Consider the following 72,089-nt stretch of genomic DNA (forward strand, 5'->3'; position numbering starts at 1 on the left):
CAGCCCATTTTCGCATGTGACGTATCGTAAATGATTTCAATCAATTTCTTACACTTGGACCAGTCAAAATGGCTAACTTAAGTGATTGGAATGTTGATGCACATGTTCAATTTATTTTTCCAATTAAAAAAGGCAAAGTCGGTTAACTAATATTGACTAGAAGACGTCTATCAATTCGAGTTTTTGTTAATTCTTGTTATCATAAATGAATACATGCAAGAATCCAAAAATTCTGATGGAAAATTTGGAAAAAAAAGAAAAAAGAAAAAAGATAGAGAGGATCCAACCAGGCTAAAGAATAATTCTGTTAAAAAGAATTTGACTATTCTATTTTTGTTCACCAACTATTTTTTGTTTGTCCGCAGAATATATGCTTATGTTATGTGGACTTCATCGTTCAAAACATGGAACGTGGCTGCTCAAAATTGAATTAATTTTAAGGTAAGCTTCACTGAAAAATTAGGCATTTCATGACTTTTTCCAGGTAATTTGGACTGCTTTTTTATTGATTTAATGCAACTATATTGTAGTTTTGATTTTTATATATACTAGAAATGGCCATGTTCGTGTGTGTCCTAGAATTAGAAACATCTTGTTAAGGATACAAAGAAAAGATAAAATTTGTATGCATTGAAAATTATTTATTTATTAAAAATAGGCACCAAAAGTCTTGCTAAATTTGTGCTCTTTTATAATATTAATACATAATCGGTGGCGCCGCCAGAAATTTGATACATAAGGGACTAAATTATATAAACTCATAATTTAATAAATTTTTTAAGAGACAAGCATCAAAATTTCAAATTTTATTCAAAACACATGGTTTACTAGTTTATATTAACAATTATACTTAGACATAGGTTAAGAATTTCTAAATGTTTTGTTATTTATCTTATGAGGCTGATTGAACTCATAAGTTCATTTATTTTTAAAATCTTGAAGACTTTTAATTTTATCTCTAATATGAACTACCAGATGTAGCTAGCTGATAAAATTGGTCATGATGATAAATTCTTTAACAATAAAAAGAGAGATAAAATAAGAAAATTATCATGATTGTCTTAAATTGATAAGAATATTAACAAATAAGAGGAAGATAAGGGAAACTATTTCGACACGTAAATGATAAATTCATACTTTATAGAGAAGAAATGAGTAAAGAAGGAACTAAGAAGAGATAACCTTTGTGTTTTAAAAATTTCATAAACTTAGAGAAGTTTTTAAGGCAATTAGTGATAAATGGATCATTAAAACAAAAATAGTGGTGATATTTCCACCCATCAAATTCACACCAATTTTAAAAATTAATAATAAAAACTTCACATTATTTGTAACAATTTCAAATTAAGAATAAATTTGAATAATTAACCAATTAAATCTTCATTATTGTGATTATTAAGCTTCAATTAAGCGAATAAAAAACTAACTACATGTATTTGTGACATGATATCTCATGAATTTTATTGGCTATGAAGCTTATGCTATTCAAATAATGAGATTTATTGGCTGTGAAAAGGATCTAATTGATTAATTGTTTAAAATTTTTTCTTATTTTAAATTTTAAAAAATATTTTAAATTCTTTTTACAAACAATTCTTTAAAATAGGATAGATTTACAAAAATTGTTGGGTGAAAATTTCTCCATCCAAACAAAAATACTTTCAACATTTTTTTTAATAGTCAGCAAGGGACTCCCTTCTCAGCCCCAAATGGCACTGCCCTTGCTCATAAATAGGACCTCCATTATTGGATGACCTGCGATTATGGTTTAGAGAATATATCAAAGCAAGGACCACAGAAATGAAAAAGGGGGGGGGGGGGGGGTTATCAATCGTATAATTAGGGAGTAAAGTGGCAATATCCGATAAATATTCCTTTAGACCTTGTAGTTTGATTAAATTTCTCAATTATTCCTATCTTTTAAAAATTTATTTAAAATACCGATATCACTACTTTTGTGGTTGTTGAATCTATTTTATTAAGAGGAAATTACTAGTTATCATTTTTGAAGAAACATAAAATTCAAACAAATTTGATACGTAATAGCGAAAGAATAAATGATATCTAATAGATTTTGATGAGTAGAGATATTCGAGAAGAGAACTTTCAAAGGCGGACATATGTTCAAGGGCAATTGACCCCACTCAAAATTATATTTCCTTTAATTTCTTATAAATTTTTGAAAAAAAAAATTATCTTTGAACGGGGGCAATTTTGTAAACAAAATTTGAAATTAAGGTCAATTTTATGTAAATTACTATATATCATTATGGTATTGTCCTTTTAAAGAATTAAGTTTCTAGATCTTAAGAATTTTTAAGTAATTTTGTCAGACATTAAAGCCCCAAAAATAAAACAGACGTCTCTTTTTGCAGATCAAATTCTTGTGAAGCCCCAAAAATCACTCCTCTGGCCGTGGGGTGGGGCTTCAATCACAAAATAGTTTGCTCGTGTCGATCGCAATCATTATTTCAGTAAATTTCTTGGCACTTTTGCGGATATAGATAAGAGGTTGGCTTTTGCTTTGGATTGAAACTTGAAAAGTGACTTTATTACTCGTTGCGAGTCGGAGTCCCCACGAGCCTTTATTAAATTGACTTGACGATTCATCGCATGCCGACTTGCCGATGTCTGTGGCAAAAAGAATGTGCTTGCCAATAAGCTAAACAGAACACGTGTTTAATAAAATAATTTTTTTGCTCCAATTAAACTGATAAATTATTATTTTAATATTGAACCTCTAGTGTCTCAACTCAGGATTAAACCATAAAGAGTATTTTCAATATTTTAATAGAGGTTGATTTACGAAAATACTTGAGAAAAAAAGTAGAACTTTATTCTTATGTAAGTGTGTGTGTGTGTATATCTTTAGGGATTATTTATTTATTTTAAAGGTTTGGTCCAGCTACGGCCTTAGTTTAGTCCCAGTGTAAATCCGTCCCCCAGCTAAAAGAGTTTGAGGTGGGTTGTCTTCTTTACATTGGCGGTGTATCTGTATGTATGCCGAAGATTTTGGGGCGATGTATTTTGGGTACGTGTTGCAGTTGAATTTGGTTTAGGGTCAATTTAGTAATATTATAATTTTTTAAAATAATCGTATTTTATGGAAATTATAGAAAGAATCTGTTATAAAGAAAATCAGATAATTGATTTTATTTTATATTTTTTAATATTATTTAACTATTATGAGTATGCGAATGATTAAAAATCTAAGATAGACATGCTGTACAAAATTCACGTCTTTTTTTTATTTAATTTAAAGGCACGTTTTCTTTAAAAAGAAATTTTAAAGGCACGTTTTTTTTAAAAAAAACTAATTAAAAATCAGTTTCCGCATCGCTGTAGGGGGGGTGTTTGGATTGAGTTAAACCCAGCCAAACTGAACCAATTTTAACATTTATTTCGAATTTGATTGGATTTAACATTTTAAAATCTAAACGGGTTTACATTGAGAACCCATTCAGTTTAATTTCAACCCGATTCGAAATAGAAACCCAATGCTTAGATTTAAAAAACAAAAAATTATAGAGAGAGAGAGAGAGGACGGTACGGCAAAATCGATCAAAATCCCTAAATCCCAAATTCCTCTTCTAAACGCAATCGCCTTCGCGCTTCACAAAGACACGCTGCACGCACAAGTCACAACCCCAGGCCCAGCACACCACAGTCTCACTCACAGACATCCACACGACGCCGCCGCTGTCGGTTCCGTTTATGTGCCCCGGCATTGCAGCTTCTAGCCGTTCATCGAGCTGCTGTCAGTTCCGTTCAGGCGCACTGCTGTCAGTTCCGATCCAGCTGCTGCTGCCGCTGGCTCGCTGCTTCCTTCGTTCGCTGGCCGCAGCCGCACAAGGTAATGACGTTAAGGTTTTGTTTGCGATTTGGTGATGAATAGGACAGGGGAGATATTGTTAATTTAATTCAGTATGTTTTCTGGGATCATAGGCAATACATATGTATTTTTTATATAATGGCATTGGCTGTTCTTATTTTGGATATAAGTTTCTTAACTTTTAAAGACTTGTTGAAATGTTGAGGATGCTTGGTAGTTGATATTTGTTTTATTCTACATTGATCTGGGCTGGGATTTGAGATTTTGGAATTATAGGTGGCTGGCTGCTGGCGAAGTTTTGGAAAATTAAACTGTTGTAACCCAAATTGGGTCCAAACCAAAATTTAGACCCGAATTTTCGATCCGAACCGTTCTGAAATGTGAACCCAATCGAACGGGAACACCCAAATTTTAGCTCCAAAAACGCGAAACCCCTGTCTCGTCTCTGTGTTCTCACCACAACCACCACTGCTGTAAACCATTAATGACCCCCAATTTCCAAGAAGCCTCGCCTGCAAAGAGCCAAGCTTGTTATCTTAGGTAATTATTCAGTTAGTATTTAAATTAAATATGATTAAGTAAAATTTAATTATAATAGTTATTTTTTTAATAAATTTTGGTGCGTTCATTGCGAACATATCATAAAGATTGTGAAAAAGATAAAGATTGTTTCTTTTCACTTGTAAATTGATTTATTTATGCGCTTACAAACATCCTTGTGGTAAATCGATTTCCCGTATTTGGCTAAGATTTTGTTGCTAATTGATAGAGTTTTTAGTATCACTTTCTCTGTGAGCTGGCTATTAGGTTTCAATTAAGTAAGATGTTTAATTTTTCATCCATCATGCGTGTTTTTATGTAAAATTATACTTTACCTTATTAGGATTAGTTTAGATATGGGGATCAGTTCGCTGGTGTAGCATTAAGTTGCAATTCTTTGTATTGTTTGCTAATGATTATTTTGCACAATCTTATATGCTTTTATTTCTGTGCAGTTTGTTCCACATCAACGGAAAGATTTGTTATTGTATAATATGGATCCGCGTTGCACTGGAGAGATGTTCAAGTAAGTCCACTGGAACGATGCGTTTCGTAATTGAAGTTATTTTGTGTTTGTGGGATATTATTTGGATTAAATTTGGTTTTACATTTTGTGCGTGCAGGCATTTGGAGAAACAGAATGAGCTTCTTACCGAGATCCACCGATCAATGTCTCATGAATTGCATAAACTTCAGGTTCTTTTTTTTTTTTGGGAATATCTTGCTAACGTTAAGTGGTCTTAAAAAATCCAGTGAAAAATTGGTAATTGTTAATTTACATGTGGTAACAGAACTTTTAAGCTATGGAGCTGTAATATTCATACAACTCGTGTTCATTTACTCTTTTAGCTGAAATATCATGTTTTATGATGATTTGCAGGTTGAGGAGGAGATGCTTATGCGTAAATTTTATGAGCTTATGACTGCACACGGTCTAACTAAAAAGGTATGCTTGCACTGTGTTGAGAGATTAGGAACAAACTTATCTTTGGTTTCGTTTTTAAACTATTTTCTGATATCAAGACCTGGCGGTTTTGCTTTCTCACTTTTGGATTTAAGTTAGTCACCATGGATAACTTAGTTAAATTGAGCTTAGACCAACCTAGTTGAAATAATTGGAGGGCTACTTGTATACCAAGGTTGGCACATCTTTTCATATAGCTATCTGTTGTTCACAATCGGTACAAAATCAATTTGGACGAGTTAAAAGGATTTCTTTGTTCTATTGTGGTCCATGTTTTTGGCAATTTTTGATGGTTTTGCTTGAATGTTCAAATTTCTGCGAGAAGTTGATTGTCAATCTAGTAGTTTTGTTCGCCTAATGTGAATTATTCTTTTTTTCTGCTCAGAATGAAGGAAGTGCTAATGCTTCAGATGATGGTGAAGCTGGAAACTCTGCTTCTTTACTGTGTTTACCGAGCAATGATCAACAGTGAGAATGTGAAATTTTTTATTCTTAATCTCATCTCAAATATCTGTTAATCATTCTAGTCAAATTGAGCGTATGGTACAAATTTTATTTTCTTAAAACTTTCGATAGAATAGAATACAAATACTGTAGTTCTGGGAAGCGAGCAATTGAGACATGACGTGTAGAGTTTCGATTTTTGGCTTAATGTTACTTTTTCTAGTCATGGTGGGTTCGTCTTCATCATTTTTATTTTTTGTGAAACTAAAAACATTATTAACATATAATTTATCTCATTTGTTCTTATGATATATGTAAAAATTCTAGATGTTATATTTTTTTCAATTGGAATAATCCTAGTGATTAAAGAACTAAGAATCCTAGTGATACATCTTGCTGGAGCGACCTCCAAGGAAATTCACTTTACTTATAAAATGAAGGCAATGTGATATATGTTGTATAATTTCTAAAGAAGATGATGAATAAAGGTTTTACATATGAAAAATAAAAAATAGGTCTAGTTACAGTGGCCCTTGGGTACAATACCTCACTTTTTGTCCCACTTTTTGTCCATATCCGGTCTAGTTGTCAGATTTTAATTACTTTAATCCAATGGATGTGGTTTGGTTTTGGAATAATGATGTGCAGTCAGGCTACCCTACTTAATATGTAAATAACAATTGGTATTGGAGTGAGTTCATTTTTTGGGGAGGACCTTTGCTACGGTTGGTCCTGACCTTGTGACCTTGGTGTGTCATCTAGCTGGGATATGAACTGCTGCGTGCATCGTTGAGCTTATAAATATTTGAGCTCTTTCTACCCTGTAGGCATTAGTAGACTTGTAAGCATTTGGGCTCCTCCTTCATGTGAACATCGATGGGCTTATAAGTACTTAGATTTCCTCTTCTTTCAGGCTGGTTTCTAAAGATGAATTCTTATTCCTACCCAATGTGTGCATAACGATAAAGAAAGTCTCATTATTTATTTTGTAATTTTAATTATTGTGATCAATATAAAGACATTTTCCTGTTGTTATTGACAATAACATTGCTGCAGCATCTTTCATGTCTAATCCAACATACAAATTGCTTGTAATGTCAAGTGTTTTGTTTCTCATAAATCATTTGATTCATGAATATTTTTTCACCTCATTTATTATGGTTACTAGATAAATGAAATTTGGTTTGGGTTTCGATTTGCTATGAAGGCAAACGAAGTGAAACCATCCTGTTTCCTTTAGTAACATCCCATTTAAATATTGCCGTTGATGACTATTGAGTTGATTCCTAATCTATAATGTAGATTTTACCTAAGACTTGATATAAAAATGCTTAACATTTCTTTACATATTTGACCGGTTTATCTAGCTGTATATGTGTCGTCTTTCACATCATTAGATTTATTCTATCTCATCCAATGGCTACTTTCAAAAATGATAAAAAAATGGTCATAGTATAATGTAGAACTGGTAAATATGACTTAATTATTCGACACAAATATGACACGAATAAATAGATATAGATCATCAAATTCGACATGATTATTAAATGAGTTGAGTCTGAGTTGACACGATTTTTTTTTTTCATGTTCGATTAAGGTAAAAGTTCTTAACCCATTTATTTGATCAATGAAAATTATATTTTATATTCTTGTTATTAAAATTCGAATATTGGACGTGTGTGTATGTGTGTGTGTGTGACATTGAGCAAATATTTGACGTAAATTTTATTAAATATATAAATATTAAGCGAGTTATTAGGTAATTCGTTTATTTTTTGTGTCGAGTAAGGGTTTTAATATTTTGATAAGATTATTAAATGGGTCATGTTTGGGTCGGTCTAAATTTGACATGAAATGAACATGACTCGATGACTTATTTTGCTAGTCAGTTCTAATGTAATGGGTGCATTTTAGATGGAGCCTAAAAGAATAAAAATATTAAAGAAGTTTGCACAAATTATGTGGTATTTTATCTGCATAGATACTATTCATAATTTTAAAAGAAATTTAAAATTATAATAGAAAATTTTCAACATATACATAACTAGGGCTGACAACAAAGAGGGGAGAGGAAGAGGGAAGTGATATTCTCTTAAAAGGGTGATATGAAAATCCCTAAATAATGAAAGAAAATCCCTAACATAAGGAAATACTTTTATTATTGAATTGACAAGGTATGATCATATTTATAACATGTATACAAAGGAAAAAAAAAATCTACAAAGGATTTCTTTCTTCTTCTAAGATTTTTATTGCCTAATTTATATGAAATTAGAGGCAAAGCGGTAGAGGTCGTAAAGATTTCTCGCAAAGAATATGTGCATATAAGGACGGTTTTTATTTACACAAATATACGCAAATTTGGAAACAAAAACATCATTTGTAAAATTGTGTAGTGTTACCATATAAAATTTATTTAACGTATTACTGGTCAACCCATTTCTTCCTATAAATTAACACTCTAAAGAACATTATTCCCACACAATCTCAATTTCAGAAATTCAGAATTCCTATCCTCTTGAAATCTAATCATGAAAGGATTCCCAACACTTGCCTTCCTTTTGGTTCTTCTTCTCTTCGTCACTTCAGGTGAATCCCGTTCTCTACTTCAACATTATATACTATATGTTCGTTTATGTCAATTAAATAGGAGATTTTCATGGCAGCACGTGTTTGGATTTCAAAATTACTGGATATATTTATGATGTATATGTTGTATTATGTGTTTTTGAATGCAGAAAATGGGGTGATGATGGCGAATGCTCAGTGTAGGGAGGATTTGAAAACAAATGGGGCCTGCGGCGACAATAATTGTAACACTCGTGTTGGCCCGTGTCATGACAAATATGGAAACAACCTTCTGTTCGCAAGTTGCAGGTTCGGAGGCCCCAACAATATTTGTGAATGCACTTTCAAATGCTGAACTGCGTGCCGCCGATGAGCTGATCATAATAATAATAATAAAAAAAAACAAATAAAGGCATTCACTTCTGCTTCATTATTGCTATGTGTAACAGTCAATTTGCTTGAATGCTCTAAACCATTATTATTATTCTTTTTTTAAAAAAAAAAAAAAAAGTTGTGATTTCGGTCTCTTTCATTTTCTTGCTCTATCACTCTATTAACTAATATGTTGTTGGCATTTGGAAGGTTTTCGCCACATTTGTGAATCAACATTCTTACTACTTGTTAACCACCGCGCATGATTAAAACTAAAAGGACTGAATGAGTTAATCAATCTTTCTTACTTGCTTCACCTACATATACGACCTTCTTAATTATAACTCCTAAATTTCTTTTTCTACAACATTTGAATTCTAATTTTCTCTCGCTATTTAGTTATAGACACACAGGCATGCAACGCATGATTGTGATTCAAAACTGAATACAATTGATAATCCAAGGATTAATTACAATAAGGATACTTATTTACATGAAGTTGGTAATATAGTCCGTATGTAATATTAAGGATCCAGTATTTAAGTCTCAACTCATTATTTGTAACTGCCACGTAAGATAACATAAGAATTAATAGACTGTTGGGCTCTTTTGCCAACTCTGATAGGAATTTTCCAAGTGCGTGTTTAATACCATTTAATTTATATATGAAAAATACGATTAATTTTTTTTAAAAAATTGATTTCCAAAGTTTGTTTAAAAAAATAAGGAAATAATCGAAACATATTTAAAAAATTCTTCATATTTGTTAAAAAAAAATTGTGAGAATGATCCGCTTCCACTTTTGCCTGATTTAGATGAAGTTAGTGGTGTAATATTTTTCATAAAGTTTTTGTAATCCAATAAAAATGTGGGAGGAAACAATTTTTTTTTTTTTAAAGGTAAATGGATGGTTCCTTATCTTCCTGAAAATTTAGACTTGGGTGGTTAGCAATTTGAAAACAACTAATTCGTCATAATGTAGTTACTATACATAATGTTATTGTTATGCTTACTTGTTGCTTACAAGTTAATATGGATTTAAAAAAAAAAATTATTGCCATTTACTTTACATCGGGATAATGTAGTGTTGTGTTACCATATAAATTTTTTTTACATCATTAATGATGAACTAGGGATGGCAAAATCCTCCACGGGTTTGGGGCCCCATGGAGCCTCACCCCAAATGGGAAAATTTTTTAATAATTTTTGGGGAATGGGTGGGGAGTGGGAGAAAAGTAACCCCCAAATTGTTAACGGGGTGGGGTTTGGTATTGCACTCCCCACCCCACCCCCACCCCAATCCCCATTATATATAAATATGTTTTTAATTCTTATTTAATAATTTTTATTTTATCAAATATAATGTCAATTAATAATTTTTTTAATTTTTATGTAATATAAATAGAATATGAATAAAAGAAAATCTTACAATATTTTTCAACTTTAAAACATTATTATATTTTCTTTTCTCTTTTAAGATACTGGTCTTTTTAAATATTTTTTATTTTTAATATCATTTTAAGATATTATTTCAAATTTTTGGAGATTTTGTAAAAAAATTTAAATACTTTATAATATGGTAATGATTTTATTTTAAGTCTCTAATTTTTAATTTACTGAAATCATATTTTTATATATACTATAAAATAAGTAAATGAGGAATGAGGTGGGGATGGGGGAATCATTCCCCACATGGGGATTCCCATCCCCAACCCACTAAATTTATTGGGGAATGGGGTGGGGAATGGAGGCAAAAATTTTAATGGGGTGGGGAATGGGGTAGGCATCCCCACCCCCACCCCGCCCATTGCCATCCCTATGATCAACCCAGTTCTTCTTATAAAATTAATTAACACTCTAAACAACAGGATATATTCTCAGAAAACATCATAATAAATTCTAACCTTTGAAATGATCAAATCATGAAAAGTGTCCCCACATTTGGCTTTTTTATTATTTTTATTCAGGTAAATTAATCTCATTATATGGAAAATTTTATGATGCTGTAATTAAAATCACGAAGTCAATACCGTGATTATTGTGTGCCGTTAGATTAAATCAATGATTCACAATAATTAGAATTTAATAAAAAAAATTAAATTACATATAACTGGTTACAACCCAGTTAAATATTATTTTAAAAGTAAAATTTTACCGATTTAAAATTAAAATGGGGGTTTGCCTATTAAAAGAATAATAAAATACACAGACAAAATTCAATCCCTAATTAATTAATTGCAAAAGAGAAAGCCACACCCGCCATTGCGTAAACTTCTGTTCAAGTGCGTTGGCAATACCTTTCTGTTCCTGGAAAGGTGTTCCTAATTCTTGCTTGGGGGGACTGAATTTTGGATTGAAATGTTTATTTGTAAAATATTATTACAAGATCCAAAACTTATGATCTTTGGACATTTCTTATGGAATGTTCTGATTATTTCAAGTGTCTTTTACTACTGTTAAATTCAGCCAAAAAAAAAAAATGTGCTTATAGCTGTGAAACGTTTTGATGGATAGATATTTTTCAATATAGCTTTTTACTTAGCATATTATATATGAGTCATGTTTAGATACGAATGTCCGCATTTTAAGTGATTGTAGAAGCTTTGTTTCATATATAGTCATCTTCAAGTTGGTTCAGAATTGTCTTTTTTTTAAATGACTGCATAAAATTGTTGAAACTTGAAAATGAGTAAACGTCATGAATAAATTTGATCCTGGTAGTTTCAACTAAACATTTTTCTTTTTCTCCCCTTGTTGTTCTAATAGCTTCATGTACAAGTTCTTGTGGTTACCTTGAAAGTGGCTAAAAATGTGGATGATTTCAAGGAGAATGATGACATGAATCAACAAAATGAAATTTTAAGAAAAAATCGGCCTTTCATTGAGTATTTGTAAGTCTTCTTACATTAAATATTATGTGTTTGATTGTTGGTAAATTTATAAATATTTAGTAAAGTCAAGCATATAATGTGACAGTGCACTGATTATATTTTATTTTCTCAAAAAATGTAATTGATTGCAGCAAACAAGAAGTAAAAATACTATGGGAATAAGGAAAAAAAAGTAGTGAGTACAGCTACGATATCAATTAATTTCCATTAAATTTGGGACATGTTTCAAGCAATAACTTATTGTTATATATATAGATATTTTTAGGATAGAATTAAATTAGGGAAATGTTCCAAAAATTTGAGTGAAGAAGAGAAGGCTAAATTTAGAATGGTTGGTAGTGATATAGCATAGAATAAAGACAAAGAAGATGATTTTGTAAAGGGAACTAAGAAAGCCTTGGAAACTAGATGCAATCTAGATCGTTTTGCAAAACTATAGCCAAATTGTTAGAAAAAAAATTATTATAGAGTTAGGATTTAAAGTATTCTACACATAAAATGTGGTCGACTGAAACGAGATTTATGTTCATGGTTGGTTCAAAATTTTGATCCATTTACTTCATGTATTTTTTTTTTTTTTGCATAAGAAGAGTATCAATCTGTCACCTCGAGATTTTGAGTACATTATGGGAATAAAAGATGGTGGAGTCGAATTGATATGGATCTTGGTATTGATGACGTAGATATATTGGAGGATGAATATTGTGATGACAGTGGATACATTAAGCTACAAATTTTAGAGTCAAAATTGGTGAATTAAAGGGAGATGAATGATGACTTTAAAATAAGCTTTGTTTTGTCTGCTATAGCTACAATTATTTCTCCTAAATCAAAGTTGAATTTAGCCTCTTATTACTTGGTTTTTTTTGAAAGACATGAGTGCCATAAAAAAAAAAAAAATTGGGTTTAAAGGGCTAGTTGAGGGAAAAAAATTGGGCAACGTGGGCTTTTAAAGGGCTAGTTGAGGGCATACAAAAGTTTAAGGCAGGGCAACAAAAAGTTGTTAATGGTTGTGTACTATTTTTGGAGGTAGTAATTTTTGTAAAAATGATTTCATCAGTTAACACATTATTTTCTTTTTGTCTTGTCTTGATCAGTTTGTTAATTATATTGCAGCTTTTTTATATGGATTCTATATCTTTTTCACGAAAATTTATTGATAAATCTTTGAGTCCAATGACAACATGGAAAAATAGAGATGTAATTAACTTCTTGAGTTTTGTTAAGAAAAATGGTGGTTATCGGAGCTCAAAGGTATACCATCTACTTTTTATTAATTAAATATTAACCTATCATATTGAAATGACATGTATTTAACAGTATGTGGTATTTATTTGGTTAATTTGCGAAAAATCCATCCTCAACAAAACACGGTCCAAGAAACATTTGATGGAATGAGTCAGAAGAATGAAGAGTGTATACATAATTGTCAACATTAGAAGGAATTATCACTTGCTTGAAAAGATATTGGCCACATGGCATTGGAGCTTGATGGTTTAAAGCATTCAATGGGTAACTTTATGCAGCAAATGCAACAAGTAATGGAAACACTTAAAGAGTACTTAAACCATAAGCAAGTAGAGCAGTATAAGAGAATATTGGCACTGCTATTAGAATTACTTCTCCTTCCCAAAAGCGACAAAAGTATGACGAATCAAGCCATGGAATTTTTAATTTTGATGAACTAATGAAGAGAGCCAAAGAAAGGGCAGATGGAGATGATATTCTTGAGAAGAGATTACTAGATGAAGATAATGTTGAAGAGAAACATGATGAGAGAATTTTGTTGAGTGAGTCGGACCTAAATGGGGGAAAGCGTAAACAAATTTTCAACAATGTAGCTATAGAGGTATTTAGCAATAAACTATGATTTTTTTTCACAAGTAAAATATAATAGTGCATAGATGTGTATTAAGTTATCCCTTTGTAGAATAATGGCCGAAATGAGGATTCTTTTGTTGAAGAGGAATCATCAAACAAACTTAGTGTATTTGAGGTTATAGATATGCGCTCCCGAAAGTAAAAGATTGGTCCATACCAAAAATCCCCTTATGATCAACTTTCTAAAAGAAGAAGTAAACAAAAAAATTTTCATGATTCAATCACCCTACTAAATTCATTTTTAGAAGAAGATATGGAGTTGCTACAATATATATTTCAAGAAGGATTGAATAAAAAGTAATTGGATTTTCTCATAACCCACTTTCCATATGTTTTTATTTTTTCATTAACACTTGTTAAATGTGAACCTGAATCAAAACTTTCAGAAGGAGACGACTTTGTAGTTTCTGGGATTGGATAGGAAACGACAAAGCAAACACACAGATAAAACTGCTGAACGACAACCAGCACCCATCATACAAAAGACTTAAGTTACGCACCTGACTTGCACGATCAACTTAAGTTAAACGGTAGTTGCTGATGCCGTTTCAATTTGAAGAGTTGTTACTGACAATTGGGGTTGGCGGGAATTTGTTGGGTTTGTTGAAACAAACCCAGAACAAGAGCTGGTGTACAACTCACATATCTGGACTTCTTGCGAGGTGTATATAAAGCCTTGAGGGCTATACTTAGGGGTTATCGTTCCTTGTAGTAATTACTCTAAGACTTGTAATCTGTTGAAGCATAAAGAAAAGCTATGGCTTCTGTTTCTCAAAAGGATGTAGGCTGCAAAGCCGAACCTCTATAATCCTTCTTACATTTCGTTTCTGCTTTATTCTTTCTTAAATCCTGTCTCAGTTAAAATACCCTTGTTTCTTAATCTGATTTCAATATCGATTCTCCATTCTTGCCTTAACAAGATCAGTGTGTGGTGATTTCTTGGGTAAAAGAATTAAGGTTTCTCACTCTTAATTACAACAAATTGGTATCAGAACTCACATATCTGAATCTTGTGAGCAAGAATGGCAACACAGAGGCTTGATGTGGAGAAGTTCACGGGAGAAAATGACTTCCATCTTTGGAGGCTGAAGATGAGAGCATTGCTGGTTCACCAGGGAATTGAAGAAGTGCTGGAGGATTCAAGAACCTCGAAAAAGATCAGCAAAATCAAAGATGAAGACATGCAAGAAGCCATGGACAAAGCTTACAGCACTATAATCCTAAGTCTAGGAGATGGAGTACTTAGAGAAGTGGGAGACCAAACAACAGCTGCAGGCCTTTGGAAGAAGCTAGAGGATTTGTACGCAAAGAAATCTTTGACAAAAAGATTGAGTACAAAGAAAAGGCTCTACACACTCCAGATGGAAGAAGACAACCCTTAACTACTCACATTGATGCCTTCAATAGGATCATTTTAGATCTAGAAGACATTAATGCGAAGATTGAAGATGAGGATAAAGCCATTATTCTGTTATCTTCATTACCACCCTCTTATGAACATTTTGTAGACACTCTCTTGTATGGTAGACAATCTCTGGCTATGCAGGATGTCAAGGAAGCTTTGAGTTCCAAAGAAAGCTCTAAGAAATTAGAAACAAAAGATGGTAAATGGTTGACAGTAAGAGGGAGATCAGAGAAGAGAGATGGCTGGAAAGGCAAAAAGAAAGGAAGATCAAAATCTAAGAACAGGATATTGAAGTGCTTCCACTGCCACAAGGAAGGTCACTTCAAAAGAGATTGTCCTGAGAGAAAGATTAAGCCTAAGGATGCTAATAACAGAAATGGAAATGCTGCTGTTGCTTCTGAAGATTCAGATGAGGGATATGACTCTGCTGGTGTTCTGGTAGCCTCAAACATGGAAACTGAAGGTAAATGGGTTCTTGACTCATGGCTGCACCTATCACATGTGTCCCCATAAACACTTATTCAGTAGCTATCAACCCTTTGAAGGAGGTAAAGTCTTGATGGGTAACAATGCTTTTTGTAAAGTTATTGGTATAGGCTCTGTTAGATTGAAAATGTCTGATGGTATAATTAGAGAACTTCATAATGTAAGACATATTCCAGAGCTTAAAAGAAACCTAATTTCTCTAAGCATGTTAGATAAGGCAGGCTGTTGTATCAGACTTGAATCAAGCTCCTTAAAAGTTATCAAAGGGTCTCTGATACTGATGAAAGGTGTAATGCAGCATGGTTTATACATACTGTAGGGAGCAGCAATAACTGGGGATGCTGGGGTAATGATAAAACAAGATCAAGATAAAACATTATTGTGGCATTTCAGGTTGGGTCATGTAAGTGAAAGTGGGCTGAAAGAACTAGAAAAACATGGAGCTCTAGGGGGTGATAAAATAAGTACTGTTGGTTTCTGTGAGGAGTGTGTCCTAGGAAAGTCCTCAAGAACCAGGTTTAAAACTGCAGTGCATAATACTAAAGGTACTTTGGATTATATTCACTCGGATCTGTGGGGACCAGCACAGATTGAATCTCTAGGTGGAGCTTGTTATTTTTTGTCTATGATAGATGACTTCTCTAGGATGGTATGGGTGTATCCAATAAGGAGCAAAGATTAGGCTTTTGAAAGATTTAAAGCCTGGAAAACCTTGATTGAAACTCAGACTAATAGGAAAGTCAGAAGGGTTAGAACTGATAATGGACTTGAGTTTTGCAATAAACAGTTTGATGATTTGTGTGAAAAGAGTGGAATCCAAAGACACAAAACTGTTAGGCACACACCACAACAAAATGGCTTGGCAGAAAGAATAAATAGAACACTAATGGAAAGAGTTAGATGTATGTTATTTCATTCAAAGATGCCAAAGACATTATAGGCTGAAGCTTTGTGTACAACTTGTTACCTGATAAATAGATGCCTTTCAACTGCAATAGAACTTAAAATACCTTATAAGTTTGGTCAGGGAAGTTAGCTGACTACACCCAATTGAGAATTTTTGGCTGCACTGCTTATGCACATATCAAGCAGGGCAAGCTTGAACCAAGGGCATTGAAATGTGCCTTCCCAGGGTATCCTAGTGGAACTAAGGGTTATAAGTTGTGGTGTGTAGACTTTAAACCACCTAGGTGCATAATAAGCAGGGATGTAATTTTCAATGAGTCTGAGATGCTAAAAAATCAGACTTCTGCTCAAAGCACAATCCAGAAAATCCCAGGTGCAGAGACACATCACTTTGAGGTGGAGCTATCAAAAACTGAGGATGGTAAGAACACAAGTCACACTGGAGAAACTCAAGGCTCAGATGAGACCAGTGCTCAATCTCAAGAGCACATCTCAATACAAGATTATCAGCTTACTAGAGACAGACAGAAGAGACAAGTTAGAGCACCAGAGAGCTTGGGATATGCTAACTTAATAGCATATGCCTTGACAGCAGCACATGAGGTTGATCAAGAGGAGCCAAAAACTTATGAAGAAGCTGTGGCATGTAAAGAATCAGCTCAATGGATCAAGGCCATGGAAGATGAGATGGACTCTCTATATAAAAATGGCACATGAAAATTGATTCAAAAACCAGAATGAATGAAAGTTGTGGGCTGTAAATGGGTCTACAAAGTAAAAGATGGAATCCCTGATGTTGAACCCAAGAGATTCAAAGCAAGGTTGGTGGCAAAGGGCTTTACTCAAAGGGAAGGGGTTGATTACACTGAAGTCTTCTCACTTGTAGTCAGACACACATCAATAAGAATTATTCTGTCACTGGTAGCTGTTTATGATATGCATCTTGAACAACTAGATGTTAAAACAACCTTTCTACATGGTGATCTACAAGAGGAGATTGTAATATCACAACCTGAGGGCTTTGTGAATGCTCAACACCCTGATTAGGTGTGCTTACTTCAAAAATCTCTTTATGGGCTCAAGCAATCCCCCAGACAGTGGTACTTGAAATTTGACAGCTATATGCAAGAACTGAACTTTCAGAAATTCAGTTATGACTGCTGTGTATATCTCAAAAAGGCCTATAGGGAGGAAGTGATCTATCTTGTCCTGTATGTTGATGACATTCTCATAGCCAGTAAAAGCATGAAGTTGATTGATCTACTGAAGCAACAACTCAAAGATAAGTTTGACATGAAAGATCTTGGCCCAGCAAAAAAGATCTTAGGTGTTAAAATGATAAGGAACAGAACAGCTAGGACATTGTTTCTATCACAAGAAAAATATGTCAACAAAGTTTTGGAGAAGTTTGGGATTTTGAACTGTAAACCAATATCCACTCCAATGGCAGCTCATTTCAGGTTATCAAGTCAGTAGTGTTCAAGTACTGAATCAGAACAAACTGAAATGTTGAAAACACCATATGCTAACTCAGTAAGCTGCCTAATGTATGCAATGATCTTAACAAGACCTGATTTGTCATATGCAGTAAGCCTGGTCAGCATGTTTATGTCAAATCCGGGGAAGGAACACTGGATGGCTGTGAAATGGATACTGAGGTATCTAAGAGGGACTACAAGCTATGGCCTGTTGTATGGAGAGGAGAGGGCCAACTATAATCTGGTTGAGGGTCTGTTGACTCTGACTATGCAGGGGATCTAGATAACAGAAGATCATTCACTGGTTTTCTTTTCACACTTAATAACTGCACAATCAGCTGGAAAGCATCACTTCAAAGTGTAGTGGCCCTATCTACAACAGAGGCAGAATACACAGCTGCTGCAGAGGCCTTCAAAGAAGCAATATGGTTAAGGGGCATGATAAATGAATTGGGGTATGAGCAATCATTCATAGCAATTCTATGTGATAGTCAAAGTGCTATCAGTCTGAGCAAAAACCAAGTCCATCATGAAAAGACCAAGCATATCGACATCAAGCTTCATTTCATAAGGCTGGAAGTCTCTAAAGGCACTGTGAAGCTTGTGAAAGTTCATACCAGTAACAATGTTGCTGATATGTTGACAAAGCCAGTTCCAATGGCTAAGTTTGAGCACTGTTTAAACTTAGTTGGCATCTGTAGAATATGAAGATGCAGAAACAAGAGAAGAAGAAGCCATAGGAGTGCTGTGATTCAGATTCAAGGTGGAGATTGTTAAATGTGAACCTGAATCAAAACTTTCAGAAGGAGACGACTTTATCGTTTCTGGGATTAGATAGGAAATGACAAAGCAAACACACAGATAAAACTGCTGAACGACAACCATCACCCATCATACAAAAGACTTAAGTTACACACGTGACTTGCACGATCAACTTAAGTTAAACGGTAGCTGCTGATGCTGTTTCAATTTGAAGAGTTGTTACTGACAGTTGGGGTTGGCGGGAGTTTGCTGGGTTTGTTGAAACAAACCCAGAACAAGAGCTGGTGTACAACTCACATATCTGGACTTCTTGCGAGGTGTATATAAAGCCTTGAGGGCTATACTTAAGGATTATCGTTCCTTGTAGCAATTACTCTAAGACTTGTAATCTATTAAAGCATAAAGAAAAGCTATGGCTGCTGTTTCTCAAGAGGATGTAGGCTGCAAAGCCGAACCTCTATAATCCTTCGTGCATTTCGTTTCTGCTTTATTCTTTCTTAAATCCTGTCTCAGTTAAAATACCCTTGTTTCTTAATCTGATTTCAATATCGATTCTCTATTCTTGCCTTAACAAGATCAGTGTGTGGTGATTTCTTGGGTAAAAGAATTAAGGTTTCTCACTCTTAATTACAACAACACTATTATAGTTTTAATTCTATTTTTGGATTCTTAATACAATGAGCATATTGTTGATGGAATTAGTTTTTTCGTCTCTCGCCAAGAGATGCTTTCTTTGGCTCCTAATACTTGAATCATAAACATAGTAAGTATACCTTCCTTATATTTAATTTAATCATTCAATTTCTTTCTTTCTTTCTAAGTATTTCAGTCTTCTTGTTTAATGGCTCTATTCGTAGGTCATAGATTGTTTCGTCAACTACTTGAAAAACAAAGAACGTGCAAAAATGAGCCTAGAAATGCGTAATTGGTACTTGGCCACCATATTTTTGGTAAGTTGTAAATGTTATACTATGATTTTTTTTTACCGATAGTTGACTATATATGTTGATAATATACTATGTTTGTATTTATTTTACGAGTTTAACAGCAAAAAATGATGTCAAACATGACCTGCAAAAAGAAATCAAACATTGAAGACTTTGTCAAAAATCATAACATTCGAAATAAATACATGTCAGAACTTGCAGTATGTGAAAAAGTAGGAAATTAAATGCGAAATTATAATAAGTCATGGCATTGCTTAAGACATTTAATGATATTTATTAAAAATTATGCATTTTTCATGTAGATCTATGTTCCTATAAATGATAGCTCTGTACATTGGTATCTACCGGTGTTGATTGTTAAAACACAAATTGTTGAAATTTTGGACTCTTTACCTAGTCACAGTTCGAATTCACATCGAGAGGAATTTGTTAGAGTAATTGTAAGTGAAGCTTGCATTTCACATGTACTATACCAATAAATACAAATCTACGCTGACTGTTATCATTATTATCACAGTTACAGGGACTCGACGAAGTTTTCCTCGATGATTTTTTGAGAAAATTTCATCCACTTTGGGATTTTTTTAGTTTTAAAATTTCATATCAAGATAATATCTCAGTACAACCAAATGAAACTGACTGCAGCTTGTTTGTGATGAAGTTCATGGAGACGCAATGTGCTCTGTTATCTATAAAACATGTATGTGACATAATTTTATATCATAGTGATTTAAACTTTTACAATGAATAATGACTCTGTTTCTCTTTTTCTTTTTTCTCGTACGCAACAATAGAAAGATATGGCTTTGCACTCAAACTTGTCAACGGAGATACAAATAAAGTGAGAGATAATATTAGATATAAGGATGAATTATTTCATGAGTCGCTCAAGAATAATCCTCCACCAAACAAAGTGACAAACAAAGTTAATGGTCAAAAGAATTTGAAGAAGAAAAAGTAGAGTCTAAAAGCATGTAGCATGTTAAGAGTATGCTCTTTTTAACCATCACTTTCTTGTTTTTTTTTTCTTCTGTTACATTTCATGGTCTGTATTAGTTGTTTATTTGTTATTGCAATTATAATTCATGGTGATATCACTTGCTGATATAATGTGTAAGAGTCGTATTTGTCTTATTGCTTCATTCTTTTTGGTTGGTTTGTAATAAGGGTGATTTCATTTCTATTGTTCATATTAACAGGCTCTTTCACGTTGAGCAATTAAGGATCTGATGGACTGACGATCAATTATCTTCACATCTGCACATGCCAATTAGTAGATTCAGATTTTGCTAACTGATTTTAATTATATTATGATTATAGTGAATGATTTATTATTTTCATTGTCAATTCTGGATTTAGGTTTTAAAAAATTTTACTTATTTGAAAAATAGAATTCTATTAAATATCAGCTGTTGTTTATCACAATTGGCCACACTATTTTTATTGTGTAGATAAAGATGTAGTAGTCCAAAAATATAGATAAATCTATTAATCACTATAAATCTGCAATCATTAATTCATCATATCACAGATCAAATAGGATGTTAGTATTACCAAAATCTTAGAAAAGTCATCAGTTGTGATGCTATTAATGCAAGGGAAATTAAAACAAAAATATTTTGCTAATGATTAAAAGCCAATATCCACAATGGTTTCATATTGTTGGTTGGTCGTTAGTGTAAATGGTTTCTCTAACAATCAGTCAAGAGCTTTATTCATTCTTATGCAGATAAAAGAGAAATTGTAAAATAGAGAAATCAGTTTAAGTACAATGCAATATGTGGAGGAAAATTAAAGCCAAATATTTTACGGTTTGATATAGATTGGACAAGGTCTTGATTCAAGTATGGCTGTTGGCAGATAGATCCAAGCACCCATTTGCAATGTCTCGTTCCCTCTAACATTAAACTATCTTCAAATTAAGTTTGGTCTGAATTTTGTATAGTTACTGACTCATTATGGTAAACCCTCTAAGCATTAGGAAATCATTTAACTTTATGCTAACTACTAAATTTACCTTTGTAATTTAGCTAAATAGGTAATTTTATTCAAAACAAAAATTTTGTTCAATTTTATTTACATTGTGCACAACTCAGTGCCTGTGTTGCTCATTCATCAAATAAATTGTTCCCAATCAGCGTCAAAGAACCCTACATCCTTCATTTTGGAAAAAAAAAAAAATGCACGGGCTAAAGTCTCCAACCTACTAGCTTAGCTTTCCTGGAGCAAAAATGCCATCAAATTGATTAGCAAATTCAGCATCTCAACCACTGTAAATATAGTCATTGTTTTTTTTTTCCCAATTCAACCGAGTTTTAAAACTTGTAAAAGAGAGAGGGTGACTTGGTTGAATGGTTAACAATAATGGTCTATACTGGTTAACATGATGTAATAGTACTAAAATATTTTCTTTTTGGTTGGTTTGCAATGAGGATGATTTCATTTCTATTGTTCTGATTAACATGCTTTTGCTCACTGAGCAATTAAGTATCTGATGGCCCGATGATCAATCAACTTGACATCTGCACATGCCAATTAGTAGATTTAGATTTTCCTGATTGATTTTAATTATATTATGATTATGGTGAATGAATTATTCTTTTTTGTTCAATATCATAATTCTATTTATATATTTTAATAAAAATTGGTAACATATTTATGTTTAGTTAGACCTGTTTTTCAAAAGAAATTACATTGTTTCTACCATGAAAGTGACTTAATTCTATAAATATGACATCATACTGAGTAATTCCAATAATATAACAATTCATTAAAAATCTCTTAAATATCCTTAAAAGTGATATTTATTCTCCATTTTACCCATCCATTATTCATCTCTCTCTACCCAACCATTACCAATTCTTGGCTAATAACTATCCATTAATTTATATTGGACTATGATTGCATATTTTTTTAATTTCTTGGGTTCGAAAAAAATGGAAAAGAGAGCATATATTTTGAAATTAGACACTTTTGGTGAAGTAAATAAACCAAAAAAACTCTTGTCCTCTTCTTTGTGAAGATTCCATAACTTTTCAAGTGAAAAAAACATTATTAGTTGAATGATATGAATAGATTCTTCATTGTTCGTTATGGATTCATGTTTTTCTAAAGTTCACTGATTTGAAAAATACAACTCTATTAAATACACCAACAAGCATGAAGTACAAAATTTGAGTTGAGGATGTTATAATACAAACTCATAATACAAATTTTGCCCAAAACTATTTTGGCTTTTGCACGTGCAAAATTGAACATAAGGAATTAAGGCTGATTTCATGATTTTGAGGCTTGATGAGTACATTCAAAATAAATAGGATCAATTCTTATATTTTGACTTAATGGGGACTAATTTGAAATTAACCATATTAAAATTCTTTACAACTTCGTATACCAAGTAGTTGAACGTTTTGGTCTTCGATCACTTTGCGTCAAACCTATTTCCTTGCCCAGTAATTTCTAACGGCAATAACACAATGGATGACGAACTACAAGAAGGTAAGTTCTTCATTGTCTTTCAATGATTTGTAAATTGTTGTTAATAGTTTTTAAATGCTATTTATAAAAAATAGAATTAGGGGAACCATCCCTCCTTGCATAATATTTTATAAAAAATACTAAAAAATAATGGGTTTTAGTGTTCGCATTCATGATGGGAGACGTGATACAAATGGTGAACCTATAATAAAACACTGGGTTTGTAGTAGAGAAGGTGAAAGTGATAAGAAGTATATTAAGCATACAAACAAAATCCATGAACCTAGAGCTATTACAAGAGTCAATTGTTGAGTAGCATTCATGGTAAATTTAGATAAGAAGATGAAAAAAGAAATGTGCATTTCCAGTCACAAAAGCCAAAATTAAAGACAAATTGAAAACATTAACTAGTGACTGTAAATTCGTGACCAACTCTTGGATTTAAATTTAATTTGTAAACTACGTTTCCTAATCATAGAAGAAAATAAAAATTGATACATACCAAATCAATATTGGTTTTTTCTATAAAAAAAAAAAAACCCTTCTCCAGTTTAATTATAACATCAATTATGAGTACCCCAAACATAAATCATTTTGTGGCTAGTGTTGAGTATTAGAAAATATATATTTATAAAGGAGAAAATCATCATTTTACATTTTAAGTTTTACTAACAACCCTTACTTTTATGTATTTAAGCTTCTTGCAATTTAATTATGAGTGTTTGATTTTAATTAAGTATTTTATGTATTTTAGGGGCATCATGGTCATTTCACAATAAACGAGAGATCAAACGGCAAAACGGACATCACTTTTGAACTCAGGACGGTCGAAAACCTTAGGAGGGGCATAAAAGGAAAAATGGCACTATTCACATGTACGGTACTGTCTACGTTACTGTTCATGACACTGTTCATATAGACGGATCAATGACGTGGCATTGACCGATGATGTGGCATTGACTGATGAGGTGTCACAATCCTATTGGACTAAAATTCTTATATACTGTTGATGGTGACGTGACAGCATATCAGTGGACGAAAAATCTTGCGTACGGTACATGCATCACACAGTATTATTTTCAACCAAACCGCGTTACTGTTCAACCTGGGTCAAATTGTGTTACTGTTCATCCACGTGGTCAAACCGCGTACTGTTGACTGATGACGTGGCACAATCCTGAGCGTCCAAACTGTTTTTAATCCGATGGCCATGATTTACTCCATATATCTATAAAAATGGGGCCTCCCCGCCCCCTAATTTGATATCTCTGAATCTATTTTTGGACTCTATTTTCTGTAATTCTCTCTCCATCTTGTATTTTCTTCATATTTTAATAAATTCCCATTTTGCCCCTAATTCAATTATGAGTAGCTAATTTTCTTTCAAACTTGGGTTGAAGGTGAAGTCTCAACATGTGTCATGGGCTTTATTTGATAAATTTATTTTCTCTTCCCCTCTAGTTTTTGTGGATGTTTTGACTTCTCGTCGACAAATAATACTAATCTTGTTTAGTACCGTCTTGGTTTCATCGGCCCTCTAGTACAAGGTTATTAATATTTGACACGATAAGCCCTTAGCACCATATTGATTAGAGTGTGGTTCATGAGGTGTGGATTTCCCCCTCATGATTTAATTGGTATTAATAAGGAATATTTAGCCCATGATGCATGTTGATACGGATCCAGATACCCAAGTACGTCATTTTAATAGATTTCTCTTCAATTTATTCTCGCCATTGCAATTCTAATTTTAGAATTTATTATCGCCATTTCAATTTAAGTTTTAGCATATTCCAAATCACATCCACCACAATTCCAACCACCCATTTACAAAATTAATGCTACATATAATTAAAATCCACATCCTCGTAGGATCGACACTCGTCACCATTAGTCTATACTACAATAGATTGGTGCGCTTGTGAGTACATTAAAATTTGCACAACAGCTAGCTTATTGGTTATCTTATTTGTGTCTGATGCCCTCTATAGGGAATTTGTCGAAAATTGTCATACTGCAATTTAGATTGAAGAGAAAATCAAAATTTTGATAGAGCACAGAGCACGACATGCACTGTCTCGAAGCGAACTATGCAATAAACGAGGGCAATGTATATATAGATAGTTATATTGGCACATGTTTACTAAATACAAGCCGTCTTACACACTTCAATCCTATTATAAAAATAGTTGGTAGTAGATTTCGTGAATCAATTTCTTCGATCTCATCAAATGGTTAAAGATTCTGACAACGCTCTACTTAATTCAATGAAAACAGTTGGTATAAAGACAAGTCAGATTATGGACTTCTTTGTCAATCAGGCTAGGGGTTATGACAATTTGAGCTTTGGATTAAAGGATTTATATAATAATTTAAATAATGAACATCGATCTATGATACTTGAAACAGACTCAAAAGCAGTAATTGCATATTTAAATGCAAAAGCTGACATGGATCCAGACTTATTTTGTAAGTACTCTGTAGATAAGGGGAATAGACTTGCAAACTTGTTTTGGGCAGATTTTATTACTCGTTTGGATTATAGTTACTTCAGGGATGTTTTGGCTTTCGATATTACTTACAAGAAAAATGAGTATGGGAAGCCCTTGGTTATTCTATTTAGTGTTAATAATCATTATGCAACAAGTTGTTTTGGATGTGCAATTCTCACAGATGAGATCGCCGAGACCTACACATGGGTGCTTGAAACATTCTTATTTGCTATGAATAATAAAAAGCCTATATCTATCATCACTGATAGAGATAGAGCTATGTGTAAAGCAATTAAAAAGGTAGTTCCTGAAGCTCGACATTGATTATGTATTTGGCATCTACAGAGAAATACATAGTCTAATGTACATAAAACGCCTGAATTTGTTACAAGGTTTAAGGATTTTATGTTGGGAAATTACAAACCCGAAGAATTTGAGCAATTATTGCAGAACATGGTGGATGAGCTTGGTCTTCAAAATAATGATTGGGTTAAGAGGGTATATTCAAAACGAGAGAGATGGGCAGAAGCATTTTTACGAGGTTATTTATTTGTTGGCATGCACACAACACAATGTTGTGAAGGTATGAATACTTATATTAATAGATTTCTTCAAAGAAAGTTGAAGTTGCATGAATTTGTTCGTCAAGTTGATCGAGCCTTGAGACGTACAAGAAATAACGATTTAGGACATAATTTTAAAACTAAGCATTCTATTCTAATGATTAATACTCATCTTCAAAAGCTTGGAGAAGCATGCTGCTAGGGTTTACACTTAAAAGTTATTTTATAAGGTTCGTAAACAGATTTGCAAAGAAGGCTAGTTTATATTGTTAAGCAATTTCAATCTTTTAGATATTTAAGTGTACACATTAACTAAGCATCTAAAAGCAAATAAGAAGTGGACTGTGGTTTATTATCTAAAACAACAATGTTTTGAGTGCTCCTGCAAGAAGTTCGAATCTACTAAAATACCATGCCCTCACTTATTTTGTGTGATGAAACATATGCATGCTAATGAGATACGTGCTTCATTTATTAACAAAATATGGACCATGACAAATTTGCAAGTTCAATAACTCTAATAGATCAAATTTGCAAATAGGTGAAATTTATTAATGCCCTCACTTATTAAGGACTGCCATAACTCTTTCAGATACTTTAACACCAGCTACAAACAAGAACAATTTCAAAATCTTCAAAATTCAAAAGAAAACAGACATTATCAGCTTTCCAATACAAACAAACTAGCTAATAGGTCAAATTTGCAAGTTTAACGACTCTAATTCTCTCTTCTCTTTATATCCCCGATAGGCTGAAAACAATAATAAACATAAATGTACCACATTTTGTTTTGTTTTTTGGGGGGGGGGGGGGGGTAAGGGAAATCTAAACCTTTTTGGCTCATTTGGGATGAACAATCCATAACACAACAACGGGAACAAGAGTCCATAGGTTGCTTGGCCTCAATTGACTCCAAAATTATCGAATATAATGTCGTCCCATCAATGTAATTGGCATACTAGTGACGCGGCCTCGCTGTAACACTCATAGTTGCATTCCCTTGTTTTGGGTCGTCTCCGTTGGGCTTGGATCCAATTTAATCCATGGCCATGTAGCTGCAAAATAAGTTGTTCTCGAGATCCTCCAAGCTCATCAAATTACCGATCTGAAATGAGATGCATACCATCTAGAATATGGTATTGCACCTCATATTATGATGAATGGTTGGACGACCTACGTGCTAGCTGATTCGGGTTCGGATTTGGCGGATATTGGCTTTGCATGTTTGGAGAATTGAGAGAGAGAGGTTCAAATTTGGGGAATGGGGACTGTGTTTTCAATTTTTTATTTTGTCGTTCTCGTCTTCTATAGTGCCGTTGAGACTTGAGAGCGGAGCTTTTTTTTTACCACTTTCACTTAAAAAAAAAAAGAGAATGAATATTATATGGAAACAATGTAGTTTTAGTAAATTTTAAATTTTATAATTTTTTGCTGGTATTTATGTCTTAATTATTATAACATTATTTTTTTAAAATAAGTTAAAAATAAAATTGATAGATTTATGAGATACACACACACACAAATACTTATATATACACCTAATATATAAATAAAAAACCACTTATGGTTATGATTTTTTTGGGGTTCGGATTTATAATTTTTAGTTAAATTTTAAATTTATAATTTTATACCCAATTTTTCATCCGGGAAAGGGATAAGGTCAACTTTTATAAATTAATTTAAAGAAAAATAATCGATTTATGATTTTATTTACACACACACACACCCTATGTGTATACTTGTGTTGTGTATACTTATGTTGTGTTATAATATATACGCACACACACCCTACGTGTATACTTATGTTGTGTTTACTTTCCAAATTAAAGAATTAGAATCCGAAGTCGGAATTATTAATAGCATTTACTTCGCAAATTAGAGTTGGGAATTAGAATCGAAATTGTGGGGCCCACCACAATTTGGGAATGAGGAATGAGAGACTCATTCCTAAGAGGGAGGTGCTAATGAGTCTTCTATTCTCAGGATTGACTATTTTACCCTTCCCTAAAATTAAAAATGTCTATATTGTTCTCATTTATAATTAATTAATATATTATAATTAATTAATTAATTAATATATTATTAACAAAAATTATTAATAATTATAGTTTTTGAATAAATAATCACAATATTTAATATATTATGATTATAATCAATTCATATATTATTGTTATTATTAATTAATTAATATATTAATAGATTATTAACAATAATATATTAATAATTATTGTTAATGAATAAATAATCACAATAATAAATATATTTTATAATAATAATAATTAATATAATTACTTTAATCAATTAGTATATTTTTTTAATTAATTAAAGTTTTTACAATTAATTAATATATTAATATATTGTTGACAATAATTATTAATAATAATTTTTTAATTGTTCACCTTAAGAGCTTAGACACGTCTTTTAATTCAGATTTGAATTCTCTCATAATCTATTAATATATTTTTTATAATCTTTATATGAGATTTTGACACATGGTAATTAAATAATTTTATGGATATGATTAAATTTATTCTGAACTTTCCTTAATAAACACAAAAAATCACTGTTTTGACTATCTAAAAGCTAGCAAACAAACAGTCCTTAACTCTTTTTTTCCATTTTCTTTGATCAATTTTTTTTTTCTTTTCTTTTCTTGAGAAGCTGTTGCTGTTTTGCTTTTGTTCTCAAAGATTCTGACAACCACAGGGTACAAGAATTCAACATTATGAAGCAAAAGGGGCAAGATTAGCGATATATTTTTTTAATATTATCATTCTATTATTTTCCATATCCTTTTCTTCAGTTTATGCCTTGTGGTTTTTTTTCCTTCTAAGTCAGAACGATTGCAAGGATTGCAATTACAAGGTAACAATATGCCCAGCCAAATGTCGTAAACTCAAGCATCAACAATCTCAACAAACAAGTTTCCGAGTTTTCTTCAACAAAATAGTGTCGGAATTCTGCATACATTTCAAGACTCTCAAGCATCAAACAACACTTCAGTTTAGTGATTGGAAATTTTAGTTTAATTTGTTATATACTTCTTTTGACATCTTATTTTATTTTATAGTTAATATACTAATCAGATGTTTTTATCATTTGATTTGCAAGTGCTCAATTTTTGAAGTAGAATGATTTTTTTTCTGTTACAAATCTAAATCTTTTAAAATAAAACATGTTACTTATTGAGATATTTTGAAGATTTGGCAACTTATCTTAAAGAGTTTAGAGGAGAATCCAAAAGAAAAGAAGAAATAACTACTGAAGAACCCATTAAAAAAAAAAACACTACTGAAGAAAAGGAAAAGTTAAAAAAAAAAAAGAGAGAAAAAAAAGAACGATTAAAGAAAAAGAAAAAGAAAATAAAGTCAGTTTGTTTTTTAGTTAGTTTTAGAATTTTAATTAGTCCAAAATGGTGAGTATTTGTGTTTAATAAGTAAAGTTAAGAATAAATTTAGTCCCGTCCATAGAATCATTTAATTACCATATGTCAAAATCTCCTATAAAAATTTAAAAAAAAAAAAAGATTCTTTTATTTTACACACATTAGTTTGGAAACAATAACTTACTTTCTAATGTAGTTTCCATATTATAATTATTTACACCAATATATTGGTCTGTCCGATTTTTCTTCCTATATCTGTCCAATTCTTCTTCCTATATATTAATATATATTCTCATAAAAACGTCAGAATTCTGTCCATTAAAATCTAATCATGAAAAGCTCCCAAACTTTTGTCATTCTTTTTATTTTTATCTGCATCATCACTTCTGGTAAATCCTCATTATTATCTAGCTAGCCACTTCTACTTAATCTTTAAATACACACGCACATTTTTTTTTTATATTCTATTTCTATCAATAACCTGAAAAACTCTTTGTTGCACAATTTTGGATTTCAAATTAACGTGAGATACATTAATAAATTACTAATTATCATGTGTTTTTTGCAAGCAGAAAATGAAGTGATGATGGCAAATGCTCAAGTCCCATGCACGGCAACTTTGCCAACTACTGATCCCTGCGTGCCAAAAAATTGCCTTGATGATTGTGTTGACAAGTATGGAATTATTTCGTTTATTAAATCACAATGCATAAACGCAGACACCGTCTGTAAATGCATTTATAAGCCGCCGTGTAAATAAAATGATTCATTTCTATGTAATAAATCAAAATCAAAATCAAAATGTTTGAATGAACTAATTCTTCATTTCTTCACCTACATCCTCTTAGTTACAACTCCTAAATTTCTTTTTTTCTTTAACAAATTTGAATTCTAATTTTGATTAGCTATAGATATAGGCTTGATTGTGATTCAAATTCGAAGATTCCTAGGTTTTATATATTGGACAATTTCAATTAAACGTGTTTACTTTGCACTAATTAGCGCGTATGTACTTTTTGGTTGCTAAGGATATAAAATATAATTGATACGGCATATTAGTGAGATATACACATTTTCTACGTGAAGTTAACATAACAATCTTGTTTATGCATACGTACTGTTATATCTCTTAGGATGCGTTTGGTATTATTTTTTAATTGGTATTTTTTATGTTTGTTTTAGAGGAGGAAAATGATGTTTTTAATGTCAGATTATTTAAATTGAAAATACATTTGGTAGCTTATTTTCAAATAGTATATGAAAATGAAAAACAGTAAAAATGTGTTTGGTTGTTTGTTTGAAAATAAGAAAAGCAATGAAAATTTGTTTAGTATAATATTTTATAAAAAAACATTTTTAACAATTACTTATTCAATAATAATATTTTTTAATTGGTATATTGCTCTATTATTATTATTATTATTAATTTAATAAAATAAAATGCAAATGAACCTAACTACAACTTTTTTCTTTCTTTCTGAAGTAGTTTATTTGTGGGCAATTCGAATTTACAAACCAATAAATACTATAAAATGTGAATATAAATTATTTTTGCATCCACATATAACTAATTATTTGCATGTCTATAGCAATAGCCATCAGTTAAAACATTAAAGAGGGGAAAAAATCATCACACTTGACACAAATAAATCATATCACACCGCTTCTAAATTAATTTTTAATTACATTAATTTAAGCTTTATTTTTGATCAAATAAAATAAATTTATAATTATCACTCTATATTATTTTTATAATTTAATAATTACAAGTCCGACATATATTATGTGAATTATTTTTATTCATGGAAATATTTTTAGGGAGAGAGATGGGATTTTAGTAAAGAAAGAAAAAAAATTGAATGAAATTTATATGTGGGTCCCAAAAAAGACAAATCACTGACACACCTCCCTTATTTCAACTTGTTTTTGTCTATTGGTCTCACAAAGTTGGAGAACGTCAAATTGGCGTTCTCCAACTTTTCTTTCTATATAAATGATAGAACGGAAATTTTTATTTTTATTTTTTTTTTGTTTTTAATTTACTGTTACAAAATTGTCTACCAAACAAATTTTCTTAATTTTTATTCTTGGAAAACGAAAAATATTAAGTGAAAAACGTTATCAAACACACCCTTAATTTTTAAGTCTAGTGCAGTGCCATAGTTATTTCAATCATAGTTACCAAATTTAAAAAAAAAAATTATGACATTGCAATTGTGAAAAAAGAAAATTAGGAAACAAATTATCGATAGAAAAGGTATTTAGTCAATTAAAAAGAAAATTTCGAGCGGTTGTATTACATTTCAAAGTGTATAGACCCAACACCTAACGATATTAATGCATTTTTTTTAATTTACACAAATATTTATTAATTGGTTGATTTGGAAACATATCTAATTACTTTGATTGTAGTATTAGTTGCTAAATAAAGATTTTAGCGATTAACTAATACAAGCGATAATCCTAATTCTAATTCTTTATATAAATTACCACTCTGACAACACAGAATTATCATAAAACATTCAAAGCCTATCCTTTAGAAAGAGAGAAGAAAAGAAAATAGATATTCTAATCATGAAAATCTTCCAAACTTTTGTAATTCTTTTGATTTTTCTCTTCATCATTTCAAATAAATCCTCACCTACTAATTGTTTTCATTTTTCTAATGCCCCCCCCCCCCCCCCCCCAATTGTCTATCAATAAATAACTTATATATTATGTGTGTTTTTTTGACTTTTTTTTTTAAATTTTAAATGCAGGAAATGAGGTGATGATGGGAAATGCTCAACAGACATGTGACATAACAAACCCTAAAGCTCCGAGAGTTGTACGCATGAAGCTGATTGTAAATCACTATGTGTTAAGGATTTTGGACCTGAATTGATTGTGAGTGTATATTGCTTAACTGCCAAAACAAAGAATGATACTTGTGTATGTCGTATTAAGTGTTTAAAAAAAAAAAAAAAGTGCAATGTAAAGGTGTATTGGCCGAAAACTGAAATTGTCACACCATAAGTTGGAAATAATTAATAAAATAAATTTGTGCTTTCGATCTCTTTCTTCTATTATTTTTTTATAGTCATTCTCACATGCTGACATCTACATTTTTTAAAATACAATTTCAACATTTTACAATATTGTAAAATGTTTAATCTACATTTTAAAAAGTGTATACGTTTACACTAGGGAAATATTCTACACTTGTAATTATACAAGCAACAACTACACTTATAATGATTTAAATAAATATTCTATGTATATAGTTTATACTTAAATAATAAATTTTCTTAAATTATAAATGGCAGATACGTTACTCTTGCAAGTGTTATTTGTAAAATTAAGATAAAAAGAGAGAGAAAAGAATAGAAAAGAGACTCCAAAATTAGTTAAATATACCTGCAAACTTACACCCAAACTCTTTTCTGTGTAATATAAATATTTTTTTCTAAAATAAAAAATAACTTAATTTATGTAAAAGAAAGACATTTCAATTAATACATGGAAAATAAATCTCGATTATTGATATCTCCATGCATTGCTAAGCAATAGTCGTCGATCTAAAAGTGGCTAATCTGTGAATAAATACGTCTCACCCTAGTTCAGCAAAAAAAAAAAAAATTGAATTAGAACCGTAATTATTTTTTTTAATGTAATTTCAGTTAAGGATAAATAGGAAAATACAAAAAAAAATACAAAATGAGGAATTACAAAAGATAATGGCGGGGGTGTTAGTGGTACATTTAAACGGGCCCAAATTGAATTAGAGCCTACGAAATAGACAAGAATTAAAGCAGGCTTCAGTTTTAACAAAACTTGGGTCGCTCAATTTTAGCCCATTATTCCCCGAACTTAATCTTTGACCGTAGATCTAATTCAGAATATTATCACAGCCGTTCAATACGAAAGTTATAATTCCTCGTCAGTTCCCCCAAACAAACTCTAGGGTTTCTCTCGTCTGCCAAAAACCTCTCTGTTTTCTTTGGCCCCTGCTTCTTCTTCCCGAGGTAAGCTCGTAGTCCCTAATCTCATTTGTTCCCCCTGTTTGGATACCAAGAAAATGTAAGAAAACAGAATAAAGATCGTTTAATTTCACTTTTATACAGACTTTTAGTTTTTCTTTTTACTGTTTGTTTACCGGCAAAATGTAGGGAAAAAATGTTTAAGATGATGTAATCAGTTTTCTATAACATGGGTTTTATTAGTGGTTCAACATTTGGTTGTATGCAGTTTTGTATGTGGTTCAGTTGATTTTTATTTGTATGAAAAGAGATTCTTTGTTGTGTTTTAGAATTTTTTTCTCAAGTAATTTAGGAGACGCAAAAATATCCGATAATTTTGTTCTTGATTTGGGCACTTTACAATTGCTATTAGCTCAGTTTGTATGCTAAGACCTAAAAATGGGACAGTAACAGAGCTGTAAAATGGCTATAAGCTTGTATCTATATTAGGGTCCAACGTGGTATCCTACCCCACAGTCTGTGTGCCGTCAGATGGTCATAAAGTTTACAAATTTCTCACCTTGCTCAGGCTGTGGTATACAGTAGGTGTCACAGCCTCTATATTATGTCTATGAGTTTTACTTGATGCCTTCGAATATTTACTGCATATTGTATTGTTTCTGATTTATTTTCACCTTCCCTGCTGTTAATGAGTCAGTTTGTCCCGATCAGTGAATATGTTTTCTGCACAGAAGAAGATTCACAAAGATAAGGATGCCGAACCTACTGAATTTGAGGAGTCGGTTGCTCAGGTATAAATTGTCCTTTAATACTCTATTCCCTAACTTATTGCAGATTTAAGACTTTAAGGTCTGATATTCTTTGTTTTTTTAATTTTTGTTTAAAATAGGCTGTCTTTGATTTGGAAAATACCAATCAAGAGCTTAAAAGTGAGCTGAAGGATCTATACATTAATTCTGCTATGTAAGACTGATCATTTTTTGTGCTAGTTTGGTTAATTCAGTTTGTTTTTTTTTTTCATCCTGTAACTGTTTTCTCTCTCTGTCATACAGGCAAATCGATGTCCCTGGTAACAGGAAAGCTGTTGTTATCCATATTCCATACAGATTAAGGAAGGCCTACCGTAAGATTCATACTAAGCTTGTGAGGGAACTTGAGAAGAAGTTTAGTGGAAAGGTGATTAAAGATTACTTGGTTCTTTCAAATTTTCCTTTTTTACTTATTCAAGGTCTATCATTTCTCCTGAAAATTGCTGTTATGTGTGTCAAAGTGATTTGTCAATACTTGCTTTTAGCCAGGAAGTATCATTTCCTTGATGCATTCTATAGATGCTCAGAAGGGTAAAATTGATATTTTAATTGGCATTGGGAATAAGTGTTGGCTGCTTGTGTGACTAAGCATAATTTCATCTCCATATGAATCGTTTTTTTAGTATTAAGTCAATCGCGCATGTGTGAGAATACCTGATAATAACTACTTATTCTAATTTTCATGATTTAAACCATCATATACCCTATATGTCATGAATTTTTATTAGCTAATCTCCTTGATTTTAATTAGATATTTTACATATTGTAGGATGTGATCTTGATTGCTACTAGGAGGATATTAAGACCTCCAAAGAAAGGATCTGCTGTTCAGAGGCCCCGCAGCCGCACACTTACTTCTGTGCATGAGGCAATGCTGGAAGACGTTGTGTTGCCTGCTGAGATTGTTGGGAAGCGCATAAGATACCGACTGGATGGATCTAAGATAATGAAGGTACATCAGCATAACCATCTATATATACCTATTTAAGTTTTAGTGCTCATGAATATATTGATAAAGAAAAGGAGTCTGGGCATGAGTTTGGTAATATCTTGGTTGATTAACTGACCTTGGTGCTTCCTGAAATTCCAAGGTTCTCACTAAAACAAGTGATTATAATTGAAAGATTTTTTTTCCCTTTAATTGCACATACCTCCTAATTTTATATCCTCTGATTGGCAGGTTTTCTTGGATCCGAAGGAACGGAACAATACTGAGTACAAACTGGATACATTTGCTGCTGTTTACAGAAAGCTTTCGGGCAAAGATGTTGTGTTTGATTTCCCAGTAACAGAGGCTTAAACAGATCAAAAGTTCCATGCAACCTTTTTCAAATGTCAACCCACCAACCCCCACCCCCCCCCCCCCCCCCCACCCCACCCCGCGGGATCCTTGTTATTGGTTTTCTATTTAAAATTTTGATATTTTAGGCATAGCGAGCAGAAACTGTTACCATGGTTTTCATTTGTTTTGTTCTGTTCAATGTTGAATCATGGTTTTATTGAATGTTGGATTTCTACATAATCTAAGAGTATGCTTTATTTGGTGTTTGCTAACTTATCTACATCCAAAATTCCTTGTAATCCTTGTGATGAACTCTGAACCTATGTGTTGTTAGCCCTTATTTGTTTCCATTATGTTCTTGTAAATCAGCATGATTAAAATAGTGCTTAAGCACTTTGTTGTGATCCCATTTTGTGTATGTTAAGATGTTTTTGGAGCAATTTGACAGTGGCTCTACTGCTGTATGTTGGAATCAAAGATTGTTGTGAGCAAGTAGAATATAATGCTGTAAATATCAGTGTAATGACCTGTTGTCATAGCAGTTGTATATATCTCTGTGTAATACAGTAACCTGATGCTTAATTAGTTTCAAAAAAAAAAAAAAAAAACTAAGCTGTAAAACTGTTCCCAAAGGTATGTAGAATCTATTCTTAGCATAAACTGCTCCATGAACACATAATCAATAAATACTTGATGACCATCATTAGTAGGCTCAAGGTAAATGCAGAGTGAATAAGCATCGAGATATCTTATCAGACATGTTTTTTCACTTGTAACCACAGTAACATGATCATTGCTCAGTATCAAAATGCGACCAGTAAGATTAGAACCTAGGTCCTCTAATAAAAAATCTTTTCTCCCAAATCAAGCCGCAGCTCAATTGGCTGACTTAAAAATGAAAAATGAAAAATGAAAATGTCACCTTTACATCAAAGCTCAAAATTGATTACTTTGAACTGGAATGTCTGCAACAAGAGAGTTTGGCTATAAAGACTAGAATCGTCATCTCCAAAGAAAAAAGAGATGGCACTCCTTAAGTGTATGAAATTAGCTATAGAGACTAGTATCGTCATCTCCGAAGAAAAATGAGATGGTACTCCTTAAATGTATGAAATTGCAGATGCGCAATGGCAGGGCTTCTCAGCATTAAATAATTTGCCTGTAATGATGTGACAGGCATTTGAGATTGCATGATCCACATTATCTTCACATAAAGGGTAATCCTTATAAATGCAAACTAAATTTGCTAAAACATGCAAACTAAATATGCTAAAACAATCAGACAACATTAAGTGAACTACTGTGAAACCAATTCAGATTCATGGTTAAACTTGATTTGTGTTGGTCATAAATTTGACAATGTTGCTTCAAACATGTGTCTGAAGCAATTCAATGAGTTTGAGGGTAATTAATCTAACACAAAAGAAAAACTGAAAAATGCTAGGATCATTTTATTTAAACCACAACCCTTAGTGCTTCATGGACTATTAGGTCAAATATAATACATGATTATACTAATTGAAATTGAGGCATAATGAAAATCATGACTTCAATTACTAGCAGTAGCAGAGCATACCTCAAGACAGTATCACAAGACCAAAGTACATGGCTCCACAGAGAAAGAAGAAAGATATTAATCCCCTGCAGGTAAGAGTTCTTCATTAAGAGTGAAGCAAACAACATTGGATGTACGATTCATTTGAATTTCTTTTGTACTTTACACAACAGAGACAGAATCACCAGGCTGATATCAACCATATTTACTAGAGTAGTAATGCTTACCAAATGATGCCCCATCCAATGCCATTACATGGGCAAGGACACACTTCTGCAAATTTCTCAGCATCACTTGAGTGAACTCTTCGAGATATGAGATCATCATAAATATCTGCGCCGTCATACATGCAGTGAGGGCCTCAATAATACAACAGCAAACTCACACGGTGAAAATCAGGAAAAAAAAAATTTCTTTCAGAAACCATACCCAGAACTGAAAACAAGCTGTTCATCACACCTGCAGTTATTAAGTTGTGATTCTTCATCGCTCACACATGAAGCATTACAGTAAACTTCACTGAACAGTACGGAAAGAAAAAGAGCAGAATTACATTTACCAATGAACAGAATGATATACCGAAGTATGCGGATATCTGTTGTTTCTTGCAGAACCCATATTACACCAAGAAAAATAACAAACCCTGATGATTCAACATTTAGATGGCAATATCTCAGACTGTGCATATAATAACAAGCCATCATAGGAAGACAGATTTAGATTGGCTATCAAAACACTTACCTATACAAAGTCCTCGAAGTGTCCACTGTAGAAACAATATAAATCAGATTATAAGAATAAGCAAAGAAATATTTTTGACATATTAGATCTAAAAGAGAAGTGAAAGGACAATAAAAAAACAATAAATTGTTGCGAATAATTTATTTCAATCTGTGATACACGGAATGATTTCATAAATATCTGCTTACATTTTTAGCAACCAAGAGTACAACTAGCAGAGCAGCCACAAGACATCCTGCAGCAATTCTTGCAGTAAGAAGAGTTGTGGAAGCAAGAATCAGCAGCATCCCCCAGAAAGATGAACCAAGATCTGGAGTACAATAATGGTGAAATAGAAGAACCATATTAATTCTAAAAGCTATTGCTCACAAAGAAACAAATGAAGATACCTTAAAATTCTAGGCATAAATATCAAACAGTAAAGATCCACACGTTACTAATATGAACCTATTGGATGAAAAAACCAATTACATTCAGACATTTGAAATGTCCACGTCGGACAAAAGTTTGATTTGATAAATAGAACAAGCTTTAACAATATTCAAATTCCTTGTTTTTAGTTTTTCGATAAAAGGGAAAACAAATTTTTTATTTTTTGCTTTGAAAGATATACTATCGTAATTGACAGTATATGGAGTAATAAGATTTATAAAAGGGGTTCCCAAAATGACAGCATGGTGTATGTCATTTGTAAGAACAAAAGAAGTTTTGAATTCAAAATTATTGTTGTGAATTGAAGCTTCAACTTTAGAATTAACTTTAAGTTTTGAATTGTTGGCGGCAGAAAGTCTTTATTTTGTTTTCTCATGAAATCTTTTAGGGACAATGTCCTCTCTTATGCAATTCAAATCAGCACCAGTGTCAAAAAGGGCAATGGAGTCAATTGCAAAATTATCAGAAAAAATTAGGGTAATTTTAATTAAATATTTTCTCATAGTGATTTGCTTTAAAACAAATAGAAAATCATTGGGTACGGACTCAATGTTTTCTAGATTTTGGTCTTTTTTATCATCATTATCAGAATTGGATTCATTATCCGAATTATCCTGTAATTGCTTTTGTAAAAGAAGTTGGATAATTTGGGAATCATTCTTTTGCTTTTCCTTTAATTCTCTTATCTCAAGTTTAATATTTTTAATATCACAAGTTCAAAGCTCTCATTGAAAAAGAAATCTGTGCTGATTTACCATCTGCTTTTTGAAATAGAAAACAATACTTGGTAGATTTACCTTATGAAAATTCTTTTGATGAAAGACAAATTCCCACTAAAGCTCGCCCAATTCAAATGAACATGGACTTAGAACAGCATTGTAAAAATGAGATCAAAGATTTAGAGTCTAAAGGACTCATTGTGAAATCCAGATCTCCATGGTCTTGTGCTGCTTTTATGTAAATAAAAATTCTGAAATTGAAAGAGGAACACCAAGACTGGTAATAAACTACAAACCCTTAAACAAAGCATTAAAATGGATTAAGTATCCTATACCTAACAAAAAAGATTTGCTCCAAAAACTTTGCTCTGCATTCATTTTTTCTAAATTTGATATGAAGTCTGGTTTTTGGCAAATTCAAATTCACCCTAATGACCGTTATAAAACTGCTTTTACTGTTCCTTTCGAACAGTATAAGTGGACTGTTATGTCATTTGGTCTAAAGAATGCACCCTCAGAATTTCAAAGAATCATGAATGACATTTATAATCCTTATTCTGAGTTCTGCATTGTTTATATAGATGACGTGTTGATTTTTTCTCAAACAATTGATCAACATTTCAAACATTTAAAGACTTTTTATCTTGCCACTAGAAAGGCTGGTCTAGCCCTTTCTAGTTCTAAAATTTCATTATTTCAAACAAAAGTCAGGTTCATTGGTCACTATATTTCTAAAGGAACTATTACCCCTATTGAGCGATCACTTTTGTTTGCGGATAAATTTCCTGATAAAATTCTTGATAAAACCTAACTACAAAGATTTTTAGGAAGTTTAAATTATGTTCTTGATTTCTGTCCTAATATTAACCGGATGTCTAAACTTTTGCATGACAGGTTAAAAAAGAATCATGTTGCATGGACAGATGAACATACTAAAGCTGTTCGATTAATAAAAAATACTGTAAAGAATATTCCTTGTTTATCCTTGGCAAATCCTGCATTACCTAAAATAGTTGAAACAGATGCATCTGATTTAGGCTATGGAGGCATTCTAAAACAAAAAGAGAATGATAAAGAACAGATAGTACAATATGTTTATGTCCATTGGAATGATTGTCAAAAAAATTATTCTACTATCAAAAAAGAAATCATTTCTATTGTTTTATGCATATCTAAATTCCAAAGTGATTTATTAAATCAAAAATTTTTGCTTAGAATTGATTGCAAAACTGCAAAACATGTTTTGGAAAAAGATGTTCAAAATATTGCTTCAAAACAAATTTTTGCAAGATGGCAAGCCATTTTAAGTGTTTTTGATTTCGATATTGAATTTATTAAAGGAGATACAAATTCTGTTCCTGATTTTCTAACTAGGGAATTTCTTCAAAACAGAGCTATACCACTAAATAGAAAACTGGTCAAGGGTAAAAGACTCTACATCCAGCTGGCAAGATAAACAAGTATACGCCACCACGTGTTTGTGTGGTGCCACCTTCATCAGCATGAACCTGGATCCCTTCCACCTGCACGCTAATGTATATCAGAACCTGATTTGAATCAAATGAACTCAAAATATTCTTAAGGCTGGAGATATTCTGTTTACAATTATGTGTATCTGACTGACTCAACAATCATCCTAGACAGCTGATCAAGCAACTTGAGGCCAAAAGCGGGTACCAAATACAAGTATTATACAACCTATGTTTACACAGAAAATTTAGGAATGGAAAATAGTATCTTTTATCAAATAGAGCAAGTGTCATAGACCCCCAGTCGGGTAGGCCTTTGACTTGTTCCTAGAAAAAAAATAAATTATAGATTTTGTTTATTTTCTAGCGTAAATTAGTTATATAATTGATTGCGATTTGAAAGAGTTAAGTACATTAACACTACAAATCCAAATTGAGACCTAAATACATTAATGATATAGATGGCGCATTTCATCTTTAAGAATAGAATCTTTACATTATAGAAGGTCTTCGATCTTACCTTCCCGCATGTAAGTTTACAAGCAATAGCATGGCTGGCCTCGTGAAGAAATACCGTCACAAGCTTGAATGGTTTCAGCAGACTTGTCCTCCATAACTGAAAGGATTAAAGCAAGATTCAACCTCAATTCAAAGTCAGCATTGAGAGAACACATTTAATAGTCTCATTTATCAAACCAGTAAATGGTTTCAAATTGGAAACTCAAATAATCCAAATCTGGGCAGTGCCCCACAAAGCTGCCATCAAAATAAGTGATTGCAAAGAACCAAAACAAAAACATTAGCTGTCATCTTATTTGAACTAGATGGGATTGCTTCATTGATAAAATGCAGTCAAGATTTCGATCCAGGGAGCGAACAGAAATGAAAGTAAACGATAATACTTGAGAGAAGTCAAGACATACAGCGAGTATAACAACAGTACAAACAGAGACAGTAACCAGAAACACAACTTGTTCATGGTTGCAGCACTGCTTCAGCTCCCAGTTGGGTCTCATATTCATTCTCTGCTTAATGCTTATCAATCAAATGAAATGGCGTGAACCAACAAAAATGGAAAATCCAACAATCACACTGCTGATCTGTCTTCTTCTTCTTCTTCTTCTAGTCCAGTTTGTAGAGTCAAATGGACTCGCTGGCTGGTTGGAGACTAGTAATAAATAGTCTTTTTAAATTAGAAGTGCATTTTTTACAGTTAAGAATCAACGCTTGGTGAAAAAGAGGTCTATTTGAGCCGATGCAAAAATATTACTTTAAAGACGGAAAACAAACATGTTTGAAAACGATTATACGCGATATTATTACTCACCTAATTGATGACATATCAAGTAAACATTGATGTTCTTGTAATTTATTTATAAATTACATCTACGTTATTAATTAATTCGACAACACTATATTTTTCATTTTTTATCGCCTATTAAATCATTACTCCTAAAATAAATATATGCATTAAGTAAATTTTATTTAAGAGATTTATGAGAATGTCCTAAAAATAGTTTCCCATTTTCACAACCACAAATTCCCCTTTATTAACTCTCCATCACAAATACCTAAACCAAATGCCCTTGGTTCTAAAACACCCAAAGCACAACTCTTTCTTCTTTCACAGACAAAATCTAAATATTGCTTCTCTCTTTCTTCTTAATCTTATTCATTTCGGATCTCAAACCAAAACTTGAGCTTTACTCTTGAAACATCAAAATCCTTAAGCTACTTAAACCCATATTTCCTTTCTTCAACATTTCCAACTTCATTTCGACACAGTTCCAGTTTTGTTTTGTTAATTTGTATTGTTGATTTGTTTTGTTAAATTTAGTCTATTTATGTTTACTAATCATTTTGTTATTGTCAATATTGAATCAGTCGTAATGGCTTCAATGATAGTTCAGATGTGTTTTGGTGGATCGTGGGAGAGTTTGGGGAATGGTTGCGTGGAATACAAGAATGGAAAAAATATAGTGTTTTTTGTTCGGAAAGATTCAACTTTTGATGAATTCATTGCAAGGGTGTATGAGGTGCTTCAGATAAATTCGGATGAATATTACATTACGGTAAAAACAGTTTTGAAATCAAATTGTCCTACAGAACCCGCAGCTTCATTGCCTATCGACATACTCGATAATGAAATGGTGAGGGTTATCAAACACATGAATTCTGATCCTCTAAAATATGGGTACACTCCTATATTTGTTACCATATCTCCTAAAATTATCACGTCTCTTAGAAGTCAAATAATAAGAGTTTAGGCCACCAGTATACATAAACTCTCTCAGACGCATGGTCAGTGAAAAAACAAATAAATAAATAAGAGAATACTAAGGGATATACGAATCCAATGCCGTAGTCCTTAAATATTTCATTGTTATTGTACTGTTTTAAAGTTATTTAATTTAACTTGTATTATTGTGTTATATGTAATGCAAAATTTAAAGAGATGTTAATTATTATTATTTTTTTCTAATTGCTAATATGAAAAACCTTAAAAACTGTTAAAGTAGAGGACGCCATAGTAATTTGCAAAAATGGGCAAACAATACCATTGTTACTGCTTATTAAGACCGACCAACGCCCGGTATGGGAGCTTTGTTGTTCAATTATCAAGAAATAATTAATAAATGATTTAGTTTTTTTTTTTTAAATTCTCGAGTATTATTAACAGCCCGCTCGCGCTGCAACCATTGTGAATGGCCCGTTCAGAATGGATTATGGCCTATGAATATGGCAATTGATTAAAACATCCGAAAGGCCGTTAAGGACTATGCTATTATTATAACCTCTAATTGTAATACAATAATTTTTTTTTTTAATTTAAAACTGAACATAAATTGAGCATGCGGATCACTTATCATGGTTTTATTGAATGTCGGATTTCTACATAATCTAAGAGTATGCTTTATTTGGAGTTTGCTAGCTTATCTACCTCCACAATTCCTTGTAATCCTTGTGATGAACTCTGATCCTATGTGTTGTTGTTAGCCCATATTTGTTTCTGTTATGTTCTCGTAAATCAGCATGATTAAAATAGGGCCTAAGCGCTTTGTTGTGATCCCATTTTGTGTATGTTCAGATGTTTTTGGAGCAATTTGACGGTCTCACAGCCATTGTAGGTGGGAAATAAAGATATTGTGAGCAAGTAGATTATGACGTTGAAGTGGGCATCTCTGTAACAGTCAACTTCTTTCACAAGGATCGTCTTCATTGTGATATTAGTGCAAAGCAAGAAGCTTAATTGGCACTGCCACTGCAACTGCGTTAAGTTTATGAACATTTGAAATAGAAAGCCCCCAAAACCCACACCTTCAGGGAGAGCGCTCGTTTAGAATCTTGTATCTGCAAATTTTTTAAGTGAAAATATAGTATATAAGGCAAGGGCGGGCAGGGTGGATTAGAGATAGCCAATGGGCCGAGCCGGCCATCAAAGCAAGGTTTATGTGTGTTCGTGCTTGTGCTAGGTTTATGTGTGTTCGTGCTTGTGCTGTACCGTGTCCATTATGTATTTCGCGGCGTGCTAAATTTTTTTTCTTAGGTCCAGTTCGGTACGTGTGCCGTGCTTAAGAAAAAAGTCTAATAAGTGTTTTTTTTAAAAAAAATTTAAGAGTGCATGCCAAGCTATTAGTGTACTTTTTTTAAAATTTATGTATTTTTTAAGTTTATGTGCTTTTATTCAAATTTAATATAATCAAAAATTCAAAATTCAAATCCATATTTAATAATAATAAATTAATAATAGTAAGAGAATGTAATATTAATTAAGTTTGACCTTATAGTATTAAATTTTTTTTAATATTTAACAACATTAATAATAATAATTTTTTATGAAGGGTTAACATAATTGTTAACTTTGACTTATATAGAGTCATAAATCATAGTTCACAATAATATTAATGCATATTTATAATTTTATTCATTAAAATCATTATATCAATTATTTATTTAATAAATTATAAATATAAATTAATTATAGTATTTTTTTAAAACCAAGAATTAAATGAATTTAAAAGATTCAATCTCAAATTATTTGTAAAATCATAAAATTTTAAATTTACTTTCATTAAAAAATAAAACGTGCTTATTGCGGCTTTTTTATCATGTCGTACTTAGTCCATCTTCAATCGTGTCGTGCTTTTAAGACTCGCATGCCTAAAATTCTAAACCCGACCCAGCCCACGTGTGTGTCGTGCCGTGCCGGGCCACATGCCCTACCGAAACGTACTCGTGTCATGCTGTGCTGTACGGATACGTCCCGTGCTCCTACCGTGCCATGTGCCATTCAGCCCAATGGTCATCTCTCGGGTGGATTCATTCAACTCTAATATGAAGCTGTAAAACAGTGCCCAAAGGTATGTAGAATCTATTATTATCGTAAACTGCCTCATCAACATAGTCAATAAATACATCATGACCATTATTAGTAGGCTCAAGGTAAATGCAGAGTGAATAAGCGTCGCGATATCTTATCAGACATGTTTTTATAATTGTAACCATGGTAATATGCTCATTGCTCAGTATCAAAATGCGAGCGGTAAGATTAGAAACTAGGTCCTCTAATAAAAAATCCTTTTTCCCAAATCAAGCTGCAGCTAAATTGGCTGACTTAAAATGAAAAATGAAAATGTCACCTTTACATCAAAGCTCAAAATTGATTACTTTGAACTGGAATGTCTGCAAGAAGAGAGTATAGCTATAGAGACTAGAATCGTCATCTCCAAAGAAAAATGAGATGGCACTTCTTAAGTGTATGAAATTAGATATAGAGACTAGTATCGCCATGAATATCTGCACCATCATATACATGCAGTGAGTGCATCAATAATGCAACAACAAACACACTCGGCGAAAATCAGGTACAATTAATTTTTGTTTCAGAAACCATACCAAGAACTGAAAACAAGCTGTTCATCACACCTGCAGTTATTAAGCTGTGATTCTTCATCGCTCACACATGAAGCATTATGGTAAACTTCACTAAACAGTACAGAAAGAAGAAGAGCAGAATTACATTTACCAATGAACAGAATGATATACCGAAGTATGCGGATATCTGTTGTTTCTTGCAGAACCCATATTACACTAAGAAAAATAACAAACCCTGATGATTCAACATTTAGATAGCAATATCTCAGACTGTGCATATAACAAGAAGCCATCATAGAAAGCCGGATTTAGATTGGTTATCAAAACACTTACCTATACAAAGTCCTCAAAGTGTCCACTGTAGAAACAATATGACTCAGATGATAAGAATAAGCAGAGAAATATTTTTGACATATTAGATCTAAACGAGAAGTGAAAGGACAATAAAAAAACAATAAATTGTTATGAATAATTTATTTCAATCTGTGATAACTGAATGATTTCATAAATATCTGCTTACATTTTTAGCAACCAAGAGTACAACTAGCAGAGCAGCCACAAGACATCCTGCAGCAATTCTTGCAGTAAGAAGAGTTGTGGAAGAAAGAATCAGCAGCATCCCCCAGAAAGATGAACCAAGATCTGGAGTACAATAATGGTGAAATAGAAGAATCATATTAATTCTAAAAGCTATTGCTCACAAAGAAACAAATGAAGTTACCTTAAAATTTTAGGCATAAATATCAAACTGGAAAGATCCATACCTTACTAATATGAACATATTGGATGGAAAAAACCAATTACATTCAGACGTTTGAAGAATCCATGTCGGACAAAAGCTAATTGTACCACTAAATAGAAAACTGGTCAAGGGTAAAAGACTCTACATCCAGCTGGCAGGATAAAGCAGTATACGCCACCACGTGTTTGTGTGGTGCCACCTTCATCGGCATGAACCTGGCTCCCTTCCACCTGCATGCTAATGTATATCAGAACCTGATTTGAATTGAAAAAACTCAAAATGTTCTTAAGGATGGAGCCATTCTGTTTACAACTATGTGTATCTGACTGACTCCACAATCATGCTTATAAAAAAAAAAAAAAAATCATCCTAAATGACTGATCAAGCAACTAGAGGCCAAAAGTGGGTACCAAATACAAGTATTATACAACCCATGTTTACACAGAAAATCTAGGAATGAACAACAGTATCTTTTATCAAATAGAGCAAGTAGTCATAGATCCACAGTGGGGTGGCCCTTTGATTTGTTTCCTAGAATAAAATGAACTATAGATTTTGTTCATTTTCTAGCATAAATTAGTCATTTAATTGATTGCGATTCGTAAGAGTTAAGCATATTAACTCAGTCACTACAAAACAAAAATGAGACCTAGATACATTAATTATGTAGATGGCGCATTTCATCTTTAAGAAAAGAATCTTTAAATTATAGAAGGTTTTCGATCTTACCTTCCCGCATGTAAGTTTACAAGCAATAGCATGGCTGGCCTCGTGAAGAAATACTGTCACAAGCTTGAATGGTTTCAGCAGAATTGTCCTCCATAACTGAAAGGATTAAAGCAAGATTCAACCTTAATTCAAAGACAGCATTGAGAGAACACATTTAATAGTCTCATTTATCAAACCAGTAAATGGTTTCAAATTGGAAACTCAAATAATCCAAATCTGGGCAGTGCCCCACAAAAGCTGCCATCAAAATAAGTGATTGCAAAGAACCAAAATAAGAACATTAGCTGTCATCTTATTTGAACTAGATGGGATTGCTTCATTGATAAAATGCAGTCAAGATTTCGATCCAGGGGGCGAACAGAAATGAAAGTAAAGGATAATACTTGAAAGAGTCAAGACATACGGCGAGTATAACAGCAGCGCAAACAGAGACAGTAACCAGAAACACAAATTGTTCGTGGTTGCAGCACTGCTTCAGCTCCCAGTTGGGTCTCATATTCATGCTCTGCTTAATGTTTATCAATCAAATGAAATGGAGTGAACCCACAGAAATGGAAAATCCAACGATCGCTGCTGATCTGTCTTCTTTTTTCAGTCCAGTTGGTAGAGTCAAATGGACTCGCTGGCTAGTCGGAGACCAGTAATAAATAGTCCTTTTAAATTAAAAGAGCATTTTTAACAAGGTCAGGACTATTTACACTCCAAAATCTATTTTGAACACTCATTTACTTTCAACACTCAACTAATAATTTTAAAATATTAATTTTTATTTGGATCACTCTTTCAAATTCCAATATTGTCTCTCTTATCCATTTCTTTAATTAACTTATTACCTCTTTACACCCAATAAAGTATTTATCATCACAAACAAAATATCTAATTTTCTTCCATTTTTATTAACTTTTATTTTCCTCTCATGACAATTTCGAATTGAAAAAAAAAAAAAAAAGCAAGCAACGTAGGCTAAACACAAACTCTGCTAATTTAATAACCCAAGTTCAGGTGAACATGACATGTAGCAAAGTAATGCATCACTTTTTCTTCTTTCCACCTCCAGTGGCCCTCATCCTGCGGAGTACATTAGACATCTCCCCATACTTCATCTTTGCCCTCTCATGACTAGTCATGAGTGCAGAGCTTTCTTTTTGCAAGCTTCAGTGCCCTCTTATCCTTGCCGACTTTAAGAAGCGCATTGATCCTTTTCTCATAGGGTGCAAAGCCAGCAACTTCCCTAATCACATTCCTCTCAAAGTGGACCCTTTTGCTTGTTTTCCCTTTGCGATCTACTTGGCGCGGCAGCAGTTCCTTCTTGGTCACAATATGACCTTGCTTAATCCAACAAATAGAATACTATTTAGTTGTTTAGGAGCCATTACCTCCAATGAAACAGAGATATTGTGGAGATCTTGTCTCAACTTTTCATTGTTGGTGTGGATTATAGTAGGTAAAGTATGACTATTTATTGGATAAAAATTTATCAAATTGTGTTTTATTATATTGTCCTTAATAGTAAATTATATTAAGGTTAAATTAGTAATATAAAAAATTATTAAAATGTGAGTTTTCAAAATAATTTTTAGAATGCAAATAGTCCCATCCTTTTAACAATTAAGAATTAACGCTTGGTAAAAAAGAGGTCTATTTAAGCCGGTGCAAAAGTAATACTTCAGGACAAAAATCAAACTTGTTTGAAAACGATTATACACGATATTATTACTCACCTACTCGATGAGAGGACTCACATATGTTGCAACGTTTCAACATACCACTACTTTTGTCTTTTTGTAGTTTGATTACACCACACCACCTTATATTTTTTGTAAAATTAAACAGGTATTGAAAGTTACAAATTTTTACATATCAGTCCTTTTTTGGGATAAAATAGCATTTGAAAAGAATTGTAATTGTTGTTATTATTATCATTAATAATAATATCATTATTATTATATAATATTATTGCTTTTAAATTTTATTATTTTTATTTATTTTAATTATCATTATTTATTATTATTACTATCATTAATGTCATTAATAATAATAATTATTATTAAAATTTATTACTTTTATTATTTTAATTGTTATCATACTGTAATTAAATCATTATTATTAATATTAATATTGTTATTATTAATATTATTGTTATTATTAAAATAAATTTAACTATATTATTTTAATTATTATCATTATTAATATTATTATTGTCGTTAATTTCATTGTTGTTGTTGTTGTTGTTGTCATTATTATTATTATTATTAAATTTAATTAATTTTTTGTCTTTTTATTATTATTATTATATACAAATAATATTTGGGACATAATTGACAAAGGGCATTTTAGTCTATTCTGATTCTAAAATAAAGGGAATGCTATTCATTGTAATTCTAATTCCTACAATTCAACTAAAACAACTTATTCTTATTCAAATTTCTTATTACGATTCCAGTTCATTTCCATTTATTTTTAGTAAACGCACCATTAGAGTGTGTTTGGAACATAGTATTGTCTAGTATTATAATGTTGTTCACATTAATTTATTGCTTACCTATGTTTGGACATTTTGAAAGCTAGATTATAGTCCATCATATAATTCACTACAATGCGCCAACTTTTTCCTTAACTGAAACACTAAATATATTTAAATTTTTATTTTTATTATAATAATTATAAAAAAATAAATAATATTATTTTATTATTTTATTATATCATATTATATTTATATATTAATAATTAATATAAAAATAATAGTTAAATATAATTAATAATAAATTTATATAATGAGAGTAGATCTAGAAATGATAGCAATAATTGAAGAATTATGAAATATTTAAGAATTTGTGGAATAAATCAAAAGATTTATCTTTCTAAAGTTAGAGAGCAAACATAGATTTTATTTTATATTTAAGCGATTGTGGCTCTCATAAACAAATACTGAAACATGCATTGTAATTGCCTAATATCAATAATAAAGGTTCTCACAAAATTTCCTACTTCATTTTTATTTATGTCATTTAACAACTTAGCCAATAAATAAAATAATAATAATTATATTTTTTCCTGACATTTCAGGAAACATGAGGGATTGAAATGATAATAGCCTAAGTCCATCCCCCTTGCAGCAACATAGGCGAACCCTGAAATGACATAACAAATACTGAAAAATGAATTTTCCTTACAATAAATTACAAGAACATTCATGCATACTTTTTTTTTTTTGACTTATCTTATCAAAAAAAAAAGTATGCATGAATGTTCTTGTAATTTATTGTAAGGAAAATTCATTTTTCGTGTCCTTTTCCCATCTTCTCTTTATGGGCTCCAAAAACTTTAAAAAAATGATAAAAAATGGAGCACATGCTGCATGAATAAAAAATGGCCTGCATTTAAAATAATGATTAAAGTGAGAGATAAAAGTTGAGTAAGGAGACAAAAGAAAATCTGCATTCCCATAGCCCTCGGTTCTCGATCTCTGCATTTGTTGGATTTCAATAGAACCAAAAACCAAAAAAAACAAAAAAACAAAAAAACAAAAAAAAGCGGCCATAAGGAAGAAGGGGGATAACTCAAATCTGGATTTGTTCGATTGCAAAAAAAAAAAAGTGAAACAAAACCACCGGCCTGCTATTTGAAAGCCAAGAGATCTGCATATAGAGGCAGCTTCGCCAGTTGATAAAACTGTTGCTAATTAATTGGTAAGTTTGTCTCTCCCATTATATTCAAATAAAATTTGTTTTTGGCTGTGTTCTATATATTTAAATTGTTAGAATTTTTTTAATTTAAATTGTTAGAAAGTGATGGATTAAATTTATAAAAATTTTTGGATGTATTTTATATATTTAAATTGTTGTTATATTTCTTTTTTACTTTAAATTGAGAGAGGTGTTCGCATATCAAAATTTACAGATTAGACATTAATTCATATTCGATCCATAATTTTGTGGATTATTAATTTTTAATCCAATCCAATCAATTCGTCTGGGGATCAAATGCAGATTTGACCAAATTCATATCCAATCCACCATTTTACAGATTGGTTTGCGGGCTAAAATTTTTTAATTCTATTATATCCACGAACTAACTAAATAAAAAAAATTAATATAAAAATAATTTTCCTTCCGATCAAATTCAAGATTAAATAATATTTAAATAAATTAATTGCTTAAATAAAGATAGAAAATACATTCAAATTTTTAAAATATAATACACAAAACAATTTATTTGTTTAGACCAGTACGTGAAAATTAACTGCTTAGGAAACTACATTTTTTCATTAATTATTTTTATTTTATATTATTATCGGATAAGATATAATATAATAAAATGTAATTATATTCTAACTTATTTATTTATTAGTAAATACTAATGCCACATTTACAAGTTTAATTTTTTATTAAATTTTTTTTATGGATTCGCAGATTTTTGCAGATTTACAGAAGTAAATCCATATCAAATCTACCGACTGTGATTTTTTAATTTTTAATCCAATCCAATCTATCAATTTACAGATTGAATTTCTACAGATTAGATGGATTGAGTAGATCGGATTGGATTCTGAACACCCTTATGAATTGATAGATTAAATTTCTGAATACCATTTCTATGTAGTTCTCTTGTCCTTTTGACTATTATTGAAAATAGTATTTAAGTTATTAATTAACTAGACAACACTGAGTTTCCCAATTTTTTGTCACTTATTAAATCATTACTCCTCAAATTAATATATCCATTAGGTAAATTTAATTTAAAAAATTTACGAGAATGCCCTAAAATAGTTCCATTATCACAAACACAAATTCCCTCTCTATTCTCTAAACTCTCTCTATCACAATTCACAAATACCTAAAATATTTTAGGACCAAAATTCCCTTAATTCTAAAACACACAAAGCACAACTCTTTCTTCTTTCACACCCAAAATCTAAGTATTGCTTCTCTCTTTCTCATCTTCTTTATAATATTCATTTCCGATTGCAGGAGCAAAACTTGAACTTTTCTCTTGAAACAGCGAAATCCTTAAGATATTTAAACCCATATTTCGTTTTCTTCCACATTTCCAACTTCATTTGGACATAGTTCCAGGTTTGTTTTATTAATTTGTATTGTTAATTTCTTTTGTTAAATTTAGTCTATTTTTCGTTTACTAATCATTTTCATATTGCCAATATTGCATCAGTCTTAATGGCTTCAATGATAGTTCAAATGTGTTTTGATGGATCATGGGAGACTTTAGAGAATGGTTGCGTGGAATATAAGAATGGAAAAAATACAGCGTTTTTTGTTAAGAAAGATTCAACTTTCCATGAATTCACTGCGAGGGTGTTTGAGGTGCTTGAGATAGATTCCAATGATTATGACATTGAGGTTAAGACAGTGTTGAAATCGAATTGTCCTACACAACCTACAACTTCATTGCCTATCGACATACTGAATGATGTAATGGTGAGAGTTATCAAATACATGAATTCTGATCCTCTAAAGTATGGGTTCACTCCTATTTTTGTTACTACAACTCCTATTATTAGGTCATCTATGCGTAGTCCCTCTATCCGTGGGCCCATGGCCTACGTCTGCGAGTGCTAAGAGATGAATGAATCCGATGCCGCAGTCTTTAAATATTTCATTGTTAATTGTACTGTTTTAAAGTTATGTACTTTGTACTTGTATTATTGTGTAATATGTAATGCAAATTTAGTGAGGTGTTAATTATTATTATTTTATTGCTAATATGAAAAACCTTAAAAACTGTTAAAGTGTTGCAAAAAGGGCAGATAATATCATCGTTATTAAGGCCGACCATCGCCCATTATGGGAGCTTTGGTGTTCAATTACCAAGAAATAACTAATAAATGATTTAAAATAAAATTCTCGAGTATTATGAACAGCCCACTCATGCTGCAACCATTGTGAATGAGTTATGGCCTAGAATATGGCAATTGATTTAAACATCCGAAAGGCCGTAAGGACTATGCAATCATTATTCCTCTAATTATGTAATAATTTTTTTTTTTAACAGAACATAAATTGAGCATGCGGATCACTTATCGCTGAAGTAAATAACAATTGATTCAATTAGAACTGTCGTTATGTCTTAATTTTATGTCCACTACACCCCTCTATGGCACAAAGAAACCTAAATCAATAAAATCATAAAACAAATAGAAAGAATTTCTTCATTTTATGCTGTACATTAGATAAATATACACTAATTACCCACAAAAATAAATGGAAGTCATCTACCTTCATCAAGAGAAGAATATGAGATTGAGTTTCTAGAATATTCCTCAACAAAACTGTTGCCTCCAGAAATTTTGGTAACACCTGTGTTGGTACTACTACTGGCATTAGTATTAGTATTGGTGGTATTAGTATTGGTGGTATTAGTGAAAGCAGAAATCGTGGTAGTCGTCCAACGTCCTCCACGACCTTGAATTCCTGGCTTACCTGGCTTGGGCAAAGTAAATGAGTCGCCTGAAAGCATGAGATGAACTGAGTTCATGTCAGGCCTTTCTGCAACGCTTTGTTGACAACACAATAAGCCGAGCTGAATGCACATTGCTGCCTCGTCACGATTGCACTTGGCAAGGCTCGGATCCACTAATTCCAATGCCTTCTCACCTTGAAAGAGAGTCCATGTCTGTAATATGAGCACCAAAAAGAAGTTAAGCATGCTGACTAGTTTGCTTGCTCTCCCTTGTACAAAATTAGGAACAAACAGTATAAGTAGCTCACAGTTACTTGCCCCAACAATCCATGTCGTTAACTATAGTTGTTATTAAACAGTGTACTAGACTACTATAAAAACCGTAGAATTAAGAATTTACCATACTTCTTTGTCCTCTAAAACTTGCGTGCAAGAAGTTGATCTTATGAACTTAGCACTTTCTATCCAATGTTTTCATCCACACATCCACACAATCAAATCAGCTGAGAGCAGCAAATTCTCAATACAAATGAGGTTAGAAGATTAGAAGAAAACTAGTGAAATATAATTTTACAGTTGAATCCAGGCTAAGGTTTCAGTAAATATTATCTGCTTATAGCATGGGAGAAAGATGAGTTGATGACAGCTTGAATGGATAGCTAAAGCACACCAAGCACAGGACAAATTCACAAAAACTCCGTGGCCTCCATAAGTTGTCATCATGGATCAGAGGACTATACATGTATTCATTTAATTTGCTCTGAAATTGTGAAACAAATTGAAAATTCCTAAGTGTCCCCTTTTTCATATTTCCAGATTATGATGATTTAGGCAGTCATCAGGCTTAGATCATTAAACAAAAGCATCAATAATAACATTGCCTTTTGGCTTGCACATTCCACATTCACAAATTCAAAGTTCATATTAAGCGTTATTTTGGGGAATAACCGTATTTGAATTCTTTGGGAATTAACTTACATAGCTCAGAAGGTCTGCTTTTTCTTTGCCAAGACGTCCATCATGGTTCTTTCTTCCACTTACAATTTCTAAGACCAGAACTCCATAGCTGAAAACATCTGTCTTCACTGACAAATATCCATGCAATGCATATTCGGGGGCCATGTAACCACTGCATTGAGCAAATCCTTTTATCAATCGCACTTCTCAAAGAAACAAATCAACCAAGGATCATTTAGAATATCGCTTGATTAACAAGACATTAAGGATTGTTTTATGAGAAAAGATCAAATTAGTGAAGAAACCACTCACTGTGTACCAGAAATCCTGAATGTATTAACATGGGTGTCTTCCCCAGGAAATAGTCTCGCCAGGCCAAAATCAGATATCTTTGGATTCAGTTGCTCATCCAGCAAAATATTACTAGCTTTAATGTCTCTGTGAATGATCCTTGCAGGAGCCTCCTCATGAAGGTAAAGAAGACCTCTCGCCACGCCCATAACTATTCTGTATCGTGTTGTCCAATCCAGCGAAGAAGACTTGGTTTTATCTGTAAAATTAAACCTTTCAAATAAATTAGTCCTACTCTCACCAAACAATCTAACCAAAATTTGAAAACCTAATCAGTTAATAAATAAATACAAGTCCTAAGTCTTGCCCTACGATGTGAAGAGATTCATTTCATCTCTCTCTTACCAAAGATAAAGTAATCAAGACTCTTGTTTGGCAGATACTCGTAGACAAGCATCTTCTCAGGTCCTTCTGCACAACAACCGAACAATGTGACCAAGTTCTTGTGCTGAATTTTCAACAACAGCTTCACCTCATTGGTAAACTCTCTCAATCCCTGCCTTGAGTCTACGGAAAGCTTCTTCACAGCTATTTCTTGACCATTTGGCATCAACCCCTGTAACAAAAATAAATAAATAAATAAATTAGATTACTAGTTTTTACTAATTTAACAAACTAATCTCAGTTTGGTATTGAGATTGTGGAAAAAAAAGAAACTGCAATTATAAAATAAAAATTGATGGTATATAGTAAATATAACTTTTAAATAATAATTTTGATAAAAATATTAGAAACATCAGTTTTTAACCAAACAAGTGTGAGATCAAATTAACATACCAATCTATAATTGCTGGAGTAACGTTTACCAAACATTTTAAATCTACAATTGCTGGTGTAATGTTTACCAAACACTTTAATAATCTAGCATAAAACCACAGTTGTCCAACCGCAATACCAAACAGGGCCTAAAAGGCAAAGAAATTTGTATAATATTCAAACACTACAAGCCTGTTGGATTTGCTTAATTACTGTAATTTGGGCTTTAACACAATCTTATTTGTCTTACATAGTTTTAGATTTTTATCAAACTGTCATTAAAATATAATATATATAAGAAATCATAAATAAATAAGTAAATAAATAACATAATTATATTATATAAGAAATCATAAATAAATGAGTAAATAAATAACATAATTATAATCATTAATTTAACATTAAACTAACCAAAAAGTTAATAAAATTAATTTTTTTTTAAAGAAGAAATTGCGGTATAAGCGTACCCTGTAAACGGGACCAAACCCGCCGTGGCCGAGCTGATTCAAGTCGGAGAAAAAGTTGGTGGCGACTTGGAGAGTGCGGAGGTCGAAGAAGAGGTTCCAGGAGTCGGCGCCGGAGCCATCTGCATCTTCAGCTGCTTCGCCGGCGGCTCTTCCGCCTCTGAGGCTCGTCTTCAAGCAGGAAAAAAGATTGGAAATAAAGTGCTTCAAGTTCATTTCATCGACTGACAGATTATGATTATGATGATGTTGGTGATTTTGATCATCCAAAATTGGATGGCGGAGAATGTGAGAGAGGTGACGCAGCATGAAGAGTTGTTTATTGAAGAAGAAAACGTACAATTGGCATTTGACAAGGGGTGTTGAAGGTGGTTCATTTGACTTTCATTTTGAGTCAGTCAACGGACCAGTCTTGTACTTTACCCAGCTGGATTTTGATGTATTATTTTTTTATTCATTTTTTAAAATAATTATAATATTTTAAGTTTAACATGAAAACCATTGACCTTTTAAAATAAAATAATTAATAGTGCCCACAAATTTACATTCTCCAACTGGAAATCGGAGTTGCGGAATCGGAATAAAAAACTTAAGGCAAATGCTATGTTACAATTAATGTAACATACACACTCAACAACAACCACACAAATTATGTGGCCCATCATTTGTGTGGTTGTTGTTGAGTGTGTATGTTACATTAATTGTAACATAGGGGCTCCCAAAACTTAATTACTTATTTAATTGAAATTTGGGAATAGGAATGAGATGTACGGGTCACGTACAAAATGAGGAGTGATTACCAAATTTGTGATTTTAGTGGGGGAGAGGTTAGGAATGCGAACCCTATTCTCCCAAAGACAAAACTATCCCCATTATTTTTTCTATTTTCCCAAAATACTCTCTTTGCAATTAAAAAATATAAATTAAAAAAAAAGAAAAAAACAAAATCCCTAACCATTGACTAATAAATTAAAAAAAAAGAAAAAAAAAATCCCTAACCATTGACTAACCCATTGCATCGCCGCTGTCATAGTCAGTCTCTCCGTGACTCCGTCGTCGTCAAAGAACAAATTGATAATGATGATGATGATTTTTTATGACAATTTTGAGGATCAGGCTACGGTGCAACTGTGGCACTGTGCCACAGTTGCATCCAGCCGTTGGATGCACTTGGATTAATGGGGTCTACTGGTATCCAACGGCTAGATGCAACTGTGGTACGGTACCACAGTTGCACCACAGGTTTCTCCCAATTTTGATGATGATTGATGATGATTATTATTAGGAAAATGCTACATACCCCGAGTCAGATCCCGGGTCAAACCCCGAAACAGCAGCATAGGCCATCGTTTCGTCTATTATTTTTTTTTGTTTTGATTATTTTTGAAACGACACCGTTTTTGCTTTTATTCTTTTTACTTTGTTTTGATTTCTTCTTTCTCTTCATTTAACTTAACTCAGCTTCTTTCTCTTTGTTTAACTTAACCCAGCTACACACCTCTTGCTTCTTCCTCTTCTTTCTCTTCTCTTCGTTCTCTTCATCACACTGTTTCTACTTTTAATTTTTTTTCTTTGTTCTGATTTGCTGGGAACGAAGAGAAGAGAAACAATAAATATACCTGAATTGAAAAATGGTGCCCCTGGTTTCTTCAGTTTGAAGCATAGTGTAGATTGATGTGTATAAATTATTAAACTTATGCATGCTTCTGGGTTGTGTTTATATGAATCATATCTTGCATCATGATTATTTCATTGCCATTAATTTCTTCCTTTGAACTTGGAGATTGTCCTCGAAAATTTGTGCTCATATGTTTTTATGTCTTGATCCATTTCAACAACAAAGAGACTCTGCAACTATATATGTTGCTGTGTGGGAAAGTATCAAGTTGCGTGTTTGACCTGAGAATATGAAAATTTCCTTATTAGTGCAAAATATGTCCTTTAACTTGAATAAAATACCACCATCCTGACCAAATGAGACTAGATTAATGAATAATAGACTAGGGATTGCGAATGGCTGCCAAATCTTAATTAAGTTCCCAAGGGTTGTGACTTTGGGTAGACTAGAATCTGATGTTGAGGAGAAAATTTGGAGCTTCCATAAGAAAAGTGTTGGGAAATAGGACATTGAGTCAGTCTCAGACAACAGCAAGCCTGCTTTATGCGAGAGAGAGACGGGAAGCATTAGAAAATGGGTTTGGAGTTGGATACAACAATGGGGACTGGCTAAGCTTAAGACGAGGAGTGAGGAGACTATGCAGGCATCCTGTATTTCAGTTTGATGAAGGAAAATGGAACGAGGCAAACGAAGGGGCAGCTGGGTTCTGAAGGATTTGCAGTTGGATTTACAAACGAACGTGGTTGTCAGTCGATGAAGAGAATGAAGAGAAGAGAACGAAGCAATGGGTCTATAGTTGGGTTAAATGAAGAGAAGGAAGAAATCAAAACAAAGAAAAAAAAAATAGAAGCATAACGGTGTTGTTTCAAAACGAATCAAAACAAAAAAAGAGCCGAAAACGACGACCTATGCTGCCGTTTCGGGGTTTGACTCGGGGCAAATAGCAGAACTCTTATTATTATTATTAGGGTCCAACTATCTTGCAACAGTTGTATGGTAACACTAATTTTTATTTTTTTGTAATGTCAAATTTCATTTAACCCATTACTTTTTTTTATTTACAGTTTATTTATAATGTTATGTGTTTTGGCAGGTGACTTCTTAAAATGTGATTTAATTTAATTTACTTTTTTATTTATAATTTATTTATTAGTTTATGTGTTTTAGCTGGTGATATGCTAAAATAAAATTTTATTTTATTTAATATTATTTAACTTTCTAAAAGAATAAATATAACAATAAGCCTATGACTAGATAATATTAAATAATATTTTTAACAAAATAAAAATATTAAAATTTTATTCTTTTAAATAAAATAAATAATATTAAAAAATAATATTTATTTTTTAGAACTCACAATTTCTTATTCTATTTTATTTAATATTATTTAATTTTGAAAAATAAATATAATAATAAGCTATGACTAAATAATATTAAATAAAATAAAATAAAAATTATTAAAAATAATATTACTTTTTTGAGACTCATTACTGGCTATTTCATTTTATTTAACATTATTTAGTTTCATGAAAGAATAAATATTATAATAAGCCTATGGCTATATAACGTTAAATAAAATCAAATAAATAATATTAAAAAATATTTATTTTTAATAAAATAAATAATATTAAAAATTTATCCTTTTGAATAAAATAAATAATATTAATTGAAAATGATTTTTTTTAAGACTCACAACTGATTATTTAATTTATTTAATATTAGTTAGTTTTTTAAAGAATAAATATAATAATAAGTCTATAACTAAATAAAATTAAATAAAACAAAAATAAATAACATAAATAATATTAAATAAAAATAATAATTAATATTAAAAATTATATTTTTTTAATGCTCACTACTGATTATTTTATTTTATTAAAATTTTTTTTAGTTTTTTGAAAGATTAAATACAACAATAAGTCTGTAACTAAATAATATTAAATGAAATGAGAATAAATAATATTTTCTAATAAATAAATGATATTAAAAATTAATTTTTAAATAAAATATATAATATTAAAATAAAATTTATGTTTTAAGACTTACTCTACTAATTAAACAACATAAAATTTTAAATAATTTGGACTTATGTGTTAAAAGTTTTAATTTTTTTACCATTTTTGTGTTTTTTATAAATATCAAGGAGTATAATACTAATATTTAAAGGATCACCCTATGTTACGTTAAACGTAACGTACACACACTCACAGCAACAATAACGGGCTCCACCATTAGAACTGTTGCTATGAGTGTGTGTATGTTACGTTTAACGTAACAAAGCACTGGCCATATTCAAATAAATGAATCTCTATCCTTAAATCTATCTTTTTATTGAATCCAATAGTCAAAGGTTAAAACCACAAGAAAATAAAATCAGGTGATACCTTGCAATTGTTGCAAGGTAGTTGAGTTCTTATTATTGATTATGTAATTATGACGAAGATGAAATTGAATTAAGATGTTGATGAAGAAGAAGAAACGAAATTGATAGGAGGAAGAAAAAGATGAAACAGAAGAGAGAATAATAATAAAATCAAAGAGAAAAATAATAATAATGCTTATTATTACTAACAATAATAATAATAATAATAATAATAATCATATTATATAATAAATAATAAAATAATATTAAAAATAAACTAAGGGTATTTTTATAATTTAAAACAATTCATTATGATTTTAAGATAAAGTAGAGAGATGAGAGATCAGTGACAATATAGTTTACTCTGATATGATTTTTACAACTAAAATAAATAATTTATTCTAATTTTTATTTCTTATTTTAATTATTGATTAGTAAATACATGTATATTGCTTTCTATTTTTGTAGTTTATATATATATATATATATATATATATATATAATATTATTTAGTTTTTTAAAGAATAAATATAATAATAAGTCTATAACTAAATAACATTAAATAAAACAAAAATAAATACCATAAATAATATTAAATAAAAAAAATAATTAATATTAAAAATTATATTTTTTTAATGCTCACTACTGATTATTTTATTTTATTAATTTTTTTAGTTTTTTGAAAAATTAAATACAACAATAAGTCTGTAACTAAATAATATTAAATGAAATGAGAATAAATAATTTTTTCTAATAAATAAATGATATTAAAAATTAATTTTTAAATAAAATATATAATATTAAAATAAAATTTATGTTTTAAGACTTAAGTGGCGTTTGTTTTTTAACTTAATGACTTAAAGTGACTTAACTTAATTAATTAAGTTAATTAGAGGTGTTTGTTTTTATAACTTAATGAGAATTTTTAGATAATTTTGACTTAATAAAATAAGCTAATTTTTTTACTTTTTACTTAATGGAGAAATTTGAATTAAGTCAATTGCTTGCTAATGTCAAAAATATCCCTATTTTATAATTTATTTTTCATGTCTATCCCAAAACTCACCCATAGATGTTTACCCCACATAAAAATATCCCTGTTTTTTCTTTCTTATATTATATACGATAAAATTTGAAATTTATGGTATTTTATATATTAAAATTCTAAAATAATTATGTATTCACTTGAGTATAGTTTTACTTATAAATGTTAAAATATTGTGGTATTTAATATATTATTTATTTGACATTCAAATTTAATAAGGATACAAATGTAAAAGTACATATTTTCAACTTTTTAAGTTGAAAAAAACAAACAACTTAATACTTATTTTTCGAGATTCAGACAAAAAATAAACATATTATTCAGATTTAGACATTCAAATTTATTCAGAATTCAGACTAATTCAGGTCTTTCAGATTTCAGACAAAAAAACAAACGCCACCTTACTCTACTAATTAAACAACATAAAATTTTAAATAATTTGGACTTATGTGTTAAAAATTTTAATTTTTTAGCATTTTTGTGTTTTTTATAAATATCAGGGAGTATAATACTAATATTCAAATAAACGAATCTCTATCCTTGAATCTATCTTTTCATTGAATCCAATAGTCAAAGGTTGAAACCGCAAGAAAATAAAATCAGGTGATACCTTGCAATTGTTGCAAGGTAGTTGAGTTCTTATTATTGATGATGTAATTATGACGAAGATGGAATTGAATTAAGATGTTGATGAAGAAGAAGAAACGAAATTGATAGGAGGAAGAAAAAGATGAAACAGAAGAGAGAATAATAATAAAATCAAAGAGAAAAATAATAATAATGCTTATTATTATTATTAACAGCAATAATCATAATCACATAATGATAATTTTCTTAATAATAATAATCATATTATATAATAAATAATAAAATAATAATAAAAATAAACTAAGGGTATTTTTATAATTTAAAACAATTCATTATGATTTTAAGATAAAGTAGAGAGATGAGAGATCAGTGACAATATAATTTACTCTGATATGATTCCTACAACTAAAATAAATAATTTATTCTAATTTTTATTTCTTATTTTAATTATTGATTAATAAATACATGTATATTGCTTCCTATTTTTGTAGTTTATATATATATATATATAAAATTCATTATCGTTAAATTACCCATTAGTAGATCCAGTGAAGGGCAGTTAATGTGTGCAGCTTTTATTAAAAAATCGCTGTTTAATAATACCCACAGCTCCCTCAATAAAAATTGGACACATCGATGGACCGTAAACCTAATCAAAACTTCTCTATTAGTAATAAATCTATCTTTTTGATTGATCCGTATCAAGAATTTTCTCAAAGAGGCGCAAAGTCTCATAAAAAGCCAAGAAACCGAACAGTCCTAGTTGTGCCTTATGTTGTGGTATTTAATTGAGTTAATTAAGAGATTTGAAAAGTTGTGTTTCATATTAAATAATATAGTTTGTATAGTACGCTTCCCATGAATCGCGACAGAAGTTTCACCTCGAGCTATGACCATTCAAATTCGATGATATTATATGACAACCGTTGATCGGTATTAACGTTGTTTAAGCAATTTTAATACGAAACTCCGAGTACAAAACCTGAATTAATTTTGGTTGACATTTTAGGTCGTAGGTTTTGAATTTCGATTCTCCCACTAACCTAAACAATAAATAGATTATGACTTTTTTTTATGGCCAAAAATCCCTCCAGTCGACTTAATTATTCATGGCCATACGTCCTGTAAGGCTTTGAACATATATTTCTTGTAGGCTTTTCATAAGTCTTGAACTTAATTTCGGAAACGAACAGCTTCTCAACTCATCACTACGTAATTATACGACTTGGTCCATGCAATGCGGGCTTTAGAGTGTTTGTGCGGGCGAAATTTTTTTTCATGAGGTCTCTATTTGTTTTATAATTTCAATACTTAAAGAAATAAAAAAAAGTCAAAATTTATTTCATTTTTAATTCTTGAATTTTAAAAATAAAATCTAAAAAAAGGTTAAGAAGATTTTTTTATTCCATTAAAACTATTACAAAATAAACAATCAAATAAATAAGAATAATATCAATTTCAAATAGGATATTTAGAATGATACGATATAAAAAGTTGAGATGATGAATTAATGATCAGATAATAGAAATGAACTTTGTATTTCTATAAACTGATTTTTTTTAAATGAACCAATAAATATAATAATTTTCTTTGTAGAGAAGAGAGGAAGAAATTTTTTCATCTACTGATTTCTGAGATTACAAAGTTTTTAATAGAAATTAAAAGAAATACTAAAAGTCAAATATTCTAACATTAAATAATTAATTTTTTTGAGGAAATTGAAAAGATAACTAATTTAATTTTTTTGGGAAAGACTAATAATGAATGAATTAATGATTAAATAATATTATTAGTTATACCTATTTAACATTAATGTAATCAAATATAGTTTTTTCATAAAAAGATAATTCTTAATTGTAGGATAATTAATAATTAGAGAGATATTAATAAGTTTTTTGATTTCTTAAAATATGTAATTATAAAAAATAAAAATTATTAAAAAAATTCAAAAAAATGAGACCTTTACAGAATATAAAATCTTAAACAATCATCTTATTCACCTATTATTAAAGTCACCCGGAGTCTATGCTTATTGTACCATGAAATATCTATCTTGATATGAGAAATCAAATTTGTAAAATATTTAAGCTCTTTAAATTAGGCTTTGTAAAGTCGTATGGGAGTGGGAAAGTGTGCATCCGTGTACTAATTTACTAGGTCCTCGTCGGTTTGTGGCTTCTTTTTTTTTAACATGTTTGTCGTTTCTTTATGTTAATAAAAATAACATTTCGTTTTCAAAAATACAAAAACGCGTAAAAAACATCTTTGATTGTGTTACTGATTGTTTTATGATCTGTGGCGTTCGTGTATTGACCGTTCAGAAAGAAAACAGTAAAGCATGGTCAAACGGGGACCGGGGGCCCACTAAACCTTGTCGTACTTAGAGATGAAAAATGGGCGATGAACGGAACAGCACTAATATTGACCGTCTAAAAAGTTTTAAATTAGTCAATGGACCATTAACCGAGTGGTGAATCTTTACTTTTACACTTCAGAATGATTGTAATCATAAGAGTTCTCATAAACTCAAAATTTTTTTAATTAAATATTATTTATAATTGTTAGTATTTTTTTTTATGAAATACGAATAGTATAGAAATATCTCTCGTCTATGAAGATTATTTAACTAAGAATTTATTTGTAAGTTTTAGTTCCTTGTGAAATACGAATAAAACAGAGACATTACTCGTCTGTAAGGATTATTTGACTGTATATGTACTTTATAAATTTAATATAATAATATAAGTCTCAGTTATATATATCTGATTATAAATATCAGCGTAGTATCTGCTATAATAATATATGTAAATACTAATTTGATGTGTAATCAGTATTAAAAATTTTTTTAAATTAATATATGCATGTATGACATATATAATTAAATTTAATATAATTTTTTAAAATAAATATATATGTTATAATAAATTTTATTTTGATAGCTTATTTTAGAATACATTAAAAATGATATATTATATATACAATTAAATTTAATATAATCACTATTTATAATATTTTTTAAAAATAAATAAATATATTATAATATTATTTACTTATTACAAGATTAAAATGATACTTTTAATGTGGTCTAAAATTTCTGTTCTTGGTGACTGCTTGTTTGAATTGCAATGAACTCTGCCGACAAGACTTTATCACTTTTGACCATTTGATGATGACAGAAATGCCGAACGCGTTAACTGGAAAGAAAATTGAAAGTGGTAATTCAATTCATCATTTTTAATCTGGGTCCATTCATGCTATATTCACGCCGCTAAAAAAATCATTCCTAATTTGCTTATCTTTTGTTTGATTATTAAATTGAAGTAATATTTCATCCCATATTTATCTACTCATTCATTGAATTTTGTTTCAACGGTTAAAATCAATTCTAATTATTTATCATTGCTTTATTATTTTAATTATTTTTAAAAGTTTGAATATGGAGTTAGAGTCTTAGAGACCTTGCCCACAAAGCACCAACCCCCAATGTATTTTAGGGGTTTAATTTCCTTCTTTAATTTAAATGAAGATAATTTTTTCCTTTTCGAAATGTAAGTGGAGTAGACATCTCTCGAGTATTAGAGAGGATAAAAATTTGGGCAAGCTTCATAAAAATTGATGTAAACTAGTTCTAATAATAGTTTGATTTATAAATATCAGTTGTAATATCATATAATATGAGTTGTACTCTTCAATAATAGTCTAAAAAATAAAAAGGTGACAAGAAACTTAAAGTGCATTCACGGTTGTTCAAACTATGCCCAATCGCGTAGTTCAAATTTAGGATTGCAATATATCCCCAAGCAATCACTTATTTATTTATTATTATATTTTTCTCTTAAAATGTCAAAAAGGTGGGCGGTGGGGCACTGAGGCAAAGCAAAAAAGGAAAAAAGAAAAGGAAGAAGAAAGAAAGAAGAAGAGGAAGAAGAAAGAGATGCCCCACCATTCAGGTTAAAGAAATAAAGAAATAAAATAATAAAATAATAATATTAAAATAAAAAGATGAATATTATCCATTTGATGGTTATAAATAAAGGGTTCTCCCCCTCATTTGAATCATCCAATTTTCTTTAACTTTTTCTTCTTCATTTAAGAGAGTAGTGATTTGAGAGTTTGGGTGTATTGAAGTTTTGAGTAGTGAGCTAAAATATTATAATATTTGTAACTTCTTTTTCTACTAGTAAATATTTTTTTTCTGTCTTCGCCCATGGACCTAAGGTAAAAGCAGAACCACGTAATTTTTTGTGTCCTTGTGTGATTTTGTGTTTCAATATTTCTCAATTTTCACTTTAGTTGCGTGTCTGTTTCACCCATCAATTTCCTATCAGTGGTATCAAATATATTGGTTGTATTTTTAGAGTCGGGAGTACTGTTTATGTATACGGTACTGTTCATATATCCGATATTGTTCACGAGAAACGATATGAGCAATCCAAGAATTTTGCGGTGCAAATCAGGGAATAGTGGTGTGAATGGAGTAATTGTGTGGTTTTGTACATATCCAGGAAAGTTGTGTCACAAAAACGATAAGAGCTTAAGGAGTCTGGATTTTAAGTGGAACCGTTATGACCCCTCTAGTCTTTACTGGGAACTTTCCTAGAGTGCATTCTCACACATACTCACAATTATTCAAGGTGGTACACTAGTTTGTGTGTGATATTTATCAACAAAATGATGGCAAAGTATAAAATTGAGAAGTTCAACGGGAATAATTTCTCGTTGTGGAAAATGAAGATGTGGACAATTTTGAGGAAAAATAATTGCTTAGAAGCAATTAGGGAAAGGCCTATAGAAATCACTGATGACAAGTGGAATGAGATGGACGGCAACGCAATTACTGATCTACATTTGGCACTTGCAGATGGGTTATTATCTAGTGTGGCGGATAAAAAGATAGCAAATGAAATATGAGATACTCTTATAAAATTGTATGAGACTAAGTTGTTGCAGAACAAGATTTTCTTAAAAATGAGACTCTATACTCTTTGAATTGTGGAATCTATATCGGTGACTGACCACATCAAGATTTCACAACTCACAACTTTGGGTCATAAAAGAAAGGAAAATAAACGTTCAGAGTTTCTACTTTAAAGCCTACCAGATTCGTATGATCAACTTATCATCAACCTGATGAACAATAATCCAGTAGACAATTTGGTTTTCGATGATATTGCAGCTTCAGTATTAAATGAAAAGAGCAGGCGGAAAAGTAAGGAAGACAGACAAGTAAGTTCACAACAAGCAAAGGCACAACAATGACGAGAAGGAGATCAACGGAACATGAGCCCAATGGGAGTCACAATCATGGTATATCAAAATCCAGAAGTAAGAAGAATGTTAAATGTTACAACTGTGGCAAGAAATGACATGCCAAGAAAGAGTGCTAGAACAATCAGAAAAGAAAAGATGGCAAAGAACTTGAGTCATCAAATGCTCATGGGTGTGTAGCAAATACCTCGAATGATGGCGAAATTCTCTACAGTGAGGCAACAACTATTTCAGAGGGATGAAAACGGTTATCTAAGGTTTGGCTTATAGATTTAAGAGCTACTTGGCACATGACCTCCCAGAGAGAATGATTGCACACATATGAACCTATCTCAGGAGGATCTGTATATATGAGAGATGATCATGCATTAGAGATTGATGGCATTGGTACTATCAAAATAAAAATATTTGATCTTACAATAATTAAATAAATTTTTAATTCTCAAATAGGCGCCGAGATGTTGGTGTAAGAGATTTGATTCCTTCATAATGAGCTTTGGATACAACAGTCTTAATTCAGACCATTGTGCATATAATAAGAGGTTTGAAGATAATGATTTTATCATTTTGTTGTTGTACGTGGATGACATGTTGGTAGCAAGCCCCAACAAAGATCGAATCTAAGAATTGAAGGTACAATTGGCTAGAGAGTTTGAAATGAAGGACTTTGGACTAGTAAACAAGATTATAGGGATGTAAATTCACCAAGACAGAAATAATAGGAAGATTTGGCTTTCTTGGAAGAACTACTTGAAGATGGGTGAAGCAGACACGAAACTAAAGTAAAATTGAGAAATATTGAGATACTGAATCACACAAGAACACCAGAAATTACGTGGTTTGCCTTTTAGACTACGTTCACGGGTGAAGACATGAGGAAAATATTTGCTAGTGAAAAATGAGTTACAAGTATTGTTGTATTTTAACTCATTACCAAAACCCCAATACACCCAAACCACTTCATGTTAATTTCAAATTATCCTTAAGTATATGTCCTATCAAGGAAGCAAAGAGGAAGAAAATGTCTCGAGTACCATATGCATCAACAATGGGAAGTTTGATGTTCGTTATGATATGTACTAGACCAGACATTGCACAAGCAGTGGGAGCAGTCAGTCGATACATGGTGGATCCTGGTGTAGAGCATTAAATAGCTGTGAAGATGATTCTAAGATATATTAAAGGAACCTCAAATGTTGCATTATGTTATAGAGGATCAAAGTTTACTGTCAGGGGCTATGTGGATTCAGATTTTGCAGGAGACCTTGATAAAAGAAAATTCACTACTAATTATGCATTTACACTTGCAGGAAGAGCTGTAAGTTGGGTTTTAAAACTACAGATTGTTGTGTCCTTATCTACAATAGAAGCAAAATACATTGTCGCTACACAAGTTTGTAAGGAAGTTATTTGGATACAAAAGTTTTTGGAGGAGCTTGGGCACAAAAAACAAAAAAAATTATGTGTTTTGTGACAATTAGAGTGTCTTGCATATTGTAAGGAATCTAATATTTCATTCCAAGACAAAGCACACAGGGGTTCAGTATCACTTTGTTCGAGAAATAATGGAATATGAAGGTTTGGATTTGGAGAAAATACATACCAAGGAGAACCTAGCAGATGTTTTGACTAAGTCAATAAATACTTATAAGTTTATTCAAAGTAGATCCTTTTGTGGCCTAGCAGAAACGTAAGCAACATGACTATGATGAAGCAGAAAAGATGGTGTGGAGATTAATTGATTCCCAATCCAATCTCCAAGTGGGAGAATGTCAGTGCCCCACTGAAAAGGCAATGCAAAAAAGGAAAAAGAAAAGGAAGAAGGAAGAAAGAAAGAAAGAAAGAAAGAAGAAAGAGACGCCGCACTGCTTAGGGTAAAGAAATCAAATAATAAAATAATAAAAATATTAAAATAAAAAGATAAATAGTAGCCATTTGATGGCTATAAATAGAGGGTTCTCCCCCTCATTTGAATCATCCAATTTTCTTTAGTTTTTTCTTCTTCATTTAAGAGAGTAGTGATTTAAGAGTTTGAGTGTATTGGGGTTTTGGATAGTGAGTTAAAATACTACAATACTTGTAACTCCTTTTTCATTAGTAAATATTTTCCTTATATCTTTGCCCGTGGACGTAGGTTAAAAGCCGAACCACATAATTTCTAATGTGTCTGTGTGATTCTGTGTCTCAATATTTTTCAATTTCACTTTAGGTGCGTGTCTGCTTCACCCATCAATTTTTCAACAAAAAATAATCTTATAAGATGTTTAGTAAATTCGGTTGTGAGACAATTAATGTCACTCTTAAACTAACTCGTTCTACGTGTTTTGTTAATTAAGCTTAAAAGTATAATGTTTATGTACGTCAATAAAATATTAGAGTTTTTATTTCATAATTTAAGTTTGTTTAGTTTGGCAAAATAAATCACCTGGATCTTTTTTTTTTTTAAATTTCATCCAATCACAGTTATCTCAAAAGACTATATGATCGAATCTGAAACAAAGAAGATTGCAATGATTATTTTGTTATGCATGGTGTGATTATACTTCTCCTTTTATTGAATTTATCCAAATATTAAGATACTATAAATTGCTATTAAAACTTTAAGCGGTTAAGCGATGGTGCAGTGTCGTGGATGGTTAAACTATTGAATTTACGATAGTTCACAAAACTTTTCGTTCATTTTCTCTGAAAAAAAATTCAGAGATTTTTCCGTGAAAATCCAAACCAAACTATCTCCATTTCAACTTCTCCGGAAAACGTCAACCCTAGAAATTGAGTGAGTGTGGAAACCAAAGAAGTTAGCAACGAAAGTGAGAAGGCGCTGGTCCAAGCTGTGGGGAAAAAGCTAGAGAATTCATGCAACGCTTATAGGGATTATTGTTAAGGAACTCTAACAGGGTTAAAGTAGATGATCAAGCCAGAAATGAGGAGCCAAAGATAGTAAACTCAAATGCTTTTCATGTCTAAATATTAAGGGATTTATTAGTAGGGGTGGGCAAAAAAACCGTAGTGTTAAAAAAACCGAACCGAACCGACGGTTTTTTCTAATTCGGTTCGGTTTTTATTTTTTAAAAAAACCGAATATACCATTTGTAAAAAAAACCAAAATGTCGATTCGGTATTCGGTTCACTTAGCTGAACCGAAAAACCGAACCAAAAAATCGAATTATTTTTTGATTTTATTCAAATCAAACATGTGTTATTTCTCTTTATAACATTATGATTATGTTTATATAGATGAAGTATTGGAGTTTGGTTATGTATTTTGAAATTTTAATATTTCATATTTTGGGAGTATCTTATTAATAGTTAGTAAGATATTAGTGATAAAATGTGTTTTGAATACTTTGTATTTATTATTAATATTTGTAATAAAATTAGGATAAATTAATTATTGAAAAAAATTATTACATTCATGAGGCCCAATGGGCTAAAAATTTAAAAATTCAAAATAGGCCCAATAGGCCCAGAACCGAACCGAACTGATCCGACAAGAATCGTTTGAGTTCGGTTCTTTTTATAAAATAACCGATTTAAATCGGTTCTACTTAATTTCGAACCGAACCGAACCGTGCCCACCCCTATTTATTAGGTTATAATATTGTATCAACTGTTGTTGTGTGGGCATGAAACTGAGGAATTAATGATAAATTTTGGTAGTGTGAATTATATATCAAGTTCTATTATATTGTGGCATGTTGTTAGATTTTGAGTTAATTAAATTGTTTCCACAATATATATTGTTAAAGGAATGGAGTTGAAGCACAAAATTTTAAATTGTTATTATAGTCCTATGAATCAACCATTCTGATATTTCCGTTTTTTCTTTTTCATAATTTTCCAGTAACATTAGGCTCAATCTAAGTCCATATTTTGTGGATGTATGTCGATGAAAATTTAACTTCACTATGTCTTGATGGAAATTTCTTCGTAGAATTTGACGACGATAAGGGTGAGGTCAAATTTTTGAATGCTTAGATACTGACATTGATACATAAACAAGCGTTTAGTGTGTAGTAAACATCAAATAAAACAATGCACAAAGAATTTGGTAAACTATATTTCATTCATGCAATATGACATCTTAATTATTTATACATGTGAATTGTAAAACTAGCCTAATCCCTTGTTACACAATTACCCCATACTACAAAAGTTTAAATTTGTAGTATTTTGCAGCAAAGTTGATTTGTAATTTGTGTCAACTATCTACCAAAACTTTAACTGTTATTCATAATGAATGACGTGACAAAGGTAATTTAGACAATTAAGATGTTAAATATTGAGAGATTATCAGTCATCCACGTTAAAATTTATTCAGTTATAAAAAATACTATGAAAGTTTGAATTTATTTAATTTTTCACCCAAAGTTTGCAATTTGTATCAATCGTCCACTAAAATATTAACTGTCATTTATATTTAATGGCGTCATAAGGGTAATTGTTGTGCAAATTTTAATGTACTCGCAAGCACACGAATCTATTGTAGTATAGATCAATGGTAATGAATGTCGATCCCACGAGAAGGTGGATTTTAATTATATGTAGAATTAATTTTGTAAATGGGTGGTTGAAATTGTGGTGGAAGTGATTTAAATTATCCTAAAATTGGAATTGAGATGGCGATAATAAATTCTAAAATTGGAATTGTAATGGCGAGAATAAATTGAAGTGAAATCTATTGAAATGACGTACTTAGCTATCTGGATCCGTATCAACATGCATCATGGGCTAAATAATCCGTATTAATGCTAATTAAATCATAAGGGGGGAATCCACACCTCATGAATCACACTCTAATCAATATGGTGCTAAGGGCTTATCGTGCCAAATAATAATAACATTGTACTAGAGGGCCGGTGAAACTAAGGCGGTACTAGACAAGATTAGTATTATTTGTCGACGAGAAGTCAAAACATCCACAAAAACTAGAGGGGAAGAGAAAATAAATTTACCAAATAAAGCCCATGACACATGTTGAGACTTCACCCTCAACCCAAGCTTGAAAGAAAATTAGCCACTCATAATTGAACTAGGGGCAAAATGAAAATTTATTAAAATACGAAGAAAATACAAGATGGAGGAGGAATTACAGAAAATGGATCCCAAAAATTGATTCAGAGATGTCAAATTAGGGGGGAGAGGCCCCCTTTTTATAGATACATGGAGTAAATCATGGCCATCGGATTAAAAACAATTTGGACGCTCAGGATTGCGCCACGTCATCAGTCAACAGTACGCGGTTTGACCACGCGGATGAATAGTAACACGGTTTGACTCGGGTTGAACAGTAACGCGATTTGGTAATAATCCTGTGTGATGCATGTACCGTACGCGAGATTTTTCGTCCACTGATATACTGTCACATCACCATCAACAATATATAAGAATTTTAGTCCAACATGATCGTGACACCTCATCAGTCAATGCCACATCATCGGTCAATGCCACGTCATCGATCCGTCTACGTGAACAGTGTCATGAACAATAACGTATACAGTACCGTACACGTGAATAATACCGTACATGTGAATAGTGTCATTTTTCTTTTTATGCTT

At 31.4% G+C, this 72,089-nt stretch overlaps 5 protein-coding genes, 1 long non-coding RNA gene and 1 pseudogene across 10 annotated transcripts; 3 read left to right on the top strand and 4 right to left on the bottom strand.

The window, feature by feature from the left end:
- Positions 1 to 3,435: 3,435 nt before the first annotated feature.
- Positions 3,436 to 6,091, top strand: LOC102631394 (uncharacterized). Of its 2 annotated transcripts, XM_052438062.1 has the most exons (6): positions 3,436 to 3,853; positions 4,109 to 4,372; positions 4,828 to 4,898; positions 4,996 to 5,068; positions 5,253 to 5,318; positions 5,722 to 6,091. In XM_052438062.1, the coding sequence occupies exons 3-6, from the start codon at positions 4,867 to 4,869 to the stop codon at positions 5,806 to 5,808; spliced, it is 258 nt and encodes an 85-aa protein (XP_052294022.1). In that variant the 5' UTR covers positions 3,436 to 3,853; positions 4,109 to 4,372; positions 4,828 to 4,866; the 3' UTR covers positions 5,809 to 6,091. The 2 variants fall into 2 exon arrangements, with proteins under 2 accessions (XP_052294022.1, XP_006485804.2); XM_006485741.4 differs by lacking the exon at positions 4,109 to 4,372 and having other exon boundaries at positions 3,446 to 3,853; positions 5,722 to 6,006.
- A 26,672-nt stretch (positions 6,092 to 32,763) lies between these two features.
- LOC112498973 (60S ribosomal protein L36-2-like) lies at positions 32,764 to 48,138 on the bottom strand (annotated as a pseudogene).
- Positions 33,255 to 35,715, top strand: LOC102607085 (40S ribosomal protein S7). 3 transcript variants are annotated; one of them, XM_006485743.4, is made up of 7 exons: positions 33,301 to 33,397; positions 33,806 to 33,958; positions 34,050 to 34,143; positions 34,242 to 34,315; positions 34,405 to 34,528; positions 34,931 to 35,113; positions 35,342 to 35,715. In XM_006485743.4, the coding sequence occupies exons 3-7, from the start codon at positions 34,069 to 34,071 to the stop codon at positions 35,459 to 35,461; spliced, it is 576 nt and encodes a 191-aa protein (XP_006485806.1). In that variant the 5' UTR covers positions 33,301 to 33,397; positions 33,806 to 33,958; positions 34,050 to 34,068; the 3' UTR covers positions 35,462 to 35,715. The 3 variants fall into 3 exon arrangements, with proteins under 3 accessions (XP_006485805.1, XP_006485806.1, XP_024956989.1); XM_006485742.4 differs by lacking the exon at positions 33,806 to 33,958 and having other exon boundaries at positions 33,255 to 33,397; XM_025101221.2 differs by lacking the exon at positions 33,806 to 33,958 and having other exon boundaries at positions 33,316 to 33,397; positions 34,064 to 34,143.
- LOC102606794 (uncharacterized) lies at positions 36,166 to 41,445 on the bottom strand. The gene is made up of 10 exons (XM_052437724.1): positions 41,283 to 41,445; positions 40,880 to 40,975; positions 40,329 to 40,413; positions 37,928 to 38,049; positions 37,740 to 37,764; positions 37,558 to 37,641; positions 37,428 to 37,457; positions 37,226 to 37,331; positions 37,020 to 37,084; positions 36,166 to 36,602 (listed from the first exon to the last, which is right to left on the bottom strand). The coding sequence occupies exons 1-9, from the start codon at positions 41,379 to 41,381 to the stop codon at positions 37,021 to 37,023; spliced, it is 711 nt and encodes a 236-aa protein (XP_052293684.1). The 5' UTR covers positions 41,382 to 41,445; the 3' UTR covers positions 36,166 to 36,602; position 37,020.
- LOC127900548 (uncharacterized) lies at positions 45,243 to 47,201 on the bottom strand. Its single transcript, XM_052435693.1, has 5 exons — positions 47,109 to 47,201; positions 46,706 to 46,801; positions 46,122 to 46,230; positions 45,568 to 45,592; positions 45,243 to 45,450 (listed from the first exon to the last, which is right to left on the bottom strand). Exons 1-5 carry the CDS (start codon positions 47,199 to 47,201, stop codon positions 45,243 to 45,245), a joined length of 531 nt encoding a protein of 176 aa, XP_052291653.1.
- A 1,856-nt stretch (positions 48,139 to 49,994) lies between the features above and the next one.
- Positions 49,995 to 52,410, top strand: LOC102608739 (uncharacterized). Its single transcript, XR_008053394.1, has 3 exons — positions 49,995 to 50,394; positions 51,676 to 51,780; positions 51,875 to 52,410. It is a non-coding gene; the product is annotated as an uncharacterized LOC102608739 (long non-coding RNA).
- A 409-nt stretch (positions 52,411 to 52,819) lies between these two features.
- On the bottom strand, positions 52,820 to 56,015 carry LOC102608941 (cysteine-rich receptor-like protein kinase 44). Of its 2 annotated transcripts, none has more exons than XM_006485748.4 (5): positions 55,654 to 56,013; positions 54,776 to 54,986; positions 54,392 to 54,629; positions 54,101 to 54,251; positions 52,820 to 53,335 (listed from the first exon to the last, which is right to left on the bottom strand). In XM_006485748.4, exons 1-5 carry the CDS (start codon positions 55,957 to 55,959, stop codon positions 52,931 to 52,933), a joined length of 1,311 nt encoding a protein of 436 aa, XP_006485811.2. In that variant the 5' UTR covers positions 55,960 to 56,013; the 3' UTR covers positions 52,820 to 52,930. The 2 variants fall into 2 exon arrangements, with proteins under 2 accessions (XP_006485811.2, XP_024957353.2); XM_025101585.2 differs by lacking the exon at positions 52,820 to 53,335 and adding an exon at positions 53,632 to 53,882 and having other exon boundaries at positions 55,654 to 56,015.
- Between the last annotated feature and the right edge of the window lie 16,074 nt (positions 56,016 to 72,089).

This window comes from Citrus sinensis, chromosome 3 (genome assembly GCF_022201045.2).
Source record: "Citrus sinensis cultivar Valencia sweet orange chromosome 3, DVS_A1.0, whole genome shotgun sequence".
Classification (NCBI taxonomy): Eukaryota; Viridiplantae; Streptophyta; class Magnoliopsida; order Sapindales; family Rutaceae; genus Citrus; species Citrus sinensis.

Bases quoted from the DNA above. Each gene is read 5' to 3' on its own strand.
- LOC102606794 (XM_052437724.1), bottom strand. From the start codon at position 41,381: ATGAATATGAGACCCAACTGGGAGCTGAAGCAGTGCTGCAACCATGAA. The intron at 37,765-37,927 runs GTAAGCAGATAT...TTGTTTCTACAG, and splicing joins TACTCTTGGTTGCTAAAAAT to TGGACACTTCGAGGACTTTG. The intron at 37,642-37,739 runs GTAAGTGTTTTG...TTGAATCATCAG, and splicing joins ACTTCGAGGACTTTGTATAG to GGTTTGTTATTTTTCTTGGT.
- LOC127900548 (XM_052435693.1), bottom strand. From the start codon at position 47,201: ATGAGACCCAACTGGGAGCTGAAGCAGTGCTGCAACCACGAACAATTT. The intron at 45,593-46,121 runs GTAGAGTCTTTT...TTGTTTCTACAG, and splicing joins CTTTATCCTGCCAGCTGGAT to TGGACACTTTGAGGACTTTG. The intron at 45,451-45,567 runs GTAAGTGTTTTG...TATTTTTCTTAG, and splicing joins ACTTTGAGGACTTTGTATAG to TGTAATATGGGTTCTGCAAG.
- LOC102607085 (XM_006485742.4), top strand. From the start codon at position 34,069: ATGTTTTCTGCACAGAAGAAGATTCACAAAGATAAGGATGCCGAACCT. The intron at 34,316-34,404 runs GTAAGACTGATC...TCTGTCATACAG, and splicing joins CTATACATTAATTCTGCTAT to GCAAATCGATGTCCCTGGTA. The intron at 35,114-35,341 runs GTACATCAGCAT...TCTGATTGGCAG, and splicing joins ATGGATCTAAGATAATGAAG to GTTTTCTTGGATCCGAAGGA.
- LOC102608941 (XM_006485748.4), bottom strand. From the start codon at position 55,959: ATGCTGCGTCACCTCTCTCACATTCTCCGCCATCCAATTTTGGATGAT. The intron at 54,987-55,653 runs GTACGCTTATAC...TTTTTGTTACAG, and splicing joins GGTTTGGTCCCGTTTACAGG to GGGTTGATGCCAAATGGTCA. The intron at 53,336-54,100 runs GTAAGTTAATTC...CTCATATTACAG, and splicing joins AAGCAGACCTTCTGAGCTAT to ACATGGACTCTCTTTCAAGG.
- LOC102631394 (XM_052438062.1), top strand. From the start codon at position 4,867: ATGGATCCGCGTTGCACTGGAGAGATGTTCAA. The intron at 4,899-4,995 runs GTAAGTCCACTG...TTGTGCGTGCAG, and splicing joins TGCACTGGAGAGATGTTCAA to GCATTTGGAGAAACAGAATG. The intron at 5,069-5,252 runs GTTCTTTTTTTT...GATGATTTGCAG, and splicing joins ATGAATTGCATAAACTTCAG to GTTGAGGAGGAGATGCTTAT.